General features: G+C 67.8%; 2 protein-coding genes across 5 annotated transcripts; one reads left to right on the forward strand and one right to left on the reverse strand.

Moving 5' to 3' along the window:
* Window positions 1-18290: 18290 nt before the first annotated feature.
* On the reverse strand, window positions 18291-20196 carry ASCL2 (achaete-scute family bHLH transcription factor 2). The gene is made up of 2 exons (XM_045821100.1): window positions 19325-20196; window positions 18291-18720 (listed from the first exon to the last, which is right to left on the reverse strand). The coding sequence occupies exon 1, from the start codon at window positions 19921-19923 to the stop codon at window positions 19342-19344; it is 582 nt and encodes a 193-aa protein (XP_045677056.1). The 5' UTR covers window positions 19924-20196; the 3' UTR covers window positions 18291-18720; window positions 19325-19341.
* Window positions 20197-35061: 14865 nt separating this feature from the next.
* Window positions 35062-50497, forward strand: TSPAN32 (tetraspanin 32). 4 transcript variants are annotated; one of them, XM_045821039.1, is made up of 9 exons: window positions 35062-35174; window positions 35841-35955; window positions 36743-36840; window positions 40280-40354; window positions 45769-45870; window positions 46327-46463; window positions 47535-47618; window positions 47804-47895; window positions 48369-48643. In XM_045821039.1, exons 1-9 carry the CDS (start codon window positions 35141-35143, stop codon window positions 48502-48504), a joined length of 873 nt encoding a protein of 290 aa, XP_045676995.1. In that variant the 5' UTR covers window positions 35062-35140; the 3' UTR covers window positions 48505-48643. The 4 variants fall into 4 exon arrangements, with proteins under 4 accessions (XP_045676995.1, XP_045676996.1, XP_045676998.1 ...); XM_045821040.1 differs by having other exon boundaries at window positions 46377-46463; XM_045821042.1 differs by lacking the exon at window positions 35841-35955 and having other exon boundaries at window positions 35100-35174; window positions 46377-46463.
* The last annotated feature ends 1505 nt before the right edge of the window (window positions 50498-52002 follow it).

Raw genomic sequence — 52002 nt, forward strand, 5'->3', positions numbered from 1 at the left:
ACGTCCGGGGGAGGTCCGGGCCCAGGGACAGGGGGGCCGGCGTCCCCCTTGGGCCCAGGACGGCGGGAGTGAGAGCAGGGGCAGCAGGAGCGAGGGGGACCCCCTGCCAGCCGAGTCCCGGGCTCAAGCCGAGGTCCCACCCTGCTGGTACTGCAGAACGGCGACACCCACCCCCTGCCTGCTTTCTGTCACAGCCTGGGCCTCGGCCGCTGTCCCTGGCCCTGCCCGCGTGGGCCCCGCTGGCAGCCCTGCCTGTTGGACTTGTCCCTGCGTGTCCCTGCGTGTCCCTGCACGGCCCTGGCAAGACGATGAGTCCACGTACAGTTGTCACATGCAGGCAAAGGAGCCTGCACAGCCTGGACCACGCGGCCCCACGCAAGTGGGGATGGGCTGTGGGCCCGCCAGGTCAGCGTGGCCCCCTGAGAAGCAGACGGGGAGGTGGCACCCAGCAAAGTGTCTGGGGGCCCGGGGCAGCCACCCACAGGCACAGAGGGTGCCACCCGTGCCCCCCCCAGAGGTGCCTGCCCTGGGCACAGCTGCCCGGCCACACTGGGCTTTAGCCGAGACCGCTGGTCCTCTGACCCCTGACCCTGGATGCCCACTTTGGGGCCAGAGCCCCAGGAGCAGGTGCCTGCAGGTGACAGAGTCCCCATTTGAAAGGGACCTCCTGGGCCGTAAGAAGAGAAGTGTCCCAGCTCCGGCTGAGATGGAAAGCCCGCCACGTGGGATAGTGGGTGGGAAGCTGGCTCTGAGGGCCCATCCCCCCGCCCCCCAGGCAGGCCTCAGGGGCGCACGAGGGTGAGGCCCTCAGGACCCACGCTGAGGACAGCAGCAGCCTGGCCTGGGCAGACGACGGGCCTGAGGGGACAGGCCTGGGGGGACAGGCCGCTGGCCGGCCCAGGGGGCGTTTACGGCCGCCTCGCGGAGCCCCCGGCCCCGGCAGCTGGCCTGGCCTCTGCACCTGTCTCCTTGTTTGCACAAATCCCTCCCCGACAGACTTAGTCACCGGGCTTTGATGGCTGTGCCAGGGCCCCGTGCGGCCCCCCTGGCCACAGCAAACAAACACGCCATTGTCTGCGGCCCCACCGCCGTCCTGTTAATGGGTAAACCTGAGGCCTGTGAGGGGAGCCGCCGGCACGGCCCGGGCACCACCCCCCCCCATCCCACCAGGGTGCTGCCGCCCTGCCCGGGGGCCCGCAGTGGGCAAAGAGCACCCGGCTTCTTCCCGGTACCAGAACCAGCCTCCGGAAACCTGCAGCTGGGACAGAGGCCCAGGGGACCCTGATAGAGCCACCCGCAGGACAGCCACACCACAGCCCCCCGCGGTTGGGCGGGCGGACCCAGACCCTCCCGGCCCCCGGAGACAGATGGGCAGCCCTCGCCGGCTGTGGGCAAGGGGGCAGAATGGTGGGAGCCGGGGCGGCTCCTCAAAGTGACGCAGTGACTCGCCCGGGGAGCCGGCGGCTCTGCTCCTGCGTGTGGACCGAGGCGCGCAGCACGCGGGGCCGGGACGGGACGCCCGCTCACGCCTGTCTGCAGCAGCACCGTGGCTCAGGACAGCCGGGGGCGAGGCCCCCCTTGCCCTCGGGCCGGGCCGTGGCCGTGCCGTGAGACAGGGCGCCCAGTGAGGGGCACCACACGGAAGATCACGTGTGGAGGGACTGCACGTGTGGGGACTGTCCCGAAGAGACGAGCCCGCAGACGGGGGGCAGGCTGGCAGTCCCGGGGGCCGGGAGCGTGTCCCACGCGGGCGGCGACGGGAAGGTTTTGAACTAGACAGAGGCCTTGTGCATGGACTGAACGCCGCCAAATTGTGCGCTCTGCCACAGCTAATCTCACGTGGATTTTACCGCCGTTAAAAAGACACACAACACAACCCACTGAGACAGAGGCGCAGGCAGGAGGCCCCAGCACGTGGGAGACTCCGGGAGGCACAGACCTGGCTCAGGGCCCAGCTCTGCCCACGTGGCTGCGACCCTGGGCGGGCGGCCTGGCCTCCCTGAGTCTGGGGGCCCCCAGCCGTTGGGAGCAGTGAGCCGGCGGCTGGCGAGGGCGCACACTCGGGGTGGGCTGTGGCGCCCAGGAGGCCCTCCCCACGCCAGCCGCGGCCACACACTCGTCCCCCCCCTCCCCACGCTCCTTCCCCTCCGCTCGTCCTGCCCCACTGGTGGTGAGACCAGGCGGCCTCCTGGGACGCAGCGGTGCACAGGCAGACCCAACTCCTGCCGGCACGCACGTCCGGGGGCACAGTCAAAGGCGGGGTAACCAACACCCACAGCCCAGACACGGGGGTGAAAAGGCAGGGAGCGGGGAAGTCTGGCGAATCCTCGGCCACCTCCCCCCGGGGACAGAGCCCCTGCATCTGCAGGGGGCAGCCCCTGCCCCGCTCTCCTCTCCCCGACCCCCGAGCGGCCCACGGACCCTTGCTGGGTGCAGGGCCGGGGGCCGCCCCGGCACCCCTCTCCGGCCCCCAGTGTTTTCCCCCCGTGAAGTGGGGAGGGCGGGGCGATCTGCTCTTGGCCCGGCCTCTTGCTCGCCCCGCTGCCGGTGGGAACAAAGCGGGGCATCTGGGGTCACCCCAGTCCTGAAGCCCAGGCCAGAGCCCCTGGGCCTGCACGGGGACCCCACACAGCGGCCCTGCGCCGGGCTTGCTTCTCCTGCTCTGCAGAGACGCCACCGGCGGCGGCGTCCTGACACTCGGCGGGCGCCCCGTCCTCCAGGGCACCCAGCACCCGGTTGCCTCCGCGCCTCCCACGGGGCCCGGCAGTGGCCCCTCTGCTCCTTGGCGGCCCCGCCTCCTGTCCGCTCCAGCTCGCCGGTCAGACTCTGCAGGATTCTCCCTGTGCTTCCTCGACCCTCGCCTGGATCAGACCCCTCCCTCCCTCTCTCTCCACTTCCCTGCACCCCTGCATCTCCTCCGTGGCGCCCCCCCAGGACCCCCAGCTCACACTGCCCTCCCTCTGAGCACCCCACCTGAATAACTCCCCCGGACAACGGCACTGCTGGGGTCAGGACATCGTATGTGGGGTCACAGCCCCAGGAGCCCCCCACCATCCCACAGCCCTGTGCACCCCCCGTGTGGCCCCATCGGACCCGCAGAGCTCTGTGCCCACCGCCCAGCCGACCCCCGGACAGGGGCTGTCTCCCCTGTCCAATGCCCCCCCCCCCCCCGACCCCAGCTGTCCCGTCTGCGAGCCCGCCCTGGGCAGGACCCCACCTCCCTCCCTCCATGACTCCAGCACCCCCAACAGGGCCCAAGTCCGTGGGATCATATTTTATTTTTTTACCAACAACAGCCTCTATTTTTTTTTTAGCACAGATTCAGGTTTATTTAAAGATTTTATTTATTTATTTTCAGAGAGGGAAGGGTGGGAGAAATAGAGAGAAGCATCAGTGTACGGTTGCTGGGGGCTGTGGCCTACAACCCAGGCATGTGCCCTGACTGGGAATCGAACCTGGGATGCTTTGGTTTGCAGCCCGCGCTCAATCCACTGAGCCACGCCAGCCAGGGCCAGACTCAAGTTTATTTACAGAACACTGAGTGGGAGGCAGGAAGCCTCCCCGCCCCCCACCCCCGCCCCCACAGGCTTCCAGGTCACCGACACCTCGCAGGTGAAGACTCGAGCCAGCGGGGGCTCCACACAGGCTCCTGTGTGAGGTGTGGGCCTGCTCGGGACCCCACTGGTGACATCCCGGGAGGCGCAGCCCCACGCGGCAGACTCTCCCAGGGCTGGGGGACTGTGAGCTGCCCCCCGCCACCCCCTAACAAGCAGAGACCCAGCACAGGCGTGTGTGTGGTGGTGACGCCCACCCCGCACCCACAGCCACCCCTCCCCCCGGGGTGCGGGCACCGCAGGCACACACGGCCGGCCGCAGAGACTCGTGCCCCGCCCCGGCAGGGCGCACGCACCCACAGCCGCCGCCACACCCACAGGGACCCGCCCTCCCGCCCCAGCCGCCCGCCGGCGGCGACACCACACAGGCACACGTCCCCGGCGCGGCCCTGTCCGCCCGGCGGGCAGGTTTGGGCAGACACGCGCGCTTCAAAGCCCAGGGCAGAGCGGCAGCGGCCGGGAGTGCCGCCTGCTGCGGCGGGAGGCCCCGCCCACCCTCTGGGGGAGGGGTCCAGGGTGGCTTCCCTGACGCCCCGCCCCGGCACGCTCGCGGGGACCCTGCCTCTGAGACTCAGAAACCCGCCCCCCTGGCGGGCCGCCGGCCCTGCACCCGGGGGACTGCTCACCACCGCCCCTCCGGGAGCACTTCCCAGCAGACAGGAGGCCGTGCCCACCTCCAGGTCAGCCGGGACAAGGAGGGGCCCGCTCACCCAAAAGCAGGAGAGGCCTGCACTGTCCTCGAAGCGGTCACTCAGGCCCCAGGGTCCCCACGGGACCTTCTCCTTGCTTATTTTCTCGGTCCTTCCCCATCCCCTCGGGCACCCCTCCCACTGCCGGGACACAGCCAGGGGAGGCGCTGGGCAGGCCTGCGGTCCCCGCGGGGTTGAGTGAATGCAGGTGCTGGGAGCTGGAGCAGGGTGTTTGCTATGCTCTGCCCAGGCCGGGGCCACCTGGCCACAGCCCCTGACCACAGTCAAGGAGCCGGAGCCGAAGGGCAGGGGGAGGGGCAGTGGCTCAGGGCTGTGGACCTGCCAATCAGAGTCAAGCGTGAGAGCCCCAGGGCCCCCCGGCTGCAGCCAGAGGGGCAGAGGCTGCGGGCCAAGGCCAGGCCCAGAGCTGGGTCTCGGGGCCCTGAGCTGCAGAGGAGGCCGGACGGTCAGCCACTCACCCCGGCCGGCCTGAGGATGAGGACCCTGGGACCCTTGCCCCCGAGACTGAGGGCCCCTGGGCCTTCTGGAAGGCGCCCCTTTGGAAGGTAGAGGCCACACCTGCGCAAAGACCACGCGGGGGCCGGATCGAGGCAGGTGCCTTACCAACCAACACCCGCCCGCCCTGTGGTCTGCCCGCCTCCCTGCCGGTGGCTGGTGTCGCACCTCCGCACGGCCCAGGGGAAGGGCTGGCCTCCATCTGCGGCGAGAGGCTGCATACTCGGGGAGCTGCAGGGCAGGCCGGCGGGGCCCCCGGGGCCTGGGTCCAGGGTGCCGGGTCAAAGCAGCGGTGCTGAAGTGCTGGACCGTCACTGTCTGTGGTGCTTCGTCACGGCGGCCCGAGCTGACGCGCACGGGCAGCGAAGTGGACATGGCTGCAGGGGCCTGACCCCCAGGGCCCCGTGAGGACCCTAATGGAGTGTGGTGCTTTGGGGGGGCTGCAAGCGATCGCTTGGTGTGCACAGATAAGAGAGGAGACCACACATGCTCATCAATGCAGAGTCCTGACCCCGGGCTAGTGCCCAGACTGGACCCCGCTCTCAGGCCCAGACCCGTCAACACGGAGAGAAGCTGGGCCCGGGGCGGGAGGGCGCTGCGATACCGCCCCACGCTGCCCGCGGCGTGCGACCGTCTGTCCTCCCCTCCAGGGGGCCTCCGGCCACGGGGTCGGGCGAGGGGGACTGGGAACACCCAGAATCTCGCAGCGCTGCTGCATTAGGGCGGGGGAGGTCGAAGGTCGCATTGATACAGGGACCCGAAGTGCCGTCCTGCGCCCCCTTTAGAGAAGGAGCGTCGGGGCTCAGGGAATGAAGGACAAACGCTGAAAGAAAAATCAAACGGAAACGCTCGAACGGAAATGCCGTGGTGCAGCCGGGAAGGAGTCCCGAGGGCTCGCGGGGGCACTCAGAGCAGGAGAGAACCGCGGAGCCCGAGGACAGGCCATGGGGAGGCCTCCAGACGGCGGCGGCGCCCCGGAGGGGTAGTCATGAAGGGGGTGCGGGCGGCGGGGACCGCAGGGCTGAGCACCCAGCTCCCGGCGTCCTCGCGGAGGCGCCACTGGAGTCTCCGGGAGAGAAGAAGGGCCGGAGGAAGGCCCGGCAGAAACACCTGGGGGCGTGGTCGGTGGGAGGGCTACGCGGTTACGGACGCACGACAAGCCACGCCTCCCGGCAGCTGGGAGGACGCGGGAGGAGATAAACGCCCTGAAATAGAGCCCGCCGCATTCACGCCGCTGAGAAACAGCGCGCAGCTCCTCCGGGAATCGGCCCGAGAGGGGAGGCTCATTCCACCGCCCTACCCCCACCCCCACCCCCACCCCCACCCTGGGGAAAGGTTACAGTGACAGCACGTTCCTTGTCGCAAACCCAAAAAGCCAGGGCTGAAAGGAGCCGCGGACCCAGAGCTCTGACTACGGGGCAGACGCGTCTCAGATCGGGAGGCGACGCGGAGTCTTTACCGGATGCGACCACGGCGGGCAGCCCCCCCACTGGCAGAGCCCTGCATGAGGGTCACCGGGGAAGGTCGCCCGGGCCCCGCCCCGGAGCCTGGCTCTGACAAAGACCCCCAGAGCGCAGCAAAGGGAGCCAGGGCGGTAGAAGCAAAACTCCCCCCCCACCCCGTTCCTCGTTCCCACTGCTCTCAAAGACAACGGCCGTCCCGAGCAAAAACAGTGGGCACACACTGCGTGTTGATAGCGTCACGCGAGCTGTGACTGATGACCAGTTTCTTACGAGGCACACGCACACGCAGCCTGGCGATGGGACCCGTGTGGGGGCCTTCACTAATTAGAGTTGTATACTGTAAAGCCTGGGACAACCAGCAATGTTTTTTAGAAAGCACATTATTTATTGTCCCGGCTGGTGTGGCTCAGTGGATTGAGCACGGGCTTGCAAACCAAAGGGTCGCCAGTTCGATTCCCAGTCAGGGCCCATGCCTGGGCTGCAGGCCAAGTCCCCAGGAAGGGGCGCGGGAGAGGCAACCACACACTGGTGTTTCTCTCCCTCTCTTTCTCCTTCCCTTCCCTGCCTCTAAAAATAAATAAAATAAATTTCTTTTTTAAAAAGCAACTCATCAGGCCGTAGTGAAGATACAATAAAATAGTAAAAAATACTCCGTGCAAAAGGAGGCAGGAAAGAGGGGGAGGAAAGCCAGGAACAGGCGGAACACGCGGAGAGAACTGGCAACATTGTCAAGTGGTTGCAAACACACACAAGGACGTTACATTTAAACAGACTCGACACCCCCGTGAAGAGAGGGGGGTTGTCAGACGGAGCGAGGAGAGCCGGGCCCAGCCAGCTGCTGCCTGTGAGAACCCGCTTTAAATAGAAAGACTTTGATGGGCGTGGAGTGAGTGGGTGGAGAAAGCCCAGGAACGCTCGCCACCGCCGGAGTGGAGCTGGGGCGGCTCTCCCCGCCAGACAAAGCCGACTTCGGGACAGGGGACTCCCACGGAGAGGAAGGGGCCGGTCGTCTAAGCAGGAAACGCAGCCCCAAGTGCGCAGGCGCCTGGCAGCCGAAAGCCCCACCCAGAAAGCAAAAAACGATCCAACAAAATTCACCATCCGCTCAGGATGGTTTTTTAAAAAAACCTTCCTGGCCAACAAGGAACAAAACAGAACTTCAACGACCGAATAAAAGACATTGTAAAAACCCTGCCCTACTACGCGGTGAGAGGCTGCGTGCGCCCCCCTCGGCCGGTCAGGAGGCGTGGGTACTCCTCCGCTCTCGCCTGGCCGGGGGGGGCGGGGCTGGGGTGAGAAAACGGAACAGCGTGCAGGCTGCACGGGAAGACATAAAACTATGGTTATTCGCGGTGAGGGGGACGCTCATGCAGACCCCCGCCCCCGACAACCACGACAGAAAACTCTGAGAACGGAGAAGAGAATTGCGCAGGATCCGGTGTGATGTCGACATGCGGAAGTCATTCTCCTCCCACGCACGGACAATCAGAACCCTGCATTTTCAAAAACGTCCCCACTCACAATAGCACCCCAAAATAAAACCCTCGGGGATAAATATATACCAAAACTGTATACCCAAAGTGTGTGGATTCCGTATACCAATAACTATAGAAAACCCCGGTGGGAGAAATCCAAGACCGAAGCGAAAGGAGAGACACCCCTCCCTGCCCGTGGGTGGGATCGGTACGGTGTGCCCCTGGGAGTGCCCCCGGGGCACCGTCTGGTCGAGGCCAGTGAGCTGATTGCAAACTTCACGCGTCAGGAAAGCAGAGCGGGCAGAGCCATCTGGGGAGAGAACACAGGCGGAGGGCTCACGCGCCTGGTTCCACTTTATTGTGCTGAACGCTTTCTATGTACCGCCTGGTTTTACCAAAGCCCACAGCAACCAAGCCCGTGTGCCACCGTTCCCCCGCGTCTCTGTGACCCTGTGTCCCTGTGTCCCCATGACTGTGTGTCCCCGTGACCGTGTGTCGCTGTGACTGTGTGTCACCATGACCCTATGTCACTATGATCATGTGTCACCATGATCATATGTCACCGTGATCATGTGTCACACTGACCGTGAGTTACTGTGACCCTGTCACTGTTACTGTGTGTCACCATGACCCTGTGTCACTATGGTCATGTGTCACCATGATCATATGTCACCATAACCGTGTGTCACCACGACCGTGAGTTACTGTGACCCTGTGTTACTGTGACCCTGTGTTACCATGATTGTGTGTCACTGTGACCGTGAGTTACTGTGACCCTGTGTCACCATGATTGTGTGTCAGTGTGACCATGAGTTAATGTGATCCTGTGTTACCATGACCCGTGTCACCATGTTTGTGTGTCAGCATGACCCTGTGACACTGTGATCATGTGTCACGGTGATCGTGTGTTACCGTGGCTGTGATTTACTGTGACTGCGTGTCACCATGACCGTGAGTTACTGTGACCCTATGTCACTGTGATTGTGGGTCAGTGTGACCATCAGTTAACATGATCCTATGTTACCATACACCCGTGTCACCGTGATTATGTGTCAGCGTGACCATGATTTACCGTGACTCTGTGTTACCATGACCCCATGTCACCGTGACCCCGTGTCACCATGATTGTGTGTCACTGTGACCGTGATTTACCATGACACTGTGTTACCATGACCCCGTGTTACCATGATCTTGTGTCACCGTGATCCTGTGTCACTGTGATTGTATGTCAGTGTGACCGTGAGTTAACGTGATCCTATGTTACCATACACCCATGTCACCATGGTTATGTGTCACTGTGACCCTGTGTTACCGTGACCGTGATTTACCATGACAGTGTTACCATGATCCCGTGTCACCGTGATCCCGTGTCACCGTGATTGTGTGTCACTGTGACCCTGTGTTACTGTGACCGTGATTTACCATGACACTGTGTTACCATGATCCCGTGTCACCGTGATCCCGTGTCACCGTGATTGTATGTCAGTGTGACTGTGAGTTAACGTGACCCTATGTTACCATACACCCATGTCACCGTGGTTATGTGTCACTGTGACCCTGTGTTACTGTGACCGTGATTTACCATGAAACTGTGTCCCATGACCTCATGTTACCATGATCCCGTGTCACCGTGATTGTGTGTCAGTGTGACCATGAGTTAATATGATCCTATGTTACAATACACCTGTGTCACCATGATTGTGTGTCACTGTGAGCCTATGTTACTGTGACCGTGAGTTACCATGACTTCGTGTCACCGTGTTTGTGTGTCAGCATGACCCTGTGACACCGTGATCATGTGTCACGGTGATCGTGTGTCACCACGACTGTGAGTTACTGTGACCCGGTGTCACTGTGACCGCGTGTCACTGTGATCATGTGTCAGCATACTGTGAGTTACCGTGACCCTGTGTCACCATGATTGTGTGTTACCGTGATTGTATGTCAGCATGACCGTGAGTTACTGTGACCCTCTATCACTGTGATTGTGTGTCACTGTGACCATGATTTTCCATGACCCTGTTACCATGACCCTGTGTTACCATGACCCCATGTCACCATGACTGTGTCAGCGTGACCATGATTTATCATGTTTCACCGTGACCATGTGTCACTGTGACTGTGTTACCATGACCCCATGTCACTGTGACCCTGTGTTACCATGACCGTGATTTACCATGACCCTGTGTTACCATGACCCTGTGTTACCATGATCCCGTGTCACCGTGATCCCGTGTCACCGTGATTGTGTGTCAGCACAACCATGAGTTACCGTGACCGTGTGTCACCGTGACCCTGTGTTACCATGACCCCATGCCACTGTGATTGTGTGTCAGTGTGATTGTGTGTCACTGTGACCATGTGTTACCATGACCCTATGTCACTGTGATCGTGTGTCACCATGACCGTGAGTTACTGGGACCCTGTGTCTGTGTCTATGTAGGTGTGCATGTGTATATTCTTGCAGGAATGTGGCTCGTGTGGCTGTACCGGTGTGTGTGCGTGAGTGTGACGTATGTGGATATATGCATCTGTATGTCTCTGTGTTGGCGAGACTGTGTGCATGTATGTGTCTCTATATGCGTGCATAGGCGTGTGGCCTGTGCACTGTATATGTGTGGGAGGAGGCACGGCTCTGGCTGCCTGACCTTTCCTGAGCTCTGGCTGCCCGACCTTTCCTGAGCAAAGGGCCTGCGGCGGAGGGAGGGGAGGCAGGGGGCCGCAAGGCTGGGCGGGGCGGGCTGGGTGGGAGCAAGCCGCAAGGGGCCGGGAGGCTGGGCGGGGGCGAGGTTGCACGCCTCCAGATGAAGTGAAGCAGAGAGGGCGCTGGAATCCACCCCCGGCGGCGGCGGCGGCTGCGCCCAGGCCCTGCCCAGAACTGGTCGGACCTGAAGGAGCGCTCAGAAGGGAAGGGGGGAGCCGGGGCGGTGGGGGTGGGGGCCCGGCCTGGCTGAGCCCCTGGCCTGCTTGGGCTCATGCTGGGTCCCCTCCCCCTGGGGTCCCGCATGGCTCGTGGGCCTGCTTTGGGCCTGCAAGTTCTCTATCCTGTGGGGTCCCCTGCCCCTGCCTCCAGCAAGCCCTCCCGGCAGTCCCGGCCCCTCCAGCCCACAGGCACTGCACTGTCCTGTAGCTGAGCTTTGACCACCCCCCAGCAGGTCACCTCCAAGCACCCACAAAGGTTTCAGAGGAGCCGGGCACCCAGGCCTCCGGGAGGAGGGCTCCCTGAGACCCCACCCACCACCTCGCTTCAACATTCCCGCAGCTAGGCATGAAGACCGGGGTGGGGGCGCTGACTGCGGTCAGAGGGTCCTCGCCCTGGGCCCACACCACACGGAGGTCAGAGGGCCTGCCTGTCCCCCCGCCGCCACACCCCCTAGCTGTGTGCCCTCAGACAAACGGTCTGTTTTCTCCTTTGTTTTATTTGAAGTCGGTGCATTTACTCATTTGAATGACATTCCGCCTCATTCCAAAAGGAATGTGAGTTGGGGGAGCAGAAACGGGGCCTCCTGGCACACCAGTGTCCCTGACAGCCCGACAGAGACGGGAATGCCCCCTCGAGGGGCGCCGGGTCCACTCTGCACCCTCACACCGGCTGCTGCCCTGGCCCCCAGCGCCTCAGCGTCTCCCCACCTCTCGGGTCACAGGGGCCCTCGGGCCCGGCTGGACACAGACGTGCACCCACCGTGCTCGACAGGGGCCAGCACAGGGAGAGGGCGGGGGGCCGGGGAGCCCGCCAAGCAGCGACAGTGCGGGTGGCGATCGGGGTGCCGGGTGTACAAGAGCGCACCCGTGCACACACACCCCAGACTCAGGAAGTTCAGGTGACTTCACCCCCAATGGCATGACCGTGTCCCTCAGACCCTCCAGAGGCGCCCAGAAGGCCCAGGAGGACAGGGACCCGGGGACCCATCCACCTACAAGGTGGCTGCGGGCTTCCGGAGCAGCCACACCCCCTAAACAGGCCCTGGGTGGAGAACTGGGGGTGCAGGGCTTCAAGGGGAGTCCCCAAAGCCCAGGCTGCACCCCCTCTTGCTGGGGCCGTCGGGAAGGTGCAGGCTGAGGTAGGGGGCGTGCAGGGCTGGGCCACTCACCCCATGCGGGCATGTGACCGCCCCCTGCACTCCCTCGGGGGGGGGTGGGGGCCCGCCCATCTCATCTGCACTCTGTGCGCGCCTTGGCGGGACCCTCGGGCCTGCAGCCCCCCCCCCGCCCCCCGCCCCGGCTCCCGGGCGAGGCGGCCCAGCTGACCGGCCTGAGCCCGCAGGGGACAATCAGCCTGTCTCCTGAGACTGAGGTCATAACTCTGAGCCCTAAGGGGCTGGACGCCTACTTCCCCTGCCACCTCTGACACCCCTGCCAGCTGCCGACCCCCGCCCCTCCCGAGGCTCCTGCTCGCCGCACCCACCCCCCAGGGAGGAAGGCTGGTCAGGGACCCTCACTGGGCCCAGGGGTGAGCGGGGCCCACTGGCTTTGGCGCCTCTTGTGCCTGCTTCCTCGGCCAGCCCCTGCTTCCTCCCCGCCTCCCCAGAGGGGGCTGGGAGGGGGCCTTCGCCGAGCCTGCCCACTGAGACCGGCCTGGGACACAGCTCGGGTGGCTTCCTGGAGGAGGCATGGGAGAGGCCACGCTGCGGTCGTGTTGGCAGGAAGGCAGCTTGGGCAGCAGGGGGAGGCCGTGTGGGGCAGCGTCAACCCCCTGTGGATGACGGGGTGGGTGTCAGGGACCCTGGCAGGCGGCCCTGCCCTGCTCGCCTGCCCCGGCCCGCCCCTCCAGGGCGCAAGGAGCCCCGACCTGACCTGCCAATCCTCCATACCCGCGCTCTCCTGGCCGGGCCCCGAGGGCTCAGCCCAACGGCCTGCAGGCCAATGAGCGAGGTCGCGTTGGGGCTGAGGGGCACTCAGGGGAGAGGGGGTGACTGCCAGGGGTGGCCGGCCACAGGAAGGGCGTCCCACCCCACCAGCCCGCCACCCCGGAGCAGAGCTGCCCTGGCGACCCCTCCCTGGAAACCGTGCTCAACCCTGACCAGCCCTGGGGGCACATCTGGACACCCTGAGCCTCAGTCTCCACGCCTGCACCACGGGCACCGTCGCCCGGAGGGACTGAGCCCTCCCGGACCGCCCGTGGGCAGTCAGGGCTACAGCCACAGCCCGGAGACCAGAGGGGGCCTGGGGGGGGGGTCAGCCGCACCTCCCTGCACTAATGCACGCACACTCCGTGCGGCCCGGAGACCTGCGGGGAAGGTGCCTGCAGGGCTGGGGTCTCCACAGGGCAGTGGGAGGCAGGGCTCCAAGGGACCCCGAAGGCCCTGCCAGGTGGTGCAGGCAGGACCCAGTCTCGGCGAAGAGGGGGCGAGCCTGGCACAGTCAGGCCTCCCCAGGCCTCGCGTGCGAGAGCCGGGCTCTGTCTGCCGGGCCCCTTTACAACCCGCCTGCCCTCCCACAAAGGGCATTCAAATGAGAGACAAATATTTGAGCTGGAGAGGGGGCCCGGCCCAGCCTCCCCAGGCCTCGGGAGCCGCTCCCAGGCCCTCATTTGGGTATTAATTGGATTTCATTTAGAGATTTGCATGCCTAACAGTGTGGGCCGTGACCGGGCTCTGGGGACCCGGGCAGAACCCCAGAGCTTGCAGGCAAGCGCCCGGTGGGCAGTGGGAGGAGCACCTCCTCACTCACCTGGGACAGGTAACCCGAGCTGGAGGGAGGCCACTCCCGCGGGGCCTGGGCCACCTGGGGGCTCAGGGACCACCCAGAGCCCGAGGGGACAAGCAGGGAAAGACAGTGGGTCCTGCGAGCAGAGATCTGATGCCGACGCCTCCATGACACGGCTCTCGACACCCTGCTGAGGGGACCACGGTGCCCCTGGGGGCTAGGACCGCCCTGTCACATGACGTCACAGACAGTGGGTGCACAGGGCCCTCCCTGAAGAGGACGGGAGCCTGTCCCCCTCTCTGTGAGCTCGCTGGGGCCCGAGGGGGGGAGGTGCTTCATCCAGGCCACCTGGGGGACCCTGGCCTCCGTGTCCTCAGCGGTGCTCACCTCCCTGCGGCCGGGGGTGGTGTCACGACGGCGGGGTCCTGCAGGGCACAGGGGGCAGTGACCACTGGGGCTGGATTGCTTGAGAGCCCTTTGCTGTGGGTTGAGCTGTGGCCCCCAGATTCACACAGCAGAGTCCTGACCCCAGCACCTCTGAGCGTGACCGTGTGTGGACAGGGTCCGTGCAGAGGCCATCGGAGGCCCTGACCCTGTGTGACCGGTGCCCTTGCTCTAAAGGGGACTGGGACAGAGGCACCCAGGGAGGAGACACACAGCCCCGGGCCCAGGCAGGGGGTGCCTGCGGCCTGGGCCCCCAGCTCCAATGTTTGTCAGGGTCCCCCCGCCCCGTCCCGCCATCAGGGCCCCAAGATCTCGCTGCGGCTCTGCCAGCCTGCCCCGGTGCATGAGCCATGGGTTCTCCTGGCCCTTGCAGACAAAGGGCTTTGCTGACAGCAAGCGGGCGGGCCGGACCTGGCTCCCAGCCCCGCCGGCCCCCTGCGTGTGTCCCAGGGGTCTGGCCAGCCCTGAGCCCAGCGAGCCAACCAGGCATGCTCCCTGTCTCTCCCTCCCTCTGCTGTGCGGCCTTGGGCAGGGGCTGCTGGGCGGGGACAGCTGGCAGAGTGACCCCCCAGCAGGCCCCTCCCCGCCTCTGGGAAGCTGGGAGCTCAGAGCTGTGGTGACAAAGGCCTATCTCACTGTGTCGGGGGGCCAGGGTCCCCGCCTCAGCAGGGGGCAACGCCGGAGGCCAGGCTGGCCGGCGGATGGCCGTGCCGTGTGGCATCCAGGGCCCCCAGGCCCCTGCCGACGGGCCCGCGCCATCGATCACAGCCAGCAGCTGGGCCTTGGGGCTGCGGGGGGTGCCGGGCAGGAGCCTTGGGGGCCCTGGGAGGTTGGGGGGCGTCAGGGCGCAGCTCACAAACACTCCTCCATCCGCCCACTCTCTACCCCCCTCCTCTTACTCAGCCCCGGCCCAGGAGGAGCCCGGGCGGCAGACAGAGCCCTCGGCGCCCGTCCAGCACCCAGGGCTGGGCCTCCGGTGGCCCAAGTGGGTGTCCCGGCTTCCCTGTCCCTCGGTGCTGACGGAGCCTCCACCTCTGGTCCCAGAGGAAAACCAGCAGCAACAGGCCCTCCGGGCAGCTGTGGGGCCCCAGGAGGCATGACGGGAAGTGGACGAGGCTTCAGCCTGGCCGGTCAGCTCTGGACCCCGAGCACCTCTGGCGCCTGCACCCTCGGGCCCGTCACTGCGGCTCCGGGCGGGGGCCTGGATGCGGGGACAGGCGCTCTCAGAGCGGCTGGGCTCCTGGGGGCCTGTCCCCCTGCCATCACTCCCCCATCACTCAGGACGGCATCAGTCAGGCCCTGAGGGGCCCCCTGACCCCCATTTCTGTGGAGTGCACTCGGAGCACCCCGCCCGCCCCGCCTGCCCCAGCCCTGCTGCTGGGGGAGGCACCAGCAGCCCTGCTACTCCTCGCCCCCCAGTCGCCCGACCCCGCTCTTCATCCCGCCCCCGGGGCCCATGCAAGGAGGGGCGGTGGGGCCGGGAGGCAGGCCGGTGCGGGGCCAGCGCCACCCCTGACCCGTGCCCGTCCCCTTAGTCCCCTGGGCCCCCCTGTGCCCGAGCAGTGTACCTGCTCCCACTCTGGGTCCCTTCCGTGGACCAGGGGTCGGGGCTGACCGCCTCCCCTCCCGAGAGACCGTCGGCGGGAGCCACCCACGTCGGGGACAAGCAGTGACCCGGGAAAGGGGCGGACGGAGGGCCACCGGCTGACGGGCCTCGGCCAGCCCGGGGCCCTGTGCTTGTGCTGGCCTCCAGCGGGGCAGCCCTGTGTCCGCACAGCCCCCCCGTGGACAGCCCAGGGGGACACGTCCAGGTCCTGACACATTCGGGACAAAGGCTGGGGCACGCTCCGGCCGCAGAGACCCAGGACACCAGTGTAGGGCCCTCTGGGGATCCCACGGTGTCCAGACAAGAACAAGGTGCCCCGAGTGTCCCCCGGGGGGTCTGGTCTGGTCGTCGGGGCTGTGCCGCCCCCTCCATGCACCCACCTACCAGTGTCACTCCGTGGAGTCCCTGTGACAGTAACCCCGGCGCCCCAGCCTCACCCCAGGGCCAAAAGCGCCATTTCCCCATCCCATGGATTGGGGGTCCCCAGCGTCCCCAACCTAGTGCCACCCTCCAGCAGCTGGGCACCTTCCCCTTGGAATCGGCTTCTAGGCGTGGACAAGGCCGGGGCCACCTGGGCCCGGTGGGGCTCTGCCCTGGCGAGCAGAGCTGGGAGGCGGGCTGGCTCAGGCGCCCTCCCCAGATGGCCTCGGGCAGCCCCTCACCCTGGGAGGGGACTCCGGGGGGACTGAGGAACGCGGGCCCCATGACCGCAGGCCCTTGGTCTCCGGGAGCCCACATTCCGACTCTGTGATTGGGGAGGGGGATGGGATGCTGTGGGGGGGGCGCTCCAACGAGAGTGGCAGGCAGGCAGGCCACCGTACCCAGGTGACACAACCGGTGTCCTGGCTGGTCACCAAGCACAGGACACCCCTCTCAAAAAGCGTCCCCGCTTGGACAACTGGTGACCTGCCACCCCATGTTTGCTGATGGGACGCGGCCATGGGGACCCAAACCAAGCAGGCACCCGATCGGGTGTCTGCGCCTGAACCCCGCCCCCGACTCACAGAGGGCGCGGGGACGGGCGGGCGGTCCCCGGGGCTCGGGAGAAGCCACAGAACGGGGGACCTGCTTCTTCAGCCCACAAACGCTGACGGCCGAGACGCTTCGGCGCAGGGCCCGGGGCCGGTCCCCGGCCCGCAAACCCCGGACCCCCGGAGGCCCGAGCCACCGGCTGGGCGTCTGAGGGAGTGAATGAAGGGACAGGTGTCTGTCTGGGCGAGAGCCGCACCGGGTTTCCTTTGAGAACTGACGGGCGTGTGGGTGCGGCGTCGGGGGTCTGCTTCAAAAGCACGTGCAGGCAGCAGTGCCGCCGCTCGGGGTGGGGGGGCCCCCCAGAGGCCCCCCCGGCCCGGCAGGCCTCCCCGCGGGCGGCCTTCGGACCGACTCCAGGCCGCCGCCTGCGGGCCGGGTGCCGCGTTCCCGCCAGACCGAGCGCCTCACGAGGGCAGCGTTCCCACCGACCCAAGTCCCGCCGCAGGGAAGGGGCCGGGAGAGGTTCCAGAGTGTCTGCGCGCCTGGAATTCCGGGCGATAAGACCGCGCGGTTTTGCCCGCAGGGTCCTCCCCTCCCCTAGACCCAGGTATGTTCCCACCCTGCCCACCTCCACCGCTCCCTGCCTGGGGTCCAGGTGAGGGGTTGCAGGAGAGCCCGGGCCCTGAGGCTCGGTGAGGTCCCTGGGAGCAGGCTGACGGCGGGGGTGGGGGGGGGCCCTGTGTGCAACATGCCCGTTCTGTCCCCCGGAGGAGGCCGGTCCCCTCCACCCTGCAGCCCCCGAGCCACAGCCGGCCTGCTGACCCCAGCCGGGGCCACGCCAGCCCCAGGACCCTGTCTCCGTGGTTACCCAGAAGGCATCTGCTCTTTGCCAGCCTCCCAGGGTTGCTACGGCTTTGAACCAACCACTCCCTGCTGAAGGGGTGCCGGGGATCCCCCCCAGCCCCGCCCCCACCCCTGCAATAAAAGAGAGCTTTGGGTGCAGCCTGCACTTCAAAGCTGCCGAGGCCCAGGTCAAAGGTAGAGCTGAGCAATCTCTCCGAGGGCCCTCTGAGCAGGGGGGTTCTGGGGGTGGGGGCCCCCCGTTTTTCTCCGGGGCGCTGTCACACCATGTCGTGGCGGGGGGTGGGGCGGCGGCTGGGGCCTTGCTGCCGCCGCCCTGGCCCCCGAGGCCGGCACCACGCGCGCAGGCTGGGGCTCCAGGCACAGGGGCAGGGAGTCTGGGGCAGGGTGCCCGTCCCTTCTCCTAAGTCCCACTGCACCCTGCAGGCAGGCTCTGCCGCCAGCCCCCCTGTGCAGGCCAAGCCACTGGCCCCGGGTCCCCCAACAGGTGGCAGGACTCGGAGCTCTGACTCCCAGGCAGCCCGGCCAGGGGCCCCAGCCCCCCGTGTTGGTCAGCAGCCTCCAGGCCTCAACTTTCCAACCTCGAAGGGCCCTGCCCGGACCACCCCCAGCCCACTGACCGCTGCAGGAAGCCCCCGGCCGCAGGAGGTGCCCTGGTTTCTTCCACGCCAGTCGGGCTCCAGACCTCACGCCTCTCCCCCCACCCTAGGAGGCAAGGGGGGGGCCCAGGGAGAAGTGACCCTCCCGCCGGTGCCCAGCCCTCCCCTGGGGGCTGGGGAGCCCAAGGGTCTGGAGAGGGCAGCCCCCTGACACTGCTGAGACACAGCCCTGGGTTACTGAGCCTGCCGGCCCTCAGAGCGTGGCCAACCCAGGCCTCTCCCCACCCTCAGCCTGGGGGCTGCCTGGGGACCCCTGCCAGGCACCCGCTGGTCCCTCAGGGGCTGCCACGTCCACAGACAGCTCGGCCAGGCAGAAAAACTCCAGGTAGCCGGGGTGAGGCCAGGTGGACCCTCTTTATTGTGTTCCAAGTTCCGGGGTCTCTGCGAGCAAAGGCGTTGCCAGCTCGCCAGCGACCCAGGCCGTGCAGAGTCAACGTGAGAAAGCGATGCTCTGTGTCCTCAAAACTCTTCTCCCTTCAGGAAAACCTCCAAGTGTGCGTGTGCGTGTGCGTGTGCATGGGCGTGTGCATGCCCCGGCCTCAGCCCAGGGGGACCCCGGCGGTCAGCGTCGGAGGCCGGCCACCCAGGCGAGGGGGGGCGGGCAGTGCAAACGGGCACGTGGTCAGGCTGGACGACTAGGGGAGCGCCATCCTTCGGGGTCCGGGCCTGCTGGTGGCTCGGCTCGCCAGGCGGCGGGGACGGACGGAGGCGCCCACCGCGCCGGCTCCCAGGGGCCGGGCGCGCTCGCCCCTCGCCCTCGGCATCCAGGGCTCAGCTGCGGAGGCAAGGGAGACCAGGGCTCACGTTAGTGCGGGATCCGGCCCTGCCGCCACCTCCCCCACACGCCGCGAAGGCGGCAGTTTCGTTTGCTTGGTTGGTTTTGGAGCTCGACTCCGTGGGTGCCTCGGCGGCGGTCTGCGGCCCCAGCCAGGGCGGGGGGCGGGGCAGCGCGGCAGCCGCGGTGAGTCAGGGCCGCAGCAGCGCCGACTCATTTCTGCCACCCGTCCCGGGAGCGCGATTTGCAATGCAAACTCACCCCGCCTCCCAGCACCCCGCTCTGCCCGGGGATCCGCTCGCGCCGCGGGCTGCACCCGCCCGAGGGCCGCGCCCCCCGCCACCCCATCTCCTCCCGCCCCCTTCCGCGGCGCAGCAGCGAGAGGAAGTTTTGCAATCGCGGACAAACAACGCCGGTCTTGCTCAGGCTTGAAAAAGCTGAGGGAAAATGAAGCGTGAGCGAAATCGAAGCTCTCCCCGGGCCCGGCCCTCCACTCCGCTGGCGGTCTGGGGCACGGGCCGAGAGGCAGGGGGTCCTGTCGGCCCCGGCGCTCCGCGCCTCCCCAGCCTCCGACCCCCGCTCTTCCCCGCCGCCCAGCGTTTACCTCGCGGAGCGGGGCGCTCAGTAGCCTCCTAACCAGCTGGAGAAGTCGAGCAGCTCGCCCTCCCCGGGACTCAGCGCGGCATCGCAGCCGCTGTCGTCGGACGAGTAGGCGGAGCGCGGGGAGCCGGGCTCCGAGCTGCCCCCGCAGCCAGGGGACGAAGAGGCGCAGGAGGGCGAGGCGGCGTCCGCGGGAGTCCCGGGCGGCCCGTGGGGCGCTGCGGGGAGCGCGGCTGGCGCCAGCAGACCCCCGGCCAGCGAGGAGTGCATGGCGTCGTGCTCCGCCAGCAAGCGCTGCAGCGCGCCGATGTACTCCACCGCCGAGCGCAGCGTCTCCACCTTGCTCAGCTTCTTGCTGGCGCCGCCGTGCGGCACGTGCTGCCGCAGCTCCTGGAACCCCAAGTTGACCAACTTCACGCGGTTGCGCTCGCGCTCGTTGCGCCGCGCCACGGCCGCCGCACCGCCCCGGGTCTCCTCCGCGCACGGCCGCCGCCGCCGGCTACAGCGCAGCAGCTCTGGGGACGCGGGTCGCGGCCGAACGGCGCAGCCGCCGGAGACGCCAGGCGTGAGGGGCTCGAGCCGGGGCAGCGCGCCTCTGTCCATCGCACCCGCAGCCACTCGCCCGGAGCTTCCTCCGAGGCCCTGCGCACCGCAGAGAGATGCGGGCCGAAGAACGGGGGGCGGTGGGTCGCCGGTCAAGCCACAAGGGGGCCTGTGGCACTGCGCGACTCAGGTCTTCTGAGGTCTGGGACAGCGAGCCGCAACAGGCCGAGATGTTGGGCCGTGCGCGCGGTGGAGCGTGGGGCGCTCGTGTCTAGCGCGTGCAGTCGGACGCTCCCCAGGCCTTCTAGACTCGGCGCAGACGGGCTGGTTTTTAAATGTATAGATAACCCTCCTCCGCGCGGCCGCCGCCTCCTTTCTCACGCCCTCCCTCCCTTGCCTCGCCCTCCCGCCACGTTCCGCCCTCCCCCTTGCGCACTCAACTTGCAAAGACCGAGCCGACAGCGCGCCCCCAACCCCATCCCCGGGGAACAGTGCGCAGGCCCATGGTGCGCCCCCGCCTCAGGTGCAGTCCGTAGGTCCCCGGTGGACCCCCGCTCGCAGCAAGCGCTCAGTGCGCCCCCCAAGACACATTATGCAAGTCCCGTGAGCAACGCCCCCCACCCCCCGCCCACCTCCAGGTGCCGTCAGCAGGTCCCGGGTGCGACTGTTGCCCCGCCCCCCCAGTGCAGTCCCGAGGTCTGCCACAGTCCCGTACCCCCACCCTTGCGCGCAGGCTGTTAGTCCCCGGAGCTGCCAGTCGCCCGCACGCGCAGCGCGGGCCGTGGGGCGGGGGGCGTGGCCGCTGGGCCTGCACAGCTGTACCCAGGGCGTGCGAGATCCCCGGGGGCCGCACGCGCTGAGCCGCCGGTGCCCGCACCCCAGCCCCCTGCGGTGGAAAGGCGGAGGCCCGGGTCTCAGCCAATCCCGGGCCGGGCCGCCCGTTCACCCGCCAGCTGCGGGCGGGGCCCCGTGCCCGGCCCCCAGGAGGAAGAGCGTGTGCTCGGCGCGTGGCGCCTCCAACAAAGCTGCCGCTCTGCCCCTCCTGGTCCCTCCCCCTGCGACCGGGGGTTCCAGTGCACGGTGGGGGCGCACCCCCAAGCGCACCTGTTCCCCCGCCAGCTGCCCACCTGTGAATCCTCCACCCTGGATGGGAGCCGGCGATGTAGCCCTTGGGTGGGGCGGAGCCTGAGGAGTAGCTGGGACCTGGCACGCTGGGGTCGGGTGGGGCGAAGGGAAGTTGGGGTTCAGGTGCCTGGAGTGCCTTCTCCCCAGCCTCTAACGCACACTCCCTGCCTGTGGTTTGCGTGCGCCCTGGGCCTGCGGGAGCCCTGGAGCATGGGACCCCTAACCCCAACACTAACCCGGGGCGGCTGTGCACGGTGCCCCACCGCCACGGCTCCCTTGTTGTCCCATATTTCCCCCAAATCTTCCTGCGGTCCGGGTCTCCTTTGCCAGGGTCGCACACGCAGGGGCCTACCAGCTCGTGGCCCTCTCCTTTTTTTACCGCAGCACCCCCCTTGTAGCCTCAGCCTCCCATCCTCAGCTGGTGCCCCTCTCCTGCCGCCCTAAGGGCTCTGAGGTCGGGCGGGCGGTGGAGGGAGGGTGCCGGGCAGCGGCGGGCCGACTCCCTGGGGAAGTGGGGCAACGGGGTCTCTCTCTGACTGACGGAGGGGAAGTGTCCGGGTCGGAGCGGACTTAGCGGTGCTGGTTTTTCCTCGAGGGTCACCAGACCCGCCTGGGCCAGGACCTCTGTGCAGGGAGGGGGTGATGGGGCAGACCCCCTCCGCCCTGGTGCCCCGGCGCCCCACCACCTGGGGCAGGGCAGCCGGGGAGTATTTGTGGCGGGCCTGGTGCCACTGGCTCCCGCCTGCCTGTCTCCCTGCGGGGCTTCCCAGGCAGGTGGCCCCGGGCCCTCGGGCCTGCCCGCGGAGTGACCCCAGGGGCTGGCACCTGCCCGGAGCAGGTAGGCCTGGGGCTGCGTCGTCCTAGGAGCACACTGACTCAGGAAGCTCAGGCTGTGTCCAGAGCCGCCCAGCCGCACCTCCGGCCAGAAGAGCGCTCCAGACAGAAATGGACGCCAGGCCTCAGACTTCAGGGGGGGCCCCCGCCTTCTTCCCCTCCAGGGTGTAGGAGCCCCAGCTCCCCCCGCCTCCCCCCCGGGCGAGGCCCCAGGCCCTGCCCTGCCCTGCGGGTCCCGCGGCACACCTCAGCCAGGGGTGGAGCTGCCTGCCTTCCTTCCCCTGCCCCGGCCTGGGTTCGAGGAAAGTCTCTGAGTCCTGCCAGCAGGGTCCTGAGGAGGGTCCCGGCTGGGCGTCCGCTCGGCCTCTGGGGCCTGGAGACCCTCCCTGTCTACCCCCACGGAGCAGGCCACCCTGGTGCTGGTGGCTCGGATGACGGCTCGTTATTTCCCAGGGTTCTGTGGGGGGTGGGCGGTGGGGGGTGTCTCTCTCCCCCCGAGTTCCGCTGGGAGCCAGGCGGGCGACTGGGCCTCCCGGGGTCCTCGCCCTGCATGCTGGGTCCCCGCGGGAGAGCTCAGGCCCCACAGGTGCCGGTCCCCTCCGAGGTGAGGAGGCGGTCTAGCGGCGGCCGTGCCGACGGCCGCACAGCCCCGCAAGGGAGGTGACAGCCACGCGGCTGTGCACTTTAAATGCGAGAACTGTACGGTGCGAGTGGGCGGCCTCTCAACAGAGCCGAGGGGAGAATTCCCGGTGTGCCACCTCGTGGTCAGGCTCTGCCGAGGGCCGGCTGGCTGCGCCCGGACACCCGCCCCGGGCCACACTCCTTCCCGGCCTCTGCCCTCGCCCGGGTCTCCTCCCGGAGCTGTCGCCGGGCTGTCAGCAAGGCAGGCCCGCCCCCCCCCCCCCACCCCTCGGAGTGAGTCGGACCCTCCAGGGCCGTCCTGTGCGTGCGGTCACGCAGTTCCGCCGCCCTTCCTTCCGCGTCTGGGTTACACCGTCGGCGCACTGGCCTCGAGGTCCTTCCACGTGGTGGCAGGCGCACCCTCAGCGCGTCTGACTGTGGACCGGCCCCCGTCGCGCGAGGCCGGCCTGGAGCCCGCAGCCCAGCTCCCTCCATCCCCTGTCACGAGCAGGGCGGCCGTCTCCTGCCGTCCCCCCTGCGCAGGGCCGGCCTCAGACAGACGGGGAAAGCCCCGACGCCTCGGAGCCCGACGAAATTACCCAAATTAGCCAGCTCTACACCTGCTCGCCCGCTTCCCTCGGAAACCACAATAAAGGCCCACGTCCTCCCCTCCCCCTGCCCCCTGCGCCACCCCGGTGTCCTGGTGTGGCCCTGGGTGGCGCCACCTGTCCCTGGCCTTGGGGACTCGAACAGACCACCTCTTCCGTGGCAGCTGTGTCCTGATCCCCTGGCCCCGCCGGAGATGAATCAGAACGAAACCCACATTTGAAAGAACCTTCGCCTCAGGTGACAGACAAGTAAACTGAGGCCGGAGAGAGGTGGCCGCTCCCCGAAGGCTGGCCCTCGAGTGGGAGGGGGGCACGGGCCAGCCCGGTTCCACGGATTCTGCCTTCACACATGGCTCCAGCCTGGGCCTCTCCCGAGGGTGGGGGCCGACAGGGGCTCCCGGGGCTGTGACCCTGGGACCCGGCCCAACCCGCTGGGGACGCTGTCCTCCATCCAGGAGGCTCACCCCACACCCCACACTCACTCCCGTGGGCACGTGAGGCCGTGAAGGCGGGACACACATTGGAGACGGGCCAGGCCTCCAGGCCGCCCTCTCTGACCCCGATGCGCAGGGACAGGAGCGGCCCCCTGAGTGACTCGGGGTGGAGAAGAGAGCAAACAGAGGGTGGGGGGGTCCCAGGAAACACGCCCGTGACCTCGCCCCCCCCCCAGAGACTGGCCCCTCCAACAGCCTCAGGGCTCCGGCTTCTTACAGACGGGGGACAGGGGCAAAGAAGGCGGGAGCGGCCGTGTGAGCGTCGGAAAAAGTAGCTTTCTGAACAGAGGCCATGCCCAGGATCAAGGTCACTCATAACAACGGAGGGGTCAGTGGAGAGGCTCCCACCACCCTGAATGGTAGACCCGCAGGAGAGGGAGAGACAGACCTGCCAGCACAGGGAGGGTAGGCCACCAGCCTCCCACCCTCGCGTGGGAGCGGGCAGGTGAACAGAGGACTGGGAACCCAGACAGCAGCTACCATGTTTCTTTTTTTTTTAAAGATTTTATTTATTTATTTTTAGAGAGGGAAGGGAGGGAGAAGGAGAGAGAGAGAGAGAAACATCAGTGTGCGGTTGCTGGGGGCCATGGCCTGCAACCCAGGCATGTACCCCTGGCTGAGAATTGAACCTGCGACACTTTGGTTTGCAGCCCGTGTTCAATCCACTGAGCTACGCCAGCCAGGGCTCAGTTACTGTATTTTAATTCACTGTGTATAATGCGTGCCCACGTTGTCATGCACACGATACACAGATTATGATACCCCTGGTATGGAATCACTGTACCCATGTATCGTGTGCGTCCTTATTTCTCCCTCAGAGATCTGGGCAAAAAAAGTGCACATCGTACAAGGCAAAACACGGCACATGGCACTCTCATCCAACTCGACCTGAGGTGGGTAGGAAATTCCGCCCAGTAACAGAAAAGTACACGTTGCTTTTAAAGGCAGGAGAAACAGTTGCCAAATGAAACTGCGCGACGAGCCACAAAACAGTCCTGGGGAAATGCAGAAGGAGTCAAGTTATGCGAAGTGTGTTCCCTGGCCATCGCGGGACTGGGTCAGACCAGCAAGGGGAACATGTCTGGGAAACCTCCGAATGCTTGAAAATTTAAAAAAAAAAAAAAATCAAAATAACCCGATTCAAATCTGAGACGGCTGGAACCAAGTGAATGAAAAGGAAAACACAACGTTTCCAAACGGGGGCAGGTGGTGCTTCGAGCCAAGTTTAAAGCGACGTCCGGAACAGCTCTGGTCGCCGGCCCCAGCCTCCTCGTGACGGACGGAATCGGAAAAACAAGGGCCGACGACACCCGACGTGAGCGGGGGAAACACAGACGCGAGAGCCGGGGCGCAGCCAGGAAAACGGGGAGCCGCCGGCAGGGGAGTCGGCGGGGTGGGCGCCGGCGGTCGGGAAAGTCCGTGGAACCCAGCAGGCCTTCCCGACGAGAAGGAAAGCCGGTCATCGCCCGCCCCCGGGACGCGGGAGGCGGTGGGACAGAGCCGGCAGGGGTTAAGGAGCAGCCGGAGGACACCGGGGACTTTATGCCAACGATGTCGCGTTGGTGCAGGTGAAACGGACTCCTTGAAACGCACCAGCGGCCAAAACGCACTCAGGAAGAAACGGGGGGGGCAGAGGGGTCCGGTGACCCTTCAGCAAATTGTACTGAAATCTCTCCCACCCACCGGGAAGACCGCAGGCCTGGGGGGTGGCGGGGGGGCGGTACCTGCCTCGGGGGGCGTACCTGGGGACCCCTTCCAAACAGCTGCAGAGGAAGCGAAACCAGTTCTACACGAACTCACTGCGAGCCCTCGGAAGGGCGGGCATGCCTCCTCCCCGCTGGACGACTGTCCTCTACCATCAGGAACGAGGCGAGGACGTCTCTTCTGGAAACTTCTCTTTGACATCGCTCTGCGTGTGCCAGCCAGTGCAATGAGGCGAGGAGAAAGGGGGTGGGCCCAGACGGGAAAGAAAGAGGAGACAGGACCACCCGCGGAGGGAACTGGACCACACCTAGAAACACACGGGAGTGAGGTCAGCAAGGCGGCAAGAACCCAGAGAAAGGCAAAAGCAAAACACACACAAACCCTGCAGAAAGCCGTGGGAGAGTGGACTTGAACGCAGGAGGCACGGCGGCATCAGAAACGTCAGCTCCTCGTGACGGGTGACGGCAGAAGGCGCTCCGACCCGGGCAGCGGGAAGCGCGGGCGGGAGAAGCTGAAGATGACCGCAAGTGCAGAGAGAGACCCCGCTCGTCGCCCCCAGGTTGGGCCCTGGGCTCCGCACAGCCCCCCGCAGACCCACAGCGGGTCTCCTGTGCGCACTGGGGAGCTGGTCCTCCGTCGCACACACACACACACACACGGGGTCCCACCCCTGGAGGGCTGAGCTGTGCCCCCCGCCCCCCGGAACGTCTGGGCGCCCACGGGACGCCTGCCGTGAACTCAGTGGGGATGTGTCTCATCCCGAGGCTCTGCACGGAAGTGCTCTCACGGCCCAGTTCACACTTGTAAGCACAGAACCTGAGTGTGCAGGGGTCCGCCCGCAACCCCCCCCTCCCCACACTGTCGTTGGTCTCACTGTGTTCTGTGGCACCCTGTGTGCGTGGGGTTTTTTACCCTAAGACGTTATTTATTTTTACAGAGAGGGGAAGGGAGGGAGGAAGAGAGGGAGAGAGACATCCCTGTGAGGTTGGTTGCCTCTCATGCGCCCCCTCCTGGGGACCTGGCCCGCAACCCAGGCCTGTGCCCCGAGTGGGATTCGAACCGGCGACCCTTGGTTCTCAGTCCACTGAGCCACACCAGCCAGGGCCGTTTGGGGTTTTCCTATTGGTTTCGTTGGACGTCTTACTGTTGGACAGGGCAGGTCCCTGTTTGCCGTCCTTGCAGTCAGAGCTGCCGTACCTGCACGTGGGTGCTGCCGCTGCAAGGTCAGCATGTCCGGCTCCTGGCCGTGACGGCGACAGGTGGCCCTGGATGCCGCCTTTTAGGGGCTTTGACATCTCGTCATTGAAGGCTGTCTGTGTGCCCCGCACAGCGTCCACCGGGGTCCTCCCTGGACCCCCAGTGTGTTCCACGGAGGAGGCTGGGCACACCCCTGCGCCGGGCGAGGCCCCAGACGCGCCCTGGTGCTGTCCCTGTAGTGAGCGGTGTCCGTGGCCTCCTGGCACCCTCGGGTGGTGGTGGTGGGGCTCGAGGCAGCTCGGCCACTCCACCAAGGGCCGTGTTCGCACGGCGGCCTCCAGGGTTCACGGCACCTGCTGGCTGAGGACTAGGCTGGCGTGGACGCGGGTGTTCTGGTGGCGGATATTCTAAATGTGTGGAGGGGCTGTGTGTCTGAAAGCCCCCCGCCACCTTAAACAACAGGACACCCTCTGGGACCCCCTCCCCGTGCAAAGTTCTTTCTCTCCTGCTTCCGGAACACGGCTCTTTTCCTTTCCCATGTGGCGTTGCCCTGGAGAAGGAAAATGCAAACCTTGCCCTTCCCAGGGTAGCCGGCCTGTGTGGAGTGTGTTTTCACGCGTCACCGTGATGCCTCTCTTGCCCCCTCCTAGGTCCCGTTGGCCCTCGAGAGCCCTCCTCACGCCCATCTCTCTAGTGCAGGGGGGCTGTTTCTACTGCTTTGTCCAGCGTGGGCCCCCCGCCCCCGTCCCCGTGTGCTCTGCCCTGCTGCTGAGCCTCCTGGACCCGCCCCGGTCTGCCCCCCGGGAGCCCGCCCCAGCGATGCGCCCACGAGCCATGGCCCGCTCGGTCTGTGCTGAACCGCCCCCCTTGCCGCCCCGACACCTCGCCCGGGGCCCTGGCTGGGCCTCCGCTCCCCCATTCTTCCTGCTGACGCCGCCCCCGTGTCTCTGAGAGTCTCTCGGGGCGCCTTGGACCCCCGGCCCGCCCGTCCCTGTGATTCTGCCTCCCATGCAGCACGAGCGCCGGGCCGTGGTGGCTCCCGCCTCCACAGACCCCAGTGCCCGGGGTCTGTGTGTCCCCTGAGGGGCCACGGCCACGTCCGGTCCCGGGCACGGGGTGGACCCAGTCCCGGCCTTGTCGGGGCCGGTCAGAGCCAGGGGAGGGTCGCGCCTTTCCTTCCCTTTTGTTTTATTTCGTGAAACATGCTGTCAGGTTCCTTCCTTTGAGACAGCCGGGTTCTACGAGAAAGAGGCTGGGGGGTGGGGGGCGGCAGGGGAAGAGGGACCCGGCAGGCCTGGGGAGGCACCAGCAGGTCGGGGGACGGTCCCACGCAGGAGGGGACAGCTCCGTGTGTGTGTGTGTGTGTGTGTGTGTGTGTGTGCGCGCGCGCGGGGGGACGGTGGGAGCCAGCCGTCTGGTGGGCGGCGGCGGCACCGGTGCCCGAGACGGGACGGGCGACGCCCCGAACACGCCCGGTGACGCCGGGCTGCAGTCAGGGGGTGGCCGTGAACACACGGCTTCTGATGCGGAGAGTCTGACAGCGCCGCCGCCGTGCGTCAGACAGACAGCCGGACGGACGGACCGGCAGGCAGGGAGTCCCCCGCCGGACAGCCAGAGCAGCCCGCGCCCAGACAGCACCGAGCGCGCCGGGCGCCCAGATCTTGGAGGTTACGCACCGCCTCCCGAGAACAGCAGCCAGAGCTCAGGGAGCCTCGGCCGGTTCCCGGGTGGAGGGAGGGGGGGGTCGCAGGATGAACCCGGGGCACCCCGATGCCTCAGAACGTAAGCAAAAACGAGGGACATTTCTCAAAACGACGCCCAAAACCGGCTAGCAGGGGCTCCGTGCCGGGGGTGTCTGGAATGTGAGCCTCAGAACGAGGCGGCCGCGACAGACCGCAGCCTGTCGTGATGCATTTATTCACTCATTCCAAGAGCGCAGGAGATAAGGCTCTGGAGCCGCAGAACGCCAGCTGATAACTGTGGACGGCTCGGGCCCCCTTCTCGGGGGGGGGGGGAAGGCACGTTCCACGACCTTCCACGACCCCCGCGGATGCCCGAGACCCCGGGCGGCACCGAGACACCCTCCTGCTGCGTCTCCTCCTGGACGCGCGCACCCACGCGAAGTCTCTCGCTCGGGAGGGCGGCGCAGCGAGAGGCCGACGGCAACCACCAAGCGGAAGACAGCACCACTGTCACCGTGCGCCGCCGCGCGAGGAATGTGGGTGTGCGCCCCCTGCCCCGCCCTGCCCCGCCGTCGGGATATCTCGCCTCCCCCGGGCTCGCCCGCGTCTCGTGATGCGGTGGGACGATAAGGCCTCTACGTGAAGGGCTGCTGCAGCGCGAGCGCCGCGGGCGCCGGGACAGCGCCGCCGCAGGGCCGTCCGCCCTCCGATAAGCCGGAGCCGGGCTCAGGAATGCTCGGCACGCCCGCTCCCGCGCTCTGGGGCTTCTGACCTCGGACGCAGGGGCAGGTGGTTCTCCAGCGAAGGGGGTTTGCGCCCGCGGTGACGTCTGCTGGGACGCCGGGAGCCCAGAGGCTCAGCCGAGAGAGGCTCTCCATGGATACTGGGCAGGGGCGGGGGGGGGGGGCTGCTGTGAACGGTCCCCCCCCAGGGAGGCAGGGGGTGGGGGGGGGAGCGGCCGAGTGGCCGCGGCGGAGCCGTGGCTGGGCCGGGACGAGAGGAAGGGACCCTGGGGCACAAGCTCAGGGACACGGGGCCCACGGGTCTGTTAAGCGAGGCGGCCACCGGGTGACTAACAGGGAGGGACCCCGGACCAGGGGGTGGGTGAGTCACAGCCCGGGCTGGACAGGCCAGGAGATGTCGCCAGGCCCCTCAGGACGATGTGCGACTGACCACACGCGGATTGTCGGCGTCTGCACCTTCGCACTCGGGGGGTGGTCGGGGGCACGGGTGGCCTGGGCTCACCGCGGCCTCGGAAGGCAGAACCCTGGGTGGGGGGGGTGGTGACCACCGATGTAAGAGCCATCAGCGGCTGAGGCTGCCCAGGTGGGCCCGCTGTTGCAGGAGGACGGGACAGTTACAGAGTCTCCGAGTTCCTCCCCACGAAATATAAATGACAAAGGGCGAACGCTGACCCCCCCCCGCCCCCCGAGGACCCCGCCAGGCACAGCTTTAATTTAACCAACGGTTCCGAGTCCACCCGCAGGGCGCCCTGTCTGGGCACAAGCTCCCCACCGCCTCCTGCCGTGGAAACTCGGCCCGGGTGGGGGGACGTTTGTTCCGGGCTTTGGACCGGGGTCGTGAGGGAGGGAGGGAGCCGGGAGGGGCCTGACGCGGGCCGGGCCGGGCCAGATGGTTCTCCCGCAGCCCCCCCTCGAGCGTTGCTTCCAGGCCCAGCGCCGAGGCCTCCTGAGGCTGAGGGGTGGGTCCCAGAGACTGGGGAGACTGGGGAGACCGGGGAGACTGGGGCGGCTGCAGATCCCTGGGCGGAGCGGGAGAGGAGGGAGGGAGACAGGGTGGGCTAGACTTTGTGCGCGGAAGGACCAGCACGGGACGGTCCCGCTCACAGGGGGACTCTCGGTTTGTCAGCCCCCAGGGGCGGGGGTGGGGGCGGGGGCGGGACGGCGGTGCCCCCGCATCCACTGATGCTCACGTGCACCGGCGTGGATGGGATCGCCGCAGCAGCCAGAGCGGGGAGGGAAAGAAGAAAGGTTCCCGCCTCTGTCCCTGGGGGACCCCAATATCTCAGCAAGGGGCCGGGTGGGCGGAGTCCACAGACGCCTGAGAAATGGCACCTCAGTCAGTGACACAGACACCCGTAGAGACAGTGTCATGGGCGCTGAGAGGCCTGGGGACCTCGTGCCGGCTGGAGGCTGCCGCGTGGAGGCAGAGGCGAGGACAGGCGCCCCGCTGCACTCGGGAGCCAGGAGGCGTCGGGGAGACCGCAGCCAGGGAGACGGTGGGCTCCCAACTGCACGGGCAGGGAGAACTGGGGGCGGGGGTCCCGGGCCGTGTCACCCGCGTCCGTCACAGCAGCAGGGCCCACAGGGGTGCCTCGCCGCAGGCGCACGGTCCGCTGGGTGCTGGGTGCGGGACCGCCGGGCCTGGGGTTGCCGGGCGAGCCGGCCGGGTGAGCCCCGGTGGGCGGAACAGAACCTGGAGCATGAAAGATGCCGTGGCCTCACTCCCACCTTCAAGGCTCCCACCTGGCACCTGGCACCTGGCACCTGGCCCGCGCCCGCCAGGAGCTGGGCAGGGGGCGTGAGTCCGGGAGACACTTCCAGTGGGGCCTAAGGGGAGGGCGAGGGAGTCCACCAGGGGCGCCCTCCGCCCCTGGGTGGGCGTGGGCATCTCTCTCTCTCTCTTTTTCAACCCAAAGAACAGCTTTATTGAGGCAATTGACACACCACAGAATTCACTCTTTTCAAGTGCTCAGGTCACCCCGGCCAGGTGGTCCAGTGGGTTGGAGCGTCGTCCCGTACACGGAAGGGTTGCGGGTTCGATCCCCAGTCGGGGCACGTCCAGGAGGCAGCCGATGACTGTTTCTCTCTCACATCGATGTCCCCCACCCCCCGCCCCGTCTTCCTCTCTCTCTGCAATCAACAAACACCCTCGGCGAGGGCTGAAGCACACAGGTGTGAGGCCTTCAGGTCGGTGGACGGCCACCGCCGTCCAGTTCCGGAACATTCTCAGCGCCCCGAAGGGAGACCCGCAGCCATTCGCTGCCCGCCCCTGCCCTGGCCCCCCTCCCAGCCCAGGCCACGCTGCCTCCCTCCGTCTCCGAGGATGGGCCCTTCTAGAAGCTTCCCGAGCTGGCGGCGGACACCGCCCCGGGCGCACCTGCGCCTCCCGGACTCGACGCCCGGAGAGAGACAAAGCCCGCCGCGCTCCACCTAGCGCGCCCGGCGGGGCCCTGCAAGCGAGGGCACGTCCCCGGCCTCCCGCTCCGGGCGCGGCTGGGCCCTTCCCTCCTGGCCCCGCTCCCCGGGCGAGGGCCGAGGCAGAGGGTGGACTGGTGGGGCCACACTGACACCGGTGGGTGGGTGCGGTGCGGCAGGAAAGGGGCAAGTCGAGGACTACGGTCACACCCGGCACCTTCACCGCAGAGCAAGGGAGGGCGCTGACCAGGCTGCCCCGGTGCCGCGCGGGTCGCCCGGGGCCGGTATCTGTGAGCCTCTCCAGCTCAGCGAGCACCAGGCCGGAGGGCGGTGCCCGGGGGCGGCGGTGCCCCATGCAGGATGGCACAGGCCCTCCCTCCTGCAGGGTCAGTGGCGGCCGGGGCTCGGGGAGGGAGGGGCGCACGGCAGAGCCTGGTGCACAGGTGAGGATGTGCTCAAGGCGCCCCAGGACACCGCGGCGCTGACCTGTGGCCTCCCTGGGCGGGAGGGGCCGGGTCTGGTCCCTGCCCTCAGGGTCGGGAGCCGGAGACACCCTGGCTCCAGCCCTCAGGCCCCGGGCTGTCTCTGTTGGGAAGAAGGGTTCCTTCCCTCTGGGTGAGCTTTGGAGGGTGGAGGCTGCCCCCTCCTGGCCCAGGGAGGTAGCTGCCCAGGGACAAGGAGGTGCTGCAGGGGTGGCCACTCCGCCCCTGACCTGGGTTCCCGAGGCTGCTGCCGGGGAGCTCGGGCGGCAGGGAGAGAGCGGGGCAGCGAGCGGAGAGCCGCGTGGACGGAAACTGAGAGAAGACGAGCGGGTTACAGGCGGGCAGGCAAGGAAACAGGTGGGCAGGCGGGTAACTGAGCAGGTGGGCGGGTGACATCCCTGGACGTGCAGGCGACCCAGTGGGCGAGCAGGCACTGGGGTGAGCCGAGAGCTCACCGCCGGCGAGCAGCGGGGCGGGGCCGGCTCGCAGCGCCCGCCCCCCTCGGCGCCGCGAGGCTGTGGTGGTGGACGCCGCCGACTTCTCAAGTACAACGTACGTCGGACAGAGTTAGGGTGACGGAAAAGTTGCGAAGACAGCACAGTGGGCTCTCGGTGCCGGGCACCCCGGTCCCCCTACTGACATCTGACGTGGGCGCAGGCACCCGTCACAGCGAACCAGTCCACGCGGGCCTGCCACTGCCCGCCACGGCCATGCCCCGTTCAGTCTCCTCGCGTCTCCCCTCCTTCTTTTCCACCCAGGACCCATCCAGGGGCCCCCCCCAAGTCACACTCAGCCCCCCGCCCCCCCAGGCCACTCTGGGCGGGGACGGCTTCTCAGACCCTCCTCGTTGCGGGGACGCGGACGGTGTGGGGGAGGCCTGATCGGTGGTTGCGGGCTGTCCCCTGCTGGGGTCTCCGTAGCCTGGGGGCGTGGGTGTGGGGGAGGACCCCACCAGGTCACCTCGGGCCACGTGCTCTCCGCGTGGCCTGCCCCTGGGAGGCCGGCCACCTCGCCTGGCTGAGGCGTGCTGTCGGGCGCCAGCCGTCCGTCCTGCGCCCCCAGTGGAGGGGGTGGCTGTGCGTGGCCCCGCTCAGGGGGGCGGGGCTCCCCACCCTAACGGGGGTGCTGCACGCAGCCCCTGCGATTCTCCTGCACAGGCACCTGGGGGTTGTAGCCCAGCGTGGCGGTCTTACTGCTCGGGGGCCCCAGTCCTGGCCACTGGGAGGGCAGGCGACAAAACAGTTTCCAATGAGCCTGCTCAGCCGAGGGGGAGAACGAGGGGGCGAGGAGGTCCCCGAATGGCAAATAACACGCTCCACACACACAGGTGCACACACTCACACACCCAGGGGTGCACACACAGACACATTCGCACATGCATGTGAACACACATGCACCTGCATGCATGCATGTGTGCGCACACTCACGCCGGCATGCGATCACACACAGAGAAGCACACACACATTGGCACACAAATGCAAACACGGGCACATGTGCACATGCCGGAACATGTGTGTCGACAACCGAACACACGTGTACACGTGTGCACACGCGTAAAGCCATGCATGTGCACACTGTGCACGTGTGCACACGTGGGTGAGTGGATGTGTACACACATGTCACAGACATGTGCACTCCCAGGCCCACAGATCAAAGCCCCGCGTCTCCCTGGCAACGTGGGCAGGAAGCAGCCTCCACCCGTGTGTGGTGAGGCCTGACCCTGAGGACGGGGCCATGGGGGTGGGGCAGCCAGTCCCCGTGGGCCCGCCCCTTGGGGCTGCAGCTGCTGTGCAGGGTCCCTGCCCGGTCCCACAGGTTGCCCTGGAAGTGGGTGGCCACCCCAGGGGTCCAGAGGGGAGGGGTGAGTGGCCCAGGGCTGGGGGTCCGGTGGCTTTCTTCGGTGCCACTTCCTCTCGCAGCGGAGTGCTGGGGAGGGGGGGTGAGGCTGGTCCGAGGGCGGGGGGCTCACGGGTGGACGTGGTGGAGCCTGAAGTCTGCCAGCTGCTGCCCCCCGCCCCCCAGCCAGCGGGCGCTGGGAAACGGGGCTGTGGCCGGGGCCTGGTCCGTCCCCACGCGGTCGGTCCCTGGGAGAGCTTTCTCACAGTGCACGGCCACGGAAGGCCTGGGTGCCGCTGGAGGGGCTCTTTGGGAGGTGCGGGGCACCCAGGAGGTGCCCGGCAGGGGCAGGGCAGGACCCCAGGCCTGGCGCCCACTCCCAACTCTTTTCTCCACACTGGGCGCAGAGGCGCCTGGCGAGCTGGCCGCCCGCAGTGTGACCATGTGGCCTCTCTCCCACGCCGGAGGAGTGAAACCGACACAGTGAGAGTGGCCGGTCTCTGGGGGAGGGCGTTAGGCTGCCCAGCCCCACGGCCCACGCCCTCAGGCACCCCCCGGGTCACACCTGCACCCCAGCCTGGGCCACACACCTGCGCTCCACAGGCCGGCGGCATTGGGGATCCCCTTGTGTCCCCACAGAACCAGGAGCCCCCCATATTACAAGACACAGAATGGAAGCAACTCCAGCCGGGCAGGGGAGTCATTCACAGGTGGCCCCACCCCACAGGCAGTGGCCCCCAAGGTGCGAACCAGCCAGGACCGGACCCAGACGGCAGGTTCGCCAGGGGTCCCCTGGGGCCCACGCTGGCCCCCCAGTGTCCCACTCAGCAACGACCTGCACGCACTTGAGTCGGCGGCCCGGCCTCTCCCCTGGGCTCTGTCGGAGCCCCCTCCCCGGGCCCTCGAGAGGGCGGGGCTCCACGTTACGCATCTGTGCCGCTGAAGCATCGGAAACCAGGCTACCTTTCCGAAAAGTTAGCTGTCACAGAACATTTCTAACAGTGTTACGTAAGACGTGCTTCAAGAATGAGGTTCCGATTAGACCTGCCTCCCAGATTCCTCCCGGGATTAAGGCCCTGGGCAGGACTCGCCAGGGAGCTAGCCTCTGCTTGCACACTCCCGAGACAGGGAGCTCACCCCCTACCCAGCTGCCTTCTGCTACTCACCCACCTCCTCCCAAGGTGTCTTCTGCGGCCAGGCCAGGAACGAGGCGGTGCCCCTCTGGGACGGGCCTCAGACATCCATGAATGTCCTGGCGTCTCGGGCCGGGGCTGGGGGAGCAGGAGCTGCAGGAGCTGGCCCCACCACCCTGCCCCCACCAGCCCGCCCTTCTTCCGGGGCGCCCAGCCGCTGGGTTCTCAGGGCGTGTTGACAGGCCGATGGGCAGGCGCAGTCTACCTCCTGGGCGGGCAGCTGCGGTCTGGGGCCCCAGTCCCGCTGGAAACCACAGTGGGAGGGGAGGGGAGGCAGGGGAGCAGAAGAAAGCAGAGGAAGGGAGACCACCATGGGCCCGTGGAGTCGAGTCAGGGTGGCCAAATGCCAGATGCTGGTCACCAGCTTCTTTGTCCTGGTAACGGGCAGGTGGGGTGGGAAGGGGTGGGGGTGGGGTGCCAGGGGAGAGGGGTGGCAGCCGTGTGACTGACTGGGCCTGCAGCCCAGCAGCTCCCCTCCTTCCCACACCAGCCCTGCTGTCCTCATCTTGCCCCACGGACACGCATCTGGGGTCCCTGGCAGTGGGTGCCCTAGGGCACCTGTTGGGGCGGCTGCCCTCCCACTGGACAGCAGGCCTGGATGAGGCCCCAGGGGGCTGGTGAAGGGGGTTGGCACAGCGATGCCCGGGGTGGGGGGGTGCTGGGCACTCTGGGAGGGGCAGGGGATGCAGCTCCCGGGGCTGGCCCGGGCCCACCCCCTGCTCAGCAGGGCGATCCCCGGTCCCCGGCTCCCCGGCTCCCGGAGACACTGGGCAGTGGGGGTGTCTTTGGGGGTGAGGCAGCGTGAGCACACTTATATGTGTGTGTGTGTGAGTGGCGGGGAGTTTGTACATGACTGTCAGGGTGTCTGACACTCTGTGTGTGCTGGGGGATGTCCGGGGCAAAGGCCTCCCTGGGACCCCCCTGCAGACACACCCGAAGCGGGGGCTGTCTTGGGTGAGACGGGGACGCTGGAGGGAGGCTGGGGGCACCCCTGGGCCGGGCGTGCGCCAGCCCCGCCCTGCACCCTGGCTCTGCCCCGCCAGCTGCTGGGCCTCCTCCTGGCCGCCGTGGCGGCTCTCGCCCGCTTCGGAGCCCACTTTGCCGTCCTCCGGCGTGTTTCTCCGGAGGGGTCCCCCTACGAGGCCCTGCACCGCTGGGGTAAGTGAGGCCCTGGGCGGCCACTGTCGGGGGGCGGGGTTTCAGGGGCCGAGGCGGCCCGGGAGGGCCCCGGGGGGCGGAGCCAGACAGGGACAGGCCTCGGAGTCCCGGGCAGAGGGTCCCTCCGCACAGAGCCTGGGGTCGGCAGCCCCTCCCCGGGACCCCGAGGACAGCGTGACAGGTGGCATCCAGACCCTGGGCTCCGCGTCCTGGAGGGGATGTTCCCCCCGGGAGGGGCTCGGCCCAGGGGAGTCCTCCAGCAGCCCACAGGGACGGCGGTGTCCCTCCAGGGGCTTGAACCTTGGGTGAAAGCAGTAGGGCGGATGTATGTGCGGGGAAACACAGCCCCCTGGGCTGGGTGGTGGTCCCAGCCCCAGGCCTCGTGCCCGCCCCCCGGGCCCCACCTTCCAACCTTGACGTGAGCCCCAGCCTCCCCGGAGCAGGAAGCCTGGGTCCGGACCGATAAGATGATAGCCCCACTCGGCCAGCTGTCACCAGGGCGCGGGAGGCGGCTGGAGGCGGCTTCAAAGATAGCCCCGGCCGGCAGGCAGGCAGGCAGGAAGCAGAGGCCCCTCTGAGCGTGCCAGCGCAGGGCGGCAGGGCGGGGGGCGTGGGGCGTGGGGGGATGGGGGGCACATCCCGTCCTGATGGGGAGACGGGGCCCCGTCAGAGCTCCCAGAAGTCCAGCACACCCCCCCTACTTCGGGAGGACCTCAGACCCGGGCTCCGCACTGGGGGACCCCTGGCCCGGGCTCCCCTAACGCTCCCCCTCTCTCGCCCCACGCAGCCTTCTTCACGGGGATCAGCCTGGCCGGGCTCCTCGCCCTGGGGGCCGTGCTGAGTGCCGCGGCCGCCGTGCGGGAGGCCCGACGCCTCATGGCCGGGGTGAGTGCTCACGCCCCCCGCCGCCCCAGCACCCCAGTCCGCACTCCGGACTGGTGGGGCTGCGGACCTCCCCCTGCCGTGTCCAGACCGAAAACACCAGAAAACACCGACAGAGGGGTGGGGGCCAGCCGGGGCCCCGCCCCCAGACCAACCAGAGTCCCGCCCCCGGGCCCTACTTCACTGCACCGTCCTCCACCCTCCTCATCCTCGGAGGGAGAGGGAGAGGCCAAAGGCCCAGGGACGCTCGGGTTCTGTTACCCTGGAGGCCCGGCTGGGATTTCCAGTGAATTTCGTTTCCTGTGACTATCAGAGGGAGAGGCGGGGAGAGGCCCCTCCGCCCACCACCCCCAGCCCCGCAGTCTGGCCGCTCCAGGCCGGCTACAGCCCCCGTCCTCCTGAGCTCCACGCCATCCCTTGCAGCTGCGGGAGGGGGCCCCCCACGCCCCTGATGGTCCCACAGCAGTGGCCTCGTGTTGTCCCCATACCAGCTCCTCCACATGGGCCCCCAGGTCCCCTCCGCCTCGTCCTGTTGCTGCCGGCGCCAGCCCTGCCCCCTCACCTGAACTGGGCCCTGTGCTCTTCCCCGCACCCCCAGCTACCCCCGGGCACATACTTGGCCCTTGGGATGTGCGGAGTCTGGCCCCCTCCCTCCGTTCCAGCCTGGAGGCCCCTCTTTGGTGCCCCCAGCCCCAGGGCCAGAGACCCCTGGAAGCTCTTGTGGGGCGTGGGGAGGGGGTGTGCTTCTCCAGGTGGCCGCTGAGTCCCGGGATGGCCAGGGTTCTCGGGCCAGCCTGTGTCACCCAGTATTTGTGGAGTGTCTCCTGGTCGTAACTGGCCCCAAGGGCAGGGACAGGGCCACCCCCCGGAGCAGCGGCCCCAGGCCAGCCAGCCCTCGGTGTGCCCCTGGGGGAGGCCGGGCTCGGGCAGCTCAGCCCTAAGCAGGACCCCGCCGGCGGCACGGGGCAGCCCGGGGTCCTTCCGCTACGGCTGCGCCCTGCGCCCAGGGCGGCCACTCTCACCCGCCGCGGCCCAGGGGCGAGCCCCAGAGTCCTAGAGACAGGCAGGGGCCCGGACCGCCCGTGCCCTGGGTTGTCGAATAAAACACTGTGCAGTGGGAATAAATCTAAAGTATACCTATTTTTTTTTTTTTGGTCAGAGTGACAAAAAGTATATTTGGGGCAGAATTTTAGTCATTATTGTGTGCTGCGAGATGAAAAGGGTTGAACATCGCTGGCCCGCATGGTGGAGGGAGGGAAGCCGATGGGGCACAAGACTGCCCCCCCGCCCCCACCAAGGGAGAGCCCACAGCTGTGGGGCCCGACAAGGGGGCGGGCATTAGGACTGGGGGGCCGGCCAGCGGGGCCTGGCCCGGGGTCCAGGAGAGGGCTGCGCCCTGGGCGTGGGGGGCGGGGCAGCTGCAGCGTCGGCCGCCAGGGGGCGCCGTGGTGCTGGCTGAAGGCGGCCAACGAGGTCGCCTCTGCTCTGTGTCCCCGGCTCCTCTGGTCTCGCGAGCTCAGGCCTGTTCTTGGCCCAGCCAGGCACCAGGGCCGCCCCCAGCGCCCCCTGACCCCTGCCCAGCCCTGCGCCCTGACCGGGGGAGGTCAGGCGCGCAACCTGGCTCTCCCAGACACCTGCGCGCCGAGCGCGTGCGTGCACGTGCCGCAGCTGGCACGTCTGCGGGCGTGCATGCATGCGTGTGCGTGTGCGTGAGCGCCTGGGAAGGGGCTGGAGATGGCTCCCGGTGGGACCGGCGCGGGATGCTCCCCACTTCCTGCCCCCACCCCCTCCGGCCCCTAGAACAGGAAATGAGAGGCGCAGCGCTTGCCAGGGTGGCCCAAGGAGGCCGTTGCGCTTTATTTACGTATTTTTGCCTGGAATGAGGACGGGGAAGAGCGCTGGGGTTGGGCCGGGCCACACCAGGGCCGGTGCCCAGCGGGCGGAGGCCTGGGGGCATGGGTGGGTCCGCCCTTCCCCCCCCCCCACGCCCTCTGCAGGGTGGTGGGTGGGCCGGCGGGCGGAGGCGGGGGCCGTGCTCTCTCCTAGGAGTGGGACGGTTTCTGGAGCATGCGGGTCCCCTGAGCTGGCTCAGGGCCCCAGCCTGGGAGGCAGCCTTGAGCGATGGCTTCCAGATGGGAAGGTGGCCCTCGGCCAGCCGGGGGGAGGAGGGGGAGGAGGGGGAGGGGAAGGCCGGAGAGGAAGGAGGAGGCACCTTCAAGGACGTCCTGAGACTGAGGCCTGCACACTCCCGGGCAGGCGGCTGTGCACATCAGAGCCGGGCAGGGCCCCTGCGCCCACACCCGAGCGTGGGGGCTGGTGGGTGGTCCACCTTCTCACAGAGCCGCCCCCTCTCAACACACGCACGGACTATTTCTTCATCCCCGCCTGGCCTGGCCAGTGTCGGTGTGTCCCTCCGCGTCAGCGGGCACCTCTCCATCAGCCTGGGCGAGCTCGAGGCCCGTCCCAGGCTATGGGACGCCTGCGGGGTGTCTGCAGCCCCAGAAGGGGGAGGAAGGGAGTGACACACTCAGGGCGCCCTCGCCGAGGGTGGGGGACGTGCTCCGTACTGTGGCAGCGGGCCTGCAGACGCCCCGCAGACCCTGGCGTGTGCGGTCAGTGGCTTGGGGAACCAAGCCGGGCTCTGGGGTGGTGGTGACCCTTTGACCCTGTCTGCGAAGAGAACTGGCGTGAGTTCCTTTTTCAGGGGAGGGGCCCACTGTGCTCAGCTGGTTCTGCAAGCCCAGAGCCCGGACCCGGAGAGAGGGCACCGTGAGGGGCTGGGGCCGGGGCCGGGGCGTGCTCTCCAGGGACCTCCTGGGCCCTCCAGCGCAGGTCCAGGCTGCACATGCGTGAGGCGACCGGCACCCTTGGGCCACTGGAGGAGCAGGATGTGGGAAAAGAAAGGGGCTCGAGGTGCGAGGCAGGAGGTGGGCGGTGGTCACACCATCTGGGTGTGTCTCCCCTGGCCTGAGCTCTCCGGGCCAGAACCTGGGGCTCCCGGGGGCGGGGGGCGGGTGTGGGCTGCAGTCCCCCGGGAGCCCAGCTGTAGAGTTTTCAAGAACAAAAGCCAGCTGTCCCTGCCCAGTGCGCCTGGGCCACCTGAACGGGGCAGGCTCTCCCAGACCCTGGTCCCAGGCCCACAGAGGGCTCTGCCTGCCCCCCCCCACCCAAGGTCAGTGTCCCTCCCAGCAGCAGTCCCCGTGAGCAGGGGGGTCTCCGTGCCGGGGACTCCTCCCTCCCTGGGGCGAGGGGGTGCCACCCCCAGGAACAGGCCCTCGGAAGGAAAGCCAGCCATGGCGGAAAGCTTCCCAAAAAGCGCCAAAAGGAAGGGTGGGAAGGCGTGTGCCCGCTGCCCCAGGTCTCCACCCGGGCAGCGGGGGGCCGGGCCGGGGTCCCTCGGCCGCGGCCACGGGCAGCGGGCTGACCGCCCTCCTCTCCCCAGGGCTTCCTGTGCTTCGCGCTGGCGTTCTGCGTCCTGGCGCAGGTGGCCTTCTGGAGACTCCGCAGCCCCACCCAGGTGAGCGCCCCCGCCGGGTCACGCAGCAGAGGGTCCCCGGACGGCGATGAGAAAGTCAGGCCAGGCTTCCTCCCGCACCCCTGTCACTAGGGAAGAGATGGGTGGGTGTTTGGGGACCACTGCAGGGACACTGTCTGCCTGGGGGTGGGGCGGGGACACAGGCACCAGAGGGCGGGGGCAGCAGCTGTAGGAGGGAGGAGGGGAAGCTGGTAGAGGCCTCGGACCACCCCAACTGATCCCCCCTATTCCTGCGTCCCCCTGGCCGGGAAGACAGCTCCAGGGTGCAGAGGAAGGGGAGGGGCAGGTGGAGGGAGGCCCCTGCCTGCCTGAGGGATGGATTTGAGGGGAGTCAGTGTTCCCAAAGATTCACTACGGGGGTCTGTACCCCTGACGGGGCACGGCCAGACAGGGAGAGATGCCGTGGGGGGGGGGGCCGCCGGGAGGACCAGGGGCACAGGGTGTCCAGGATGCACCCACTGGACCCCAACCTGCCTGGTGACAGGGCATGCAGGTGGCCGGGGCGAGGTGCGCTGCTGGTTCCATCCTGAACGTGGGCCCTTTCCCAGGGACAGTCGTGCTGGGGGTGACTGGGAGGATGATGCCCGGGGTGGTGGTGGGCGTGAGTCCCCACAGCAGGGGTCCATCCGTCCGTCCACTCAGCCAACGTCTGCTGGGGGCTTGCTACGTCAGCAGGGCGCCCAGGGAGGCTCAGGGCTGAGGAGGGGCTCAGGCTCCTAGCTAGCCTGGAGGCCCCGGCCCCGGGATAATTCGGCCACGTGGAGCCACGGCCCCCAGAGAGCGTGCGTGAGCAGGGCCAGGCACCTGCAGGCCGTGGGTCTGCGCTGGGCGCCCACCCTCAGAGCAGCTTGGGACAGCCCTGGGGCTCAGGCGGCCCTCTGGGAATTCTGTCCGAACTCGAGGCCCAAGGAGCACCTGAGAGCCTGCCCCGGAGGTAGGGCTGGCACCTTCATAAGTGAAGCTGACACCCTGCCAGACTGGGGGTGGGGGGGCAAGGCCAGGCCCACCCAGTCTGGACAGAGGACAAGGGTGCCTACGAGGCTCAGAGAGGGGGTCAGGGGGTCCCCAAGGGGCCCGAGTGTGGAGCCAGCCCAGCCCCAGCCCCAGGACCCTTTGCCTCTTGGGGCGGGGAACGGGCGGGATCACGAGGCTCCCAGGGCTCTGGGAAGGGACTCTGGCGGCCCCAGTCAGCGGGTGCCAGGCCAGGGCAGCGGGCGAGATGGGCCGGCGCCAACACCTGCCCCCAGGCCCTGAGCCTGGAGCGCCTGACAGGTCAGGCTTCTCCCCAGGCCCCGCCCCGTCACCAGGTCGCAGCCTGTCCCCAAGGGGGCCTCCCGCTGGGGACCACGTTTCGTTTCAGCGCTCTGCCCCGCTCTGGGTGACGTCCAGCCCTGTAGCCCAGCTGCCCCCTGGCCGCGAGGCCGCAGCCGGGAGAGGGCACAGACCCTGGTGGCAGAGCTTGGTCCCCACCCTCCGCCCGTGAGAGCCCAGACCCAGGGGAGACACCACCCCCGCCCCGGCAGCCCGAGGACAGCCCTGGGCTGGCTCCCGGGGCCCAGGGAGAGACAGGAGAGCCCAGGCCACGGGCCCTGTCCGCCCTGGCTCCCGGCGGCCCTCAGCTGTCCCTTTTCCTCCCACTGGGCCTCAGTTTCCCCATGTGCTCGGCAAGGCCCGGCCCCGCCGGAGCGAACTCTGCTCCTGCACAAGCCCCCTCGCAGGTGGGTGCTGGGTGACGAGCGGTGGTTCCTTCCCCGTGCGTCAGGGGCCCCATGGCCCCGGCCGTGCACCTGGGCATCCGGCTGCTCACGCCCCACCCCCCAGGCGGAGAGGCTGGCAGAGGGCGGGCGGGTGGCCGGCCAGGAGAGCAGGCTGGCTCTCGGGCGGAGTCCGTGCTGTGTGCTGTGGGGGTGCATGGCCGCCCTCTCTGGTCTTCACTCTCCTCGCCCTCAGACACGGGCCTTCCTCCCTCCTGTGCCTCCCGGCGTGGGTGAGGCTGAGTGCCCGGGCCTTGGAGCGTGGGGTCACCGCTCGGTCTGCGCGTGGAGGGACACCAGCCGAGAGGGGGACGAGGTCCCCTGGGCAGAGCCAGGCAGGAGGGGCCCCCACCCGCCCACCCACCGTCCAGGGCCCTATGCCTCAAGTCAGTGTTGCCCCAAACTGCCCACCACCCCCGGCGTCATTCGGGGTCACCCACCTGTGCCCAGATCAGTCAGAGGATATTCCCCTGGATTTTGGGGAGCTTGAAGCCCCCCAGAGGTGGCGTCTGCCCTCAGCAGGGCCGGCCAGCCGTCTCGCCCAGGCAGGCATTTTGGCCTCCCGCTCCCCAACCCACCCCCCCGCCCCCCCAGCAGCAGTCTGGGCCACTGCCTGGGTGGTCCCGGTCAGGATAGCTCCCAGAGTGCCCTGGGGCCCCACCTGGCTCTCGGTGGGTCCTGCAGACCCTCCACCCTCTCTTCTCCGACCCCGGGTGTTTGCAGAGCGCCAGCCCAGGACTCGCCGGACTGCAGGGTCGGGGGCAGAGGCACGGCCTGCCGGGCTCCGCTCAGGGCAGGGCAGGGGTGCTGGCTGACGCCTCCCAGCCGGGCCTCTTCTCCGTCCCGCCCCCGCCGCCGCCCCCCCCCCAAAATCATCCCGGTCTGGTCCATCCTCCAGCTGGCCCTCAGGGGTCAGTGCTTGGGGCCCTGCCCGGCCCCAGGCCCCCACCTGCCTCCCAGGCGGCCCTGCGCGGCCCGGGGGACCCAGCCCTGGCTGCGGAGCCTGGGGCCGGCCTCTCCCCTCGGTGTCTAGAGGAGTGTGGAGGCCCCACCGCGGGGGCTGCGTGGCGGCAGGGCGAACCGGTGCGTGTGGCGTGCTCCGTGGGGCCCTCCGTCCTTGGTCATGCGCCCCACGGCCGCTGAGCTGTCCTGGGCTTGCCCAGGGCGGCGGTTGGGGGGCCGGGCCCAGCCCCATACTGGGCCTGCACCCCGGGTCGTGGGCGGGGCCTCGGCCTCCGGACACCCCGGCCAGATCCCAGCCAGGCCCCTTTGCTCCAGGCCCTGTGAGCACAGAAGCCGTGCTCCTGGGGGTCCGCAGCCTGCGTCAGCAGGCCCCCCGCCCCCCATTTTCCCCACCCCGTGCCTCTCCCCAGGGACCCCCTGAGCCATCCTGAATCAGGGCCGAGATGGCTCACCCCGGACCCCCCTGCAGATGGGAAACCAGAGGACAGAGCAAGCCAGGCTGCGGACCCCGGCAGGGTGGGGGAGGGGCCCTGGCAGGCGCCCCAGAGCTGGCGAGGGCCAGCGGCGTGGGGACCGGGTGTCCGTGCAGCGAATGCAGAGCGAGAAGACAATTAATTATGCGCCGGCCACAGGCGGGGAGCCACCATCACCACCCGCCTGTCCCCAGACGAGGCCGCGGAGATGAATCTCCAGGCTCCTCTTAATAATTCATTCGAGGATTAAGTGCACCAGCGCTGGAAGGTCGACGTCCTCACAGCTCCCCCCCCACCCCGCCCCAGGCTGCTCCCCTCCCCCATCGTCCCGCCCCGCCCCACGCGGGCTCAGGCCAGAGGTGCCTGTGGGTCTGCAGAGCCACCCCGGCCCCCGCAGGCCACCCCGGAGCCACCCACGCGGGCTCAGCAGACACGGGGGGGGCGGCACAGCCCAAAGCTGCCCCCCTGGCTCAGGGCCTGGAAGTGGGGAGCTGTGGACTCCCCGAGAACCTGGTCTGCGTGCGAGTCTCAGATGTGTGGTCCAGGGGAAGACCTGCGCAGCCAGGGCACCCCTGGAGCTCTGGAAGACGGGCTTGAAGGGCGTGGTCCCTCCGAGGCCCCGGCGTGCCCCCAGTTTTCTTAGGGAGAACACCGCCCCCCCCCCCCACTGCTCCTCTAGCAGGCCCTGGGCAAGGGGCGTGGCCTGGCCAAGTCTGCTTCGTGACCCTGCTTCTGGGGCTGTGGGGACGGGGACAGAGCTGGCAGCTCGGCCACAGCAAGGGCCGTCCCTCCTGACGACATGACAGCAATGACCGCTGGCCCTGGGAGCACTTACCCAAGTGGGGGAGGGGGGCAGAGCAGCAGGGGAGAAGCAGGGTGGGGGGGCGGGCAGAACCAGAGGGGTTGTCCCTGCTGGCCGCCTTGGCATGGCTGCTTGCCCTCCTGACCCCGGGCCAGCTCCACCAGGGCCCCTGTTGGCACCCCCATTTCCCTGGGGGAGGCCGGCCCCCAGCCTGGGGCTCCCCGCTGCTGCACCCCCCCCCCCAGAGGCCAGTGGTGGGAAGGGAACTGCAGGCCGGGTCTGGGGGGCACTGGCAGAAAGATGTCTCATGGGCAGCTAACGGACGCCAGCAGCGGTGTCGGGACAGAAGTCCATCTGGCTCCCGCTGGGGCGGCGGCTCTGGAGGAGGCTGGGCGGGCGGGACAGCCCCCGCTGCCCGCCAGCCGGCTGCCCCAAGCCCTCCGGGTGCGGGTGCGGGTGCAGGCGCTGCGGCTTTCCTTCCCTTCTGGAGGGCGAGTGTCGGTGGCCGGAGCAGGCCTGGCCCCTCCGTTCACCCCCAGCCCTTGGGGCACCGTCAGCGTGTCCCGGCTGTGAGCGTGGCACGGGGGTGTGAGGGGGGTAATGGAGGGCTCGGGGTCTCCGAGGGGGAAAGGAGGCACCAGGGGGCCGGGCAGTGCACAGAGGCCTCGCCCGTGCCTGAGACCAGCAGCCCCCAGGCAATCCTGGAAGCCTTCCTGAAGGAAGCGAGGTTCCAGTTTGAAAGAATCACTGGAAGAGGAGGGCATTCTGGTTTTGGGGAGGAGCCCGAGGGAAGGCACGAAAGGGGGTGCTCGGTGGGCAGAGGCTGTGAGGTCTGGATGACGTTGGGGTGCGGAGTGAAGGTGGGGCTGGCCGGGCCCCTGTCGTCCGCTGGCCTCCTCCGTCCTCTGTCCCGGGGGCCTCGCTGGCCCCGCGGTGGCCCTGGGTGCCCCCAGCTCCCCTGGCCAGGGACCCCCTCGGCTGCTGGGGCTTTCTGGAGCACACCGGACGGTCCCAGGGAAACCCCCGGGCACCGCCGGGGAGCTGAGGCCCGGCACTCGGCCCTGCCGCCGGCCGTCTCCGCCCAGGCCCCGCTTCGCCCGCCCACTGTCCATGTCCAGAGACGGACGCAGGCGGACGCCGTCCTCGGCCGGCCCTCCATGCTCCTGGAGGCCAGAGCTCCAGTCTCTGGCTTACCCTGCAGGACCACCGTGGGGGCGTGGGGGGGACGGGGCAGCATTCACAGCCAGTGGGAGTCCAGGGAGCACTGTGACCGGCCCCCCGGGGGGGCTGGCTCTGCCCTCGGGGGGCTCTGCCCGGGGAAGGGGGCGCAGGCCCCTCAGACAGCCCTCAGCGGCATGGCGTGGCCGCCCTCAGGGAGGGCCTCACGGAGACCCTCCTGGGCAGGTGGAGGACGCCGCGTTGGACACCTACGACCTGGCCTACGACCGGGCGTTGAGGAGCCCGCCTGGCGTCTGGCGACAGGAGCTGCAGGCCATCCAGGACACGGTGAGCGTGGCGGGGCCCCCTCCCCGGCGGCTCTGGGCCGGCCAGCCTCTCACCATGGACCCCTTAGCCGGCCAGGGTCAGGGGCTGAGCAGGGTGACCAGGACACAGGCCATCACTGCCCCGAGGACAAGGACTCCATCCTCCCTGTGCCCTGGGGAGGCCGCTACTGAGTCTGCGAGGTCCACAGCGAGGTGAAAGGCCCACTGTCCAGACCCGATTCAGGGTTGCCGGCTGCTGGTGGTGCGGCTTGGGCAGGGCCCCGGCGTGTGCAGGGGTCGGAGCCCGTGAGACCGGCCGGGGGTTCGGTCCACCCGCAGGAGGGCCGCGGCACCAGCGAGGACCCACCGGGGGCGTTAGGGCCCCCCTTCCCCAGGGAAGCCCACCGGGCAGGCGGGGCCGCCCACAGAGGCAGCCGCATCTCCCTGAGCCCCGGTCCTGAGCTCTTGGGGTTCCCAGCCCTGCTGGACCCTTGTGCCTCAGTTCCCCCCCGCCGTCCGCCCGTGCAGTTCCTGTGCTGCGGGAAGAGCTCGCCTTCCGGCCTGCTGGGCGGCGCGGAGGCCGCCCCGTGTCTGGGAGCCAAGGGTGTCTCGCAGGTGAGGGGGAGGGGCTGGGGCTGGCGGACCTGCCCACCGAGGGGGGGTGGGGGTGGGGGAAGGCTGCAGGTGATTGGGGGAGGGGGTGGCGGCGGGGAGGGGTGGCCGGGCTGGTGAGCCTCCTGCGACACGGGCCAGGCCCCGCACTCCGTCCACGGCTTCCCTTCAGCGCCGGTCTGCGGGCTCCCCAAGGTCAGGCGCGGAGCCAAGCACTGAGACCCTGCCCCCGGAAGCCTCCAGGAGAGCCGGGGCTGGGGGTCGCAGAGCAGAGGTCAGAGGTGGTCCGCTGTGCAGGGAGGGGGATCAGGGGGCCCCTGTGGGCCCCTGGAGGAGCCGGCCGGAGGGCGCTCCGAAGAGGAAGCTCGCCCGCCGCAGGGTCGGCCTGTGCCCGTGCAGCCGCCGGAGGCTGCGGTCCCAGTGAGGCCAGGGGCGGGAAACCCCTTCTTCCTTCAGCCCAGAGAGGGGCTCGCAGCCCCCTCCTCCTGCCGGCCAGCCGTCCCCACCGCGGCCTGCCCCGCTCCCCTCCCCCGCAGGCCGGGAAACAAGCCGCCCCTATCTCCCGGGCTCCTGGCCGCCCTCCAAGAGACAGACAGGAGGATGCACGTGGCAGAGGCCCAGGCAGGGACGTGGCCGGCAGGGCACCTCAGCCCCGGCGGGGCTGCCCGCTGGGAGTGGGCGCGGGCAGGGGGGGCCCAGTGTGCTGGGGAGGGGGCGAGAGCGGGGTGCTGGCCCTCGCCGGCCGGGGGGCGGCCTCGGGCCCCGTCTGTGCACGCCGGGCAGGGCCTCCGGTGCGGCGTGGTCTCTCTGCAGACCCCCCCCACCCCAGGCGCGGGGGGCAGGGACGGTGTCCCGGTCGGCGGTCGGCCCACCGCTGCCCTCTGAGAGAAGAGGGACCACCCGGAGGGCCCCTTTGGGTCCCTTCTCCCGAGGGGCTGCCGGGCCACTCTGCAGGGCCTGCCCAGGGCTCCCGGGGCTGCGTCCCGTGCTGGCTGGCCGCGGTGGGCTCGGCCGGCCCCTGGGGGGGCAGGGAGGGGCGGGCGGGCGGGAGTCTTCACGCTGCCCTCCCCCCAGGACTGCCTGCAGGGCATCCGGAGCCTCCTGAGGACACACGGACAGGTCGTCTCCATCCTGGCCAGCGTGGGCCTCGCCTCCATGGTACCTCCCCCGCCACCCCTTCCACTCCCACCCCCGCCCCGCTGGGAGGACCGGGCTGCCCCCAGGGACGGGGCCTGGGGTGGTGGGCCATCCTGCCCCCCTTCCCTGGATAACCAGACACCCTAGGGCCCCGGTCACTTCCTGGGAAGGGCAGTGGTGCAGGTGCCCCCCCACCCCCTGCCCAGGTGTACGCAATGCTGCTCAGCTCCTTCCTGTGGTTTGCCATCTGCTCCGGCCGCAGCCTGGACCGCAGAGGGACCTATGCCCTGAGCCCCCGGTAGGCCCGCCTGCCCCTCCCCCAGAGCGGGGCCCCTGCAGCCCGGCCCGGCTGATGCCCTGGAAGAACCCCTGGCCACACGGAGGGAGGGGGCGGCTGCGAAGTGCCAGACCTGCATGCCCCCCACCCTCTGCTGGCACGGGGACCCCCTGCTGGTCCCCAGCCCCTACCGACACCTGACCTCCCAGGGGCCGTGTCCACCTGCCCCAAGAGGTGGAGGCTCCTGGGGTCCCCACACCATAGCTGCAGTGATCTTGGGGCCCCCCAGGCTCCTGGTGCCCAGGGAGCAGGGGGCCCCGGACCTGGCTGTCCCCACCCCAGTGCTCACAGCCGTCCCTGCCTGCCGCTTCCCCTGCCCCCCCCGCCCCGTCACTCCTTCTGGCCGGCTAGGTCTCCCCCCAACCCGGTCCAGGCACTGGCCCCGCCCCTTCGAGTTCTAGAACAGCCTCCTCGTCCCTCCCTCTGCCTCTCAGAGCCCGCGGCCGGCAGACCCGGGAGCCCAGCCTCTTCAGACGCTCCGAGGAGGGGCCCGCCTCCGCCCTGCATCAGCTGGACGACCTGGGCCCTGGCGGACGCTTGGGGAGCCCCCGGCTGCTCCAGGACCACTGACGCTCTGTGCCGACCCCCTGCCCGCCACCTGTCTGCCCACGGGGGCATGGACGCCCCCGCCTCCGCCCCGTGCCCCTCTGGGGAACGAGCCCGGTCCTCCGCATCGTGCTGGGGTGGGGGAGGGGAGCCCGGCCAGAGGAGCGGCCCCCTGTGCGCCGACGGGGCCGGGGTCCCCCACAGGCTCCCCCGAACAGGCTGGGAGCTGGTCTGGAGCAGGGGAGCCTGGCGGGCTCTGCAGGGAGGCGCAGGCCCCACAGGGCCATCCGGGGCCACTCTCTGCTGTGGGACCACAACGCCCCTCTCGCCTGCCTCCCCAACCCCCGCCACCACCTCCAAGGCAGCGACGGTGTGGGGAGTCCTGTGCAGGGAACTTCTCCGACTTCCCTTCTCCACGGGCTGGACAGGGTGCTCGACCCTCGAGGCTGCCCAGGGGACCCCCCGTCTGGAGGCGACATCTCATCGCATGTCCAGGGGTGCCCTGTGCACCAGCCCCACCGGGCAGCCACAGCGCCTGTCTGGGGAATCGAGACTGTCCCCGGTGGGGTCAGGGGCTGCATCCTGTGCTCAGACCCCACAGCCCCAAGGCAGACGGCGGTGCGCCCTGCCCCGGCGAGGCCACAGCCCAGCACGGCCGGCGAAGGGGAGAGGGTGGCGGGGCCCGCGCAGCTAGCTCCACAGAGGGGCACCAGGCCTGGCCCACCAAGGCCAACCAAGGGGGACCTCCCTCCGGGGATGTGCAGCCAGGGAAGGGACAGGCACCCGTGTGGTCCCCCACTGTGTCCCAGGACCGCCCCCCAGAGCACAGGTGCGCCCGCCTGCACTGCACGCAGCTGTCCGCCCGCCCTGTGGTTCTGTCCTGGTCATCTCCCTGTCCTTCTCCCTGTCCTGTGCCCCACGAGATAAGTTGTGAACAGGCGCCAGCACGGCAGTGGGGGCAGGGGCGGGGGAAGAGGAGCGACGTGAGTGAAATTCTGCGAGACGGAGAGGCCAAGCAGGAGGAGAAATTCTGCCGGAAGCCACAGACTGCTCCCCGGCCGCTGGCCCGAGACCGGTGCCCGCGGGGAGCCTTCTCTTCCTCCTCCTCCTCCTCCTCCTCCTCCGCGCCAGCTGCACGCCCCCAGCCTGCCTGAGCCCCGATCCTGGGGAGGGGCCCGCTCCTCCTGTTGGGGGGCCGAGGAAGGAAGACTCACGCCGTGGCCCTGGTCTTCCACCGGAGTTCACGACCGGACAGGGCAGGGCGAGGAAAGGCCTCGGGGACCCCCAATCCCACTCAGTGGTGACACCCCATTTCCTCTGGATTGGACCGCCCCCGCCGCCACTGTGACCACTGATGGTCGCTTAGCCCCGTGGCCCCGGAGCTCTAAGTGGGCCGCGTGGCGCCCGCAGGTGCCCACACGAGGACACCGGGACTGCGTTCTCCGGTCAGAGCGTTCCTCTGGTGGTGACCGGGCTCTCCCCGCCGGGGGACGGAGGGCCGGCGGGGCGCACGTGTGGGAGTGGCTCATGTGCTGTGATCTCCCAAGACATGCGGCCCCTCCCACCCCTGTGCACTCTGGGGGCGGGTGGTGGGGGTGATGGCACCGTTGCCTGGTTACGGGGGCCACATCCTGCAGGGCCCCCCAGTCCAGACGGCGCCCGAGGTCGGGGAGGCCGTTTGGATCTCACAGAGGTCGGGTGGGGACATTCGTGAACGGAGAAGAAGCAGCTTCCCCGCATGGGGGGCAGCTGACACCCCCCGACGTCCCCGTCAGGGAAGTCGTCGGCGAGCACGAAAGGTGTCTCTTACTTCACGGGAAAAACCAAATGGCCTTTTTGGCCAACCCAATTTAAGACACACACACACACACACACAGACAAAAAGCAGAGACAGCCCCAGCTGCTGTGGCTCGGTGGCCTGTGAACCGGGGGGGGTCACCGGCTCGATTCCCAGTCAGGACACACGCCTGGGCTGCAGGGTGGGTCCTCGGTGAGGGGCTGGGGGCGGGGTGCGTGCGAGAGAGGCAACCGCACACTGATGTTTCTCTCCCTTCCTTTCTCCCTCCCTCCCCCTCTGTCTAAAAATAAAATATTTTTTAAAAAATTAAAGAATAGACTTCCGGCAAGGTGGAGGCATAGGTGGACGCACCGTACATCCATGCACAACCGAGATTAGAACAACAACAATTTAGAGGCAGAATGACACCCAGAACTGATAGAGAATGTATCTGAATGGAAGTCGGACAGCCAGGAAGTTGAAGTAGACCCGTTCATCCGGACCGGTGGGAGGGGCGGAGACAAGCAGCAGGTCGCAGCTCGGAGTGCGGGGACAGTTGGGCGCCTAAGGCAACCGGGGGCGCATAGGCCATCCGGGGTGCGCAGGATCGCAGCGGGTGGACCCTGAGTCTGCAAGCGGCAACTGGCAGACCCAGTGAGGCTGCGATTGTGGAGCAGGGCGGAATGCACAGCCCGGGATCCCAGGGAGGGGACTGAGGTCCCAGGAGAGTAGAGCTGCCGCCATAGTTCCCTCCTGCCCTCACCCCCACATACATCGTCACAATCTAGCGAGTGGGGTGCCCAGCCCCAGTGAACACCTAAGGCTCCACCCCTCACTGTAACGAGCGACCAGACCCCCCCTAAAAGAGAGAAAGAGCGATGGCTCAAATAGAAGAACCAATCAGTGCCCCAGGACTCATCCTTTTGAGTGACCAAGAAATAGCTAACCTATCAGATGCACAGTTCAAACCACTGGTGATCAGGAAGCTCACAGAACTGGTTGATTTTGGTTGCAAATTAGATAAAAAAAAATGCAGGTTACCATAAAAGAGATGAAGGAAGATGCACAGAGAACCAACAGTGATAGGAAGGAAACTGGGACTCAAAACAATAGAGTGGACCAGAAAGGAAAAAAAAAAAACCAAACAGGAAATAATGAAGAAATAAGAATTCAAAAAAATGAGGAGAAGCTTAAGAACCTCCAGGACATCTTTAAACGCTCCAACATCCGAATTATACGGGTACCAGAAGGGGAAGAGGAAGAGCAACAGATTGAAAATGTTTTTGGACAAATAATAAAGGAGAACTTCCCCAGTCTGGCAAAGGAAATAGACTTCCAGGAAATCCAGGAAGCTCAGAGAGCCCCAAAGAGGTTGGACCCAAGGAGGAACACACCAAGGCACATCATAATGACATTAGCCAAGGTAAAAATGAAGGAGAGAACCCTAAAAGAAGCAAGAGATAAGGAGACAGTCGCCTACAAAGAAGTTCCCATCAGACTGTTAGTTGATTTCTCAGAAGAGACCTTGCAGACAAGAAGGGGCTGGAAAGAAATATTCCAAGTCATGAAAGACAAGGACCTACATCCCAGATTGCTCTATCCAGCAAAGCTTTTATTGAGAATGGAAGGGCAGATAAAGTGCTTCTCAGATAAGGTCAAGTTAAAGGAGTTCATCATCACCAAGCCCCTATTTTATGAAATGTTAAAGGGAATTATCTAAGAAAAGAAGATAAAGAAAAAACATG

This window comes from Phyllostomus hastatus, unplaced genomic scaffold, assembly GCF_019186645.2.
Source record: "Phyllostomus hastatus isolate PE091 unplaced genomic scaffold, TTU_PhHast_1.1 phas_scaffold_443, whole genome shotgun sequence".
Classification (NCBI taxonomy): domain Eukaryota; kingdom Metazoa; phylum Chordata; class Mammalia; order Chiroptera; family Phyllostomidae; genus Phyllostomus; species Phyllostomus hastatus.

Bases quoted from the DNA above. Each gene is read 5' to 3' on its own strand.
- ASCL2 (XM_045821100.1), bottom strand. From the start codon at position 19,923: ATGGACAGAGGCGCGCTGCCCCGGCTCGAGCCCCTCACGCCTGGCGTC.
- TSPAN32 (XM_045821038.1), top strand. From the start codon at position 35,148: ATGCTGGTCACCAGCTTCTTTGTCCTGGTAACGGGCAG. The intron at 35,186-36,742 runs GTGGGGTGGGAA...CGCCCCACGCAG, and splicing joins TTTGTCCTGGTAACGGGCAG to CCTTCTTCACGGGGATCAGC. The intron at 40,355-45,768 runs GTGAGCGCCCCC...CCTCCTGGGCAG, and splicing joins GACTCCGCAGCCCCACCCAG to GTGGAGGACGCCGCGTTGGA.